Here is a 72,089-nt window from a genome sequence, read left to right as displayed (position 1 = left end):
TAGCTTATTTGCCCAGATTTGTTTCTTTTCTTGGGGAGAATTTATGATGCTTGAAAGGATCAATAGTTCTTGCAACAAAAATCCCATATTTATCCAGAGAACAGTAACAGAATGTCACAATAAATAAGTGCTACTATAAGGCTCGACCTCCTTCTGCTGCAGAGAGCTGCGGCCAGTGCTTGCCTATGGCAAGATTGAGGAGTAGCTGCATTCTGTGCCTGGTGTCCCTGCTTCTCCAGCTAAGGCTTTTGCTCTCCTAGCTTGCCTTCCTAGGGCACTGCCTGCCCTTACCCTACCGACACATAGAGACACATAGATCGGACTCCCAGAGAGGCTCTACAATGCAGTACGTGATACTCCAGATAGTCCTCCCTTTAGTCTACACTGTGAGCCATGCCCAGCTCCCTATATGACAATACCTTGGAAAACCTCTGACAAGGGCCTACTTACCTGCTCTTCTCAGGGGAGTTCGCATTTGGCAGAAAAATCCTCAAACTTTAAGTTTGTCAGTACTTTATAAAGTACTGAGAAATGGATATCAGTGGGTGATTTTCAGTGAACTGAATAAAGGAAGTACTCAAAAGAATTGCTGTGAGCCAAACTGGACCTCCCTCTGAACGGGTGGACACCTCCGTGCCTCCTTGCAGGAAAAAGCACATCCTTCTCTTTTTGTCCTCTGAGATATTCCTTTATTCAATGTGACATTTCTGGTGATATGCTATACTTCCTTTTATCTCATAACTCCATAGATATGCACAGAGATTTTAAAATTTGCTCCCTCATCAGTGCTCAAGTAAGTTTTGGAAACTAAATTAGATAAACTGGTTTCTTCACTGCAGGAATGTTCAGAAGACTCAAAAGAATAAAGCACTATGCAAAGGAATTATATTGCTCAAGCCTGTAATCCCAGCACTTTGGGAGGCCAAGGCAGGAGGACGACTTGAGGTCAGGAGTTTGAGACCAGCATGGCCAACATGGCAAAACCCTGTCTCCACTAAAAATACAAAAATTGGCCGGGCGTGGTGGCACGTGCCTGTAATCCCAGCTACTCAGGGGGGCTGAGGCAGGAGAATAGCTTGAACTTGAGAGGCGGAGGTTGCAGTGAGCAAATATCGTGTCACTGCACTCCAGTCTGGGCAGCAGAATGAGACTCCATCTCAAAATATATATATGTATATATATATTTTGTATATAATATTTTTTGTATTATACAAAATATAATATATTTTGTATATTTTGTATATATATAAATATAAATAAATATATATAAATATATATAAATATATATAAATATATATAAATATATAAATATATATAAATATATAACTATATAAATATATATAAATATATAACTATATAAATATATATAAATATATATAACTATATAAATATATATAAATATATATAACTATATATATAAATATATATAACTATATAAATATATATAACTATATAAATATATATAACTATATAAATATATATAACTATATAAATATATATAACTATATAAATATATATAAATATATAAATATATATAAATATATATAAATATATAAATATATATAAATATATATAAATATATAAATATATATAAATATATAAATATATATAAATATATATAAATATATATATATTTTTTCCATCTTCATATTTACTTTTTATGATCTGTGCTGTCTTTGTATTTGCTCACTCACTGATGATGAAAGTGGCAGAAAACACATGGCTCTAAGCAATATCTCTGCCAGCAGGACCTCAGGAGAGCCCTGATCCAAATGCAGATTTTCAAGGGAGGATTCCATGGAATTAAGAAGTGCAGAAAACTGAGAGCTTCCAAGAAAATCACATAGGAGTCCTGAGAACAAACCTCCCTGAATCATGGGTGACATTCATATTGTAGAGGTGTGTCTGCTGCCTTTCTTGATGATGTTGTCTCTGTTTATTGCAGACTATGGGTTGTTATGGTGATGTACTCTGGAGTAGGCCAGGGAGAATAGAGTAATATGGATAGGGATTTGGGGCTGTGAATACTCACATTTTTGGGTTGGGCTTACGGCAGCACAGTTCACAACCAATTCGCTGATGTGGGAACTATAAACAAAAGAACTTCCGGCGGGGCATGGTGGCTCATGCCTGTAATACCAGCACTTTGGGAGGCCAAGGCCGGCAGATCACCTGAGGTCAGGAGTTTGAGACCAGCCTGCCCAGCATGGTGAAACCCGGTCTCTACTAAAAATACAAAAAATTAGCCAGGCATGGTTGTGGGTGCCTGTAATCCCAGCTACTCAGGTGGCTGAGACAGGAGAATCACTTGAACCCGGGAGGCAGAGGTTGCAGTGAGCTGAGATGGCACCATTTCACTCTAGACTGGGTGACAAGAGTGAGACTCCCCGTCTCCAAAAAAAAAAAAAAAGAACTTCCTAGAATGATATACACTAGACCACTAGACTGGCTTCTGTCTTCAATTTATGACTTTGTATCCCCAGGGAGGTCCTGATTAGAAAGTCAAACATCCCTCTACTAAGAGTAGAACACTGAACTTCAGGAAATGCAAAACAGGGCCAGAGATTTGGTTTGGCAGATGGGACAGTTTTGCATTTTTCAAATCACAGCACATGAACAACATCACCAGCATAACTCTACTTCCATTCTTTTTTACCTTGACTTGTGTTATGCTGTGTGGTGATTATGTAAATTAAGGACAAGCTAAATTAACATTTGTTGGTGGGAAGGTATTCCACAGGAATAGGCTGAAAGGGCTAATGAATTTCTTGAAATGTTAGAGATGATGATATCTTTGAACTTCAAAAAATTCAATTAAGTTTGACTTTGTTATATTTGGCCATGGACACGAAAAACCTTTAGATACAGTAATCAGAAATAACATCTACTTAACATTTAAATATATACTAGTTTTGATTAGAGGCAATTGAATGTCCTCTAAAAAAAGACCATGAGTATTCATAGGTTCTATAGAGGTTAAACCCACCTAGATAAAGAACATGGCAAATGTAATGTGAATAATTTGTTGCCTGTCCATCAAGAAAAAATAAAATCAAAGCACGATATCACAATTTCATCATCTATATATGCAGAATAAGCACATCTAAATAGAAAGTATTGAAATTTGTTTCATTCTCGATACTAACAAAACTTTTACTAAGCGAAGAATATGAGCAAAATGTAAACTTAACCTATAACTTTGAAAACATCTGTCTAGCTGACTAGCAAGCATGAATTTTATATCATGCAACTGTTCCATGCATGTTAAATGGAAAATAATGTAAATTAACAAGATATGATTTCTTTTTACAAGAAATTCAGTCTGTGAAGTGAATAATACATATTCAATTAATTACAGTACTGGAAGACCTATATGTAGCACGCTTTGTTGGAAAAAAAGAAAATGGGCTCTACCACTTGCTAGTTGAATAGCCTCTCTTATGTTTCCTTTGTTCATCAGCACAATGAGAACATTTTATTTGTTTTAGTCTCAGTAGCTGGGACTAGAGGCACACGCCACCAAACACAGCTAATTTTTGTGTGTGTGTTTTTTTTTAAATATAGAGATGGAGTTTTGCTCTGTTGCCCAGGCTGATCTTAAACTCTTGAACTCAAGCGATCTACCAGCCTTGGCCTCCCAAAGTGTTGGGATTACGTGCATGAGCCACCATGCCTGGCCAAGAATATATTTTAAAGTGTTGATATATAAGTGTAGTTCCAAATACCGATTGCCACTACTTTTACTCGAATAAATGTCGATATGCAAGGATGCTATAGGAGTGCCAATAATAGAATTCCTTATTAGGCAAAGAATTTTGAGGAGCTATATCAAAGAAAGCTTCACAGAGGAGAGGATGTGTAAGCTAAATCAACAAAGATAAAATTAGAAGGAGTTTGCAACATAAGTAAGGATTTGGAGCAGAAAATCTCTTGTATACAAACGAACAATCACAATTCCTCGATATTTTCCTATTTTGCTAATTCAAGTTAGGTAAATACATGTGGAAAACCTTCACTAAGCTCTCTAAAGAGGAGTGTAGTGAAGAGATGCCTGACAGCAGTCCGCTTGGCCATGGCTACAGCTGAGCCTAGTAATACCCTGGGAAAAGGAGATGAGCAGGGAGCTGCTCCATATGACCCCTGAGATGCAGCCATGAGGCCCATCTCAGAAAAGAAGCAGGAGCCCAGCGGAGGGGTGACTGGAGTAAGGAAAGCCTGTGTGCTGAGCAAATCTTGACCCTAGCTCAGAACTCCAGTTGCCCTTGAACTATAAAGCTATATGGGGGACTCGCTCTCCAGTGGGGGACCACATGCTTATGATCGACTTAGTTGAATGTGATGTGTTATAAAGGCAAAAGATAGCTCTAGCTGTATGTCTGCCTGTACAAGAGCTGCTAGTCATGGGAAGGGGGTTGGGAGAACATGTGTAGATGTCACAAACTCCTTTACTGAATTCATTTACTTCTTAATTCTGTTTCTTGAAGATGTTTATTTTTTAAGATGTATCTTGGATCAAACAAATGTGACCAATGGCAGTGAAACTGCCTGGAAGATCTGTTACTGTGGCTTCCCCACCTTTTCTGGATAACCCTAGTGTGTATCACTATCTTTGAAAAAGTTAGATACAATGAAAATAGTTAATTTTTTTATTTTTTATTTTTTTAAGACTGAGTCTCACTCTGTCGCCCAGGCTGGAGTTCAATGGCACAATCTCGGCTCACTGCAACCTCCACCTCCTGGGTTGAACTAGTCCTCATGCCTCAGCCTCCCAAGTAGCTGGGACTACAGGCATGCACCACCACACCTGGCTAATTTTTGTATTTGTAGTAGAGATGGGGTTTCACCACATTGACCAAGCTGGTCTCCAATTTTTTTTTTTTTTTTTTTTTTTGAGACAGAATCTCACTCTGTCCCCAGGCTGGAGTGCAGTGGCACCATCTCGGCTCACTGCAAGCTCCACCTCCCGGGTTCACACCATTTTCCTGCCTCAGCCGCCTAAGTAGCTGGGACTACAGGTGCCCACCACCACACCTGGCTAATTTTTTGTATTTTTAGTAGAGATGGGGTTTCATCATGTTAGCCAGGATAGTCTCGATCTCCTGACTTCGTGATCCACCCGCCTCAGCCTCCCAAAGTGCTGGGATTACAGGCATGAGCCTCCGCGCCCAGCCACTGGTCTCGAACTCTTGACCTCAGGTGATCCACCACCATCAGCCTCCCAAAATGCTGGGATTACAGGCGTCAGCCACTGTGCCCTGCCTACTTGAATGTTTTGATCAACCAATTTTCCAACTTCAGCTTTAGAACAGTTTGCACTACTGGATGTTCACTTATTTATTCTGCAAGCTCTGCAAACCTCTCATCTCCAGGTTGTAAGTAAGTTACAATATTTAGCTAGTAAGAACCATGTCAAATAACTACTTTTTTCTGGAATGTTCCAAGTTATGAGCCTATTAATTTTTTAGGAATTACTTCCAACAAAGGGAAGGATCCTTCAATAGTAATTCCAGCCTCCATAGCTATTACCCTTGTGTTGCATTTTCTAATCAAGTTATATAAGACACCATCACACACTTCCTATAGAGAAATTGCTTGTAACAGTTCATTTACGTTTTTAAGAAATTCATTGTCTCCTAACCATCCTCCATTTACTACCTGGCCCCAACTACAATGCCACATGTTTTTTTAAAACTGCATGGTATCATCCAATTCTAGGGTCAGATTTCTGTTTCAGTTATCTATTGCCTAAAGAAAACCTCCAAAACTAGTGACTTAAAACAACAGTGACTTACAATTTCTCAGTTCGGTGGGTTGACTTGTGGTACCTCACCTGAGCTTGAAGATTCTAGATGGAGATGCTGACTCAGTTCTTCTTGGGCAGGCCTCTTATCCTAGAAATCCAGTAGCCTAGACCTGCCACCGTGCAGGACTCCAGGATTCCCTGGCTTGCAAATGGACCAAGGAGAAAATTCTATGGCAGCGGGTAACTGTGTAATGGGTCACAACAGGAAACCTATGGGACAGATTCTTAAAATGCTGTGGCAGAAAGTCACCTCACACAGAGCCTATACAGATACAAGAGTGATTTCCAGTAACTGAGGCAAGGCTAAGTACCTGAAACATAGCAGTCGGACCAGGAAGAGAGAAAAACAAACAAAACAAAAACAACCACTTCCCCAGCTTTTGTCTCTCTGTAGGTAGAGAAGCACTCTACAGTGATTAAAAGGCTGGAGAAATGCTCCATGAACCAAAGTTATTTAACCAAATAATTTTCCTCAACATTTATTCTAAGACCAAGTTTCACCACAGTGTGACAGTGCTGGGGAAGGAGGGGGACAATAATGGAATCTGCAGCAGAATGGGGCTGTGATCGAGAATGTGGCTGAGAACAGGAGCCCCAGGTGCTCACACCTCACATTTCTGGGCTTATGTTTCTCCTTCCTAGATAGAAGAGTGTGAGAAAGGAGTGATAGCTGAGGTCAGGAGTTTAAGGCCAACCTGACCAACATGGCAAAACCCCGTCTCTAGTAAAAATACAAAAATTAGCCGGGTATGGTGGCAGGAGCCTGTAATCCCAGCTACTTGGGAGGCTGAGACAGGAGAATCGCTTGAACCTGGAAGGCGGAGGTTGCAGTGAGCCGAGATTGTGCCATTGCACTCCAGCCTGGGGACAGAGTGAGACTCTGTCTCAAAAAAAAAAAAAAAGAAGAAAAAGAAAAGAAAGTAATGGTGGCAAACAAGTGCCAAAAGGAAGTCAGTGGAAAAACCACAATCTTGCAAATTACTTTATTTATTAATAATTAAATAAAATAATAATGAAGTAATTTTTCGTTTTGCTTTGTTTTGTTTTGAGATGGAGTCTCGCTCTGTTGCCCAGGCTGGAGTGTGGTGCAATGTCTGCTGACTGCAAGCTCCACCTCCAGGGTTCACACCATTCTCCTGCCTCAGCCTCCTGAGTAGCTGGGACTGCAGGTGCCCACCACCACGCCCGGCTAATTTTTTTGTACTTTTAGTAGAGATGGGGTTTCATCGTGTTAGCCAGGATGGTCTCCATCTCCTGACCTCATGATCCACCCGCCTCGGCCTCCCAAAGTGCTGGGATTACAAACGTGAGCCACCGTGCCCGGCCTGAAGTAAGTTTTTAAAGAAACAATTTAGAAAAACTCAAAAACAATAAAGGATACCTGGAGAAATAAAAGAAAAGAGAAAATTTTCTTTTAGAAAATAGTTAACATAAAACTTTAAATTTAACAGATGCTAATCTTTAAAAATAAGATAAAGTAGGTCAACCTCAACTAAATCTAATCAGAAATATGGAAAATATACTAAACATTGAATAAGAAAGAAAATCTAAGTAAATATAAAGAGGGCATTAAAATTTAAGAGATTGTTATGCAGAAGTATTTGCCAATAAATTTAAAAACGGACCATTTTCTGAGCAATTAATTTAGTTAAATTAGCAACAAAATGAATAAGCTTGATTAGACCAATAACCATGGAAATGCATAAGACATGTTAACAACTTAACTCTAAAAATGCTACATGTACATTCCATAGTTAATGTCCATCAAGCAGAGACATCAAGAATAAAAGTGCTGACCAATTCTTTCCATTAATATAGAAGTAAGAAGACTAAATACAATCCTGGCATGTGATTCCCAGTATACATTAGGGATTAATGCAGCAGAGCTGGCCGAGTGGGCAAAGCAGCTCCAGAGTGGACAGCTGCATGGTTCAAAGATGTCAGTCGAGAGGCCAGTAGTTGGCGTTTTCCCCTCTCCTGTGAAAATCAAACTTGGCGTAAGTCTGAGCCCTTTTGCTGATGGAAAGTGGATGCCAGGAGGAAGTGGGGGGATGCGTTTCCTTTTTGATGTCCAGAAAGAAGAGGAGGGCTGGCTCTATAACTGTCAACTGTGATTAAAGAATGTATTTAGTTTTCAGCAAACCTTTCCTCACTTCCGTTTGGCCAGAATTGGGTCACATGTCCACTTCTGACCTAAGAATTCATGGAATGTGTGGAACTCTCCTTAGCCCAGCTAGAGTCACACCTACATGAGATTATTGTGTTTGGGATGTGAATTAAATAATAAAATACAGTTTCCTTACAAAGAAAAGAAGCAAGTTTGATGCTCATTGGGCAAGTTACCAACATTGGGCTTGTTTATCTTTTTATTTTTTATTTTTTATTATTATCATTATTTTGAGACGGAGTCTCGCTTTGTCGCCCAGGCTGGAGTGCAGTGGCGCGATCTCGGCTCACTGCAAGCTCCGCCTCCCGGGTTCACGCCATTCTCCTGCCTCAGCCTCCCAAGTAGCTGGGACTACAGGCGCCCACCACCATACCCGGCTAATTTTTTTGTATTTTTAGTAGAGATGGGGTTTCACTGTGTTAGCCAGGATGGTCTCAATCTCCTGACCTCATGATCCGCCTACCTCGGCCACCCAAAGTGCTGGGATTACAAGCGTGAGCCACAGCGCCGGGCCTATTTTTATTTTTTTTAACCGCCTGCATCGTAGTCCCAGCTGTTCTCTCTCTGAGCTTTGATCAACCATTACCTGGAAAAGAGCTCTCAAAAGTACAACAGAAGTTATCAAACAAGGCCACTTTTATAGATTATTTTATGTAGTGGAGAGGAATTGGAGTGAAGCACAGTTCAAACCCAGTGGAACTGTATACTCGAGATGGACTTCCTGAAATGTCTTTGAAAAGTCCCTGACAATGGAGATTTCTCATCTAAGACATTTCATGGCACCACATTCCTCTGTTATTTTGATATCTCTCTTTTTTACTCTCAAATCTATTCTAGAAAATTCAGCTACCTCAAATCCCCTTTGTGACTCCCTCTTCTTTCAGGACATGCACTGGAGGCGTCTAAGGAAGTGTTGTTAAACATCTACCCGTGAAGGCAGATGGCGCTCTTCCCCTAAGAGGCTTAGCAGAGATGACTAAGAATTTGTGCTGCTGTTTTGTTTGTTAACACATAAATACCTCAGAAAAGAAAACTGCGAAGAAGGGCATGGACACTTCAGCAGTGGTTCATTTGTGGTGGTGGAACTGACAGTCATATTTATTTTCTTCTTTGAGTGCTTCCACACATAGTAGGTATGAAACTCTGTTGACAACTTGGATGTGGAAAACACGATTTTAATTTTCTAAGATTAAACTTAATTTACATTTTTCTGAGACACAGTCTCACTCTATCACCCAGTCTGGAGTGCAGTGGCACAATCTCTGCTCACGGCAACCTCTACCTCCTGAGTTCAAGTGATCCTCCTGCCTCAGCCTCCCAAGTGGCTGGCATTACAGGCACAGGCCACTAATCCCAGATAATTATTATATTTTTAGTAGAGATAGAGTTTCACCGTGTTTGGCCAAGCTGGTCTCAAACTCCTGACCTCAAGTGATCCATCCACCTCGGTCTCCCAAAGTGCTGGGATTACAGGCGTGAGCCACTGCACCCAGACTTAATTTACATTTTAAATTCCCACTTCTCCAGAGTAGTTACAAACCTGTTCTTTGGTAAAGAAAAGAGTCCCTCCAACCTCTCCCCATTATACAAGATTTTATCTGATTTCCAGAATATTATGGATGGAGGCCAAAGCTCTCTCTCAAATATATACGTCAACACAAGCATCTGACATTTGGTCACGTGCCCATGGTCCTGTCCGTTCTTTGACTCTTATTCTGGTCTGCCAGACCCTTCCAGGTGCAGCTTGCACTCACCTGCTCCTGTGCTTATCTGAAGAGCTAGAAAGAGAATTATGCTGAGAATTCTGGGAGATCTCTGCATAGACTCACTAAGCAGCACTTTTCCCATAACTGGGGTCTCTTACCCTGGATACAATTTTGCCTGAGGAACAAAGGATAGGCCCTTTAGCTGTGACACCCGACAGACCCATTCCATTTGCTTGGTTATCTCTTCTCCCTCTTCTGGGCCTGAAGTGTTCATTTATTAATTTTTTTTTCTCACTAGTAAGTGAAGCATATTCTCAAATACTCAGTTTGTGCTATTTAATCTGTAAGGATGTACACATTATGGAAAATAAAAGCTGGGCCGAGATCTCAAGATGATGTGCCTCCTACCTGCTGTATGTCACACCTCCCTTGACAAAGTGAGGAAATGGGAACTTGTCCCCAAGAAGCTACAAGTTATTTAGAGAAGTAGTTATATTTGTAATGCAGTTTTGGAGAAAGTTAGATGTAAATAGAGTGTGAAAAATGTGACCCAATGAGGAATTGTGGGAGTCTGTAAGGCATATCAGCTTTCCCTCAGAACTAAGCTTCCTGGGTCCTGGGATGGGGAGAAGATATATTTTGCACATATTTTTTTTAAATAAATAGGTTATGCAAATTATCTGCTTTTTCTGTCTGTATGCATTAGGTCAATTCCTATGGGCCAGTTACTGTCCCTTACTTTTCTAGTCATTAGTACTTCTTTGTTTTTAATTAATCGTATTCTCTTAAGAAATATACTGAGTCCCTTCACTATGCAACTTCAACTTAATTTAGTCTGTCCCTGAAATCCATTGTTCATTTTCTGCCAGATTAATGACCCTGAAACAGTTAACCATTTTTAATATCACTGACAGTTTCCATGACCCTAAGAAAGAGTTCTATTAAATAGATGATTAAACTTAAATATTATCACCCTGATTTTAATGCCTTCTACACAACCCTGTCTTATGTCAAAATACCTCTTGCTTCAAGGCACTCAAATTTGTTTGAGTGACGTTAGGAAGATTTGCTAGAAGGAAAAAAAAAAAAAGAAAGAAAGTGTTCACCCTTGGGTAGATTAGAAAAGGTGTTCACCCTTGGCTAGATTAGAAAAGATGCACAAAGAAGGAGAATGAATTTTAGTTACAACTTGAAAATGGGTCCATGACTTATCGAGGTGAAGGAGATCACAGGCTGTGAACTACCTTAGTAAAGGCATGGAGTGGGAAAGGAATCGGATAGGAGCGAGGATCTGCTTGGCATTGGCTGCTGGGAAGGCTCTAGCAGAGAAAGGTTTAGTGGACAGCTTCAATCCTGATTCTGGCAAGTGCCCAATCCTGGCACATTTTCTGAAATTCCATTCTCAAGAGCAGCAGGAACTCATAAAGCCCTAATTGACTTGCTTTTGGAGAGGCAGTTTACTATAGTGGCTAAGATCCAGGGTTCAGGAGTTAGAACTCTGAGGCACTTATCCCACTCTGTCAACTGCTAGCCATCACCTTGGATAAGGTTCCTAACAACTTACCTCGGCTTCCACATCTGGAGAAGAGGATACTAATAGTGCCTGCTTCCTAAGATTGTTATGATGAGTAAAGAAGTTCCTATACCAAAGCACTCAAAACAGTGCCTAGCCTGTTATTCAGTAAGTGTATTAGTATGTTCTTTCACTGCTTTAAAGAAATACCTGAGACTGGATAATTTATAAAGAAAAGAGGTTTAATAGGCTTGCAGTTCCACAGGCTGTACAGGAAGCATGGCTGGAGGCCTCAGGAAATTTACAATCATGGCAGAAGGCAAAGAAGAAGAAGGCATGTCTTCACATGGCCGGAGCAGGAGGAAGAGAGTGAAGGAGGAGGTGCCACACACTTTTAGACAACCAGATGTCATGAGAACTTACTACTCAGAGAACAGCCAGGGGGACGTCTGCCCCTGTGATTTTATCACCTACCACCATGCCCCTTCTCCAACACTGGGGATTATAATTTGACATGAGATTTGGGTAGGGACATAAACCCAAATCATATCAATAGGTGTTAGCTATGATGATGGAACTTTCATCTCCCCAACAGGCTATAATGACCCTCAGGATACAGCCTATGTGTATATGTTTTCTTCAACCTAATGCATTAAATAAGTGGGGCATAGAATACATGTACCAGAAATGCGTGCTTGTCTTATTTATAACATGGTGATGCAAGTCAAAGCAAAATGCATCATAGAGGAGAATATGGCATTTGTCCAAGTTGGCTCAGATTATTTTTTAATATCCAGATAAAAAACAGAATTAAGACTCATGAGAAAAGAAAAGAAAGAGTTGGGGAAAGAAATAGTGCCTAGATGATCTCACAACTCGATGAGATAGGCACTTCAATTGTATTTGGTTCCTGCTGAACTACTTTCCCTTAAGAAGATACTTAAGAAGCTAAATTTAAGCACAAGTTAAATCAGAAACTGGAGAGCCACCTACTGAAGTATTTTCATACCACTTGACTTCCCTAAAGATATTCAGAAATTTTTGGTTATGGATACCCAGACTGGGAATTCAAAGCTGAATTCTAACTTGAGGTCAATAAAGGTAAGGAGGTCATTCTCCCTGTTTAGGGAATGATGGGGATTCCAATCTGAGGGTCGATATTACTAACTTTGATTTTCTCCTGATGTAGATGCCTTAGAGATAGCTGTGATGTTAGGAGGTAAAATAAATGGCACATTCAAGAAAGAAATGTTATCTGTTAGTACTGTGAGGATAAGAAATATTTATGTTCTATAAATGGAATGAGCAAAGGCTACAATATGGTCTGTAAATCAAAATCAGCAAAGCAGTCTGAAGGGACCAGACAGGCTCTCACTCTCTTTGTCTCTATGTTCATGAGTGTGTGTGTGTGTGTGTGTGTGTGTGTGTGTGTGTGTGTAGACTCCATGGGCTTGGGCTGGGGGAATTGTATGCCTACCCTTCAGGGCAAGGGTGTGGGGAAGGCAGAGTTCTTAAGAATGCCCTAGGAGGGGTGAAGAACCTAGCTCACCTTTCTCACTAACTCCAGTGGGAAACAGACACATCAAAATCAAAAAAGATCATTTACAATTGGAGAAACCTTTGAATTTCAATGCTGCTATTAATTCCTTTCTGGTGTTTCAGGCAGCCTGCTGAGTAAGTGAGGTCCTTAGCAAAGCAGCAAGCTGGATTTTCTTCAGTCCAAAAAAGCCATTCACCTGCTGCAGAGAACCTAAAGTTCTTTTCCTTTCACTATACTGTAACTCAAAACTGAGTAAAATTCCTGACATGCTATAGGATTTCAGCCCATCAGCTTCAAAACAAACAATGCAACTTTAGCATAAAGCTCTGGACATTTTCTAGAAAGAATTGAATTTTTCACACTTAATCCTCAAACCCTATTGTTGCTTGTTCTGGTGACAATTTAAATCAGTTATTCCCACAGTTTTTTACAGGAAGAATGAAGGACCTTTCGAGGATAAAGAGTATTTACAGATTCAGTTAGTGGATATACTCATGAAAGCATTTCTGGTCATGACACTGCCAGAGAGTCCCATGGAGAGCCTCTGGGGGCAAAAGTATAAATATATTAGCTCTCTACCACTGTGTAACAAACTACCTGCAAAATACTCAATCAGTTTCTGTGGATCAGAAATTTGGGAGCAGATTGGCTGGGTGGCTCTGACTTAACTGTCTCTCATGCGGTTGCAATGAAGATATTCTCTGGAGCCAGCAGTCATTGAAGGTTAGACTGGGGCTGGAGGATCCACTCCTAAGGTAGTTTTTCATAGGCCTGGCAAGTTAATGTCAGTGCTTTGCAGGAAGCCTTAGTTCCTGCTAATGAGCATCTCCAAACAGCCACTTTGGGATTCCCAGAGGAAAAACTGGAAGCTGAGATATCTTTTATTATGTAACCCTGTATGGCTGTCAGCTTTTTGAATGGCTCCTAATCATCATCACCTGCTGGTATTTACCTCTGATGTGATCCCTTCTCGTTGTGTGTGGACTGGACCTTGTGACTTGCTTTAGTGGATAGACTAGAATGATGGGATGCCACTTCTTAGGTTAGATTACAAAATAGTCTTGTGTCCTGCTTACATATTACATACGTTCTCTCTCTCGCTCACTTCCTTCTCCTTTTTCTCCTCTTTCTCTTTTGCTCTGTTTCTCCCTCTTTCTTCTCCTTTTTCTTTCTATCCCTCCATCTCCTTCTCACTTGCTTGTTTTGATAGAACACACTGCCATGTTGTTAGCTGCCCTGTAGAGAGGACAACAGGACACAGAACTGCCAGACGCCTTAGACATTTGGCCCCAGCCAAACAGCTTGTGAGATAACGAATACTAACAGCAAAGCCTGGGTGAGCTTAGAAATGAACCCTCCCAGCTCAGTCAAGTCTTAACTCGACTTCAGCTTTTTGAGGGACTCAGCCATAAGAACCAGTTAAGACACTCTTGATCCCTGACCTACAAAAATAGGGAGATAATGTGTATTTGTTATGCAAAAATGGACAATAAAACTTGAACAGTCGTTTTTGCTATATTCTATAACTTACACAGCTCAGCTCTATTCACTGTGGGAGAGGAACACACAGGCCTAAATGACAGGCAGTGAGATTCTGGGAGCAGGGTAGGGCCTGCCTACCACAATACACATCATGTCTTTTCACTCATCCGCTCTGAGGGAAAACCATGAGAAGAAAAGGTGACTGTGGTTTACTTCTGTCCAAAGATGACATGGCAAGGCACTACAGGGCCTAGCTCCCTCTTCAATTAGCTAGAGAGAAAAACACACCATAATTCTAAGCTGGATTGTAACCCACTTGCATGGGAAGGAAGAAAGGAACAACTTCAGTGAGGCTCTGGGGCTCACTCTGTGGGGGTCAACAAACAGCAAGACTATGGCAGATGTTTCCAGAGCTCTCAGAGAACACATTTCCCATACTCCAGTGAAATGATGGTGGACAAACATTAGCAGTTTCTTGAGAGCTAAGTGCACCCCATGAGCTCCTGTCACTAAGTAACAGTCAGAACTGGCCTTTGGAGAGATTGTAAAGGCAAAGGACCGTGCATACTGATGCCAGGAGCAACTTGGAGTTATGCAGGCTTTCCTAAATAAGGTTCCTGTTAAGTAATTCCTTTGTCATGAAATATAAGGCTTTAATAATTGTTCACCTTTCGTATGAGCGTCACAATATTTATTATTTGTAGATTTGGGGTTTTGTTTTGCTGTGTTTTGTTTGGTTTGTTGGTGTTTAGTATTATCAATTAGATGTGTCAATGTTCTCCAAACCAAAAGTGCTCTTGGCAAGATCCCCAGTGGCCTTGACATGTGAACCTTGGTGGACAGAAACTGGTCCGCATCTCCCTTGATTGCCTGTCAGCACTGTTGCTCTTTACACCAACCTTCCAGAAACACCTTTGCTACCTTTCTTCCAAGACAACATACTCTGCTGGTTTTAATTTTAGCTTGCTGAATGTTCTTTTTCATTTTTTTCTTTTCTTTTCTTTTCTTTTTTTTTTTTTTTTTTTTTGAGACAGAATCTCGTTCTGTCACCAGGCGGGAGTGCAGTGGCGCGATCTCAGCTCACTGCAACCTCCGCCTCCTGGGTTCAAGCAATTCTCCTGCCTCAGCCTCCTGAGTAGCTGGGACTACAGGCACGCGCCACCATGCACAGCTAATTGTTTTGTGTGTTTTTAGTAGAAATGGGGTTTCACCATGTTCGCCAGGATGGTCTCGATCTCCTGACCTCGTGATCCGCCCACTCAGCCTCCCAAAGTGCTGGGATTACAGGTGTGAGCCACCGCGCCTGGCGTGAATGTTCCTTTTCAATTTTCTTCTCTGCATCTGCACATCTCCCAGCCTCTAAAACTTGGAATACCCAGCAGCTCAATCCTTGGACTACACTCTGGCTTCATATACATCCTCTGGTTTCATACTGATGAATCCATATGCATATCTAAAGCATAGACGTTACCCTAAACTCTGGTCTTGTTTACCCACCTGCTTCCTTAATATATTCATTTAGATAGTTACAAGTGTCATAAACTCCACAGTGCTAAATTCATTTCCTGATCTCCCTCTCCTAGCTTACCCCTGAATCCCTTTTCCTTCCATTGTACCTATCTCACTGCAATGCCATATCCCCATTGCTCAGTTTCTGCCCTTGGCAGTGATCTATAGTTCTCTGTCTGTCATCCATTCCATTAATAAAACACCTTCCATTTTACCTTCAGAGTAGATTCAGATGCTGACCAGGTATCACCACCTCTTCTCCCACTGCCCTGCCATAGCCACCCTCCGCATTCCCCTGGACTATTGTGATCAACCTCTGAACTGGTTCCTCTAAGTCTACCCCAATGACCCTACAGTGTATCCTCAAAAGTGCAGTGAGTAATCCTTGTAAAATATTCTGTGTCATATCAGTTTGCAGACCACACCTCCTCTATGGCTCCCATCATACTCAGGGTAATCCCGAAAGCCCTTCAATGACTGTAAGACCTCACAGTCCAGCCCTCCAACACTTCTCCAAGTTCAATCACTTAGATTTCCCTCCCTGCTTTTCCTCCAGAACACTAATTATGCTCTCATCTCAGGGCCTTGATCTCACACCTGTATCTCCTCTGGCAGACATACTTCCATCACCTTCTTCTGGCGATTACATAAATGTTTCTGTGAAATTTTACCTCCTGATCCCTCATTCTCTTTACCAGTTTTATCTATACCATGTAATTTACAATTTTTTTCTTATTTATTTGCTTCTTTTCCACTCACTACAATGTAAACTACATTAAAAACAGTTTTGTCTATTTTGCTTGATTGATGTTTACATTATTTGAATAGAATAGACTCGATTTCACGTATTGCATTCAGATGTTTGAATGTAAGCATCACCTTAGCAGTGTTGATGAGACAACCAATTTATACATACCTATATGTATATGTATACATTTATACATACATATTTTATATATATGTATAAAATTTATACACATGTAAAAATATATATGTATAAATGTATATATATGTATAAATTGGTTAAATCTCATCAACACTGATAAATATATGTGTATATGTGTGTCTATACATATATATATCCACAAAATATTTACAAGTGTCTACTGCTGATCACCAATATTTTGTTGGGCAAATAACCATGAGTCCCCTCACAGGCCAGCAGCAAAGACTCCAGCTAAGAATAGTTTATTCTTTTACGTCACTCTCTTTGGGCCAAGAGTTATCACACCTGTGGGGTCTGGTCCATAAAAAGTCACTCATCTGGAATTATAGGTGGCAGGAGAAAGGTAAAGGAGGCCTTTTTTTCTTCCACTTCTGCTAGTATTGCCAGTGCAAGCCTAGACATCAAGTTTGGTTAATTTAGGTGGCCTCTTGCAGTTTGGGAAATAGAAGAAATCTCAGTGTGCCAGGGGAGAATCAGAGGAGAAGCTTCCAGCATCAGGTGATCACCAAAGAACCCAGAACATTTGCCACTGAGATTCTACTACAAGAGACGGGCTGTTAGCCCATGCCCATGTTCAGGCTTCCTATGCCTTTCGGCACATGTGGGGACAGGGACAGCTAATGAAAATGGCATCAAGCCAGTTGGTCGGCCAGCAAGTTGGCTGGCAGGGTGGAGGCCATCCAAGCAGCTCCCAGCCACGCCCAGTTGGGGTTTACCAGAATTGAGTCAGCCAGGACAGCAGGGAGAACGAGGGCCTGGGCAGCACCTATTTAGTGATTGCAATAACCAGAGCTAGTATGGGTGTATTTCGACAGCTGGTTCAGATGATTATTAGCCCAGGTCATAGGGATCATAGTAGATAACAGTATGGACAGTATGCATCCTGAGCCTTCTCCCCTCCAACAGCCCACAAAGAGTGACAAGAGGACTGCATTGGTAGGCATGAGAGCTAGTGCACCTCCAGCCTGGCCTCCTGGATCTCAAGGCCCAAGACATGCTAGCGCTCATGAAAATCCATGTGGCTGAAAGGAATGAAACAGAGAATGAGTGAGATTTGTGTGGGGCTTGGACTTTCTTTCCGATGAGATTCCTGATATAAAAGTCTAACGAGCCACAGTCCTGCATTACTCTCTTCTATCTTCGTTGGTCCAAGCAGCACAGCCTGCATCAATATAAGTCCCCTGGAGGGCTCATGCTGGGTAGGAAACTGACTTTAGAGAAGAAACAGGTCCTGTGCAGACTGAATGAAGGGTGGACTCACACCATTTCCAGCTGGTTTAGGAATTAATGAGCTAAAATGGAGTTCTGAAGCCTCATCCTATATTTTTCTTCTGAATCACAGCATGCTCTCTTTGATGCTTATGAGAAATTCCCAGATAAGATATTTATGACGGGGTCTGAATATTGGCGATTTTTAAAAATCACTGAAGAATAGAAGATGGTAAAAAAAAAAAAAAAAAAATCACGGCTCGGATAGTTCTCCCTGTCTTTGACTCCGTTCAGGCACAAGCCATACCTTTACAGCTTTTTGGAAAATACGTGGTCTCAGAGGATTTTGCTCCATTTTCAAAGGAGGCTGCACTATCTTTCCTATCCTTAAAAAATAAATGAATACAAACAGCAGAGCTTGACTTTCCAAAGCACTACCTTAACTGATAAATGCCCAGTTTTCTAACAGTGTTGACTTTACCACTCACAAATCTAAACCTATCCCTATAGCTTACTATCTTTCGCCTACAATCTTAAAAATGGTAAAGTAAAATAAATTTTAAAAGTATTTATCATTTATCAGCTCTGTGTCTAGAGGAAAATAATATATGCATTTATCTTCCTGAACATGAGTTTTTCAGGTGGGAAAATAACTTACCTATTATCTTTCAAGGTCATTTTAAGAGTTAAATAAAATATTAAGTGTTAAATTACTTGTGACCCCCAAAATATTGAGCAAGAAAACATATTGGACTTTTATCCCCAAGGTAATAGGAAATGCACATAGTTACAAGTAAAGGAGGGAAAACTAGGAACTTCAGTATGGAGGTAAAGCTAATAGATAGGCAGCAATTGTAGGAGTCTGGGCAAGAAATGGTAAACTGTGAGCTGGGCACCAGCGATACGAATGCAATGTACGTGTCTGAGATGATAGCTGCCCTTGACTGTCAGCAAGTCTCAATTACCCAAATCCCCAGCCGTTCTCTTCAGGGTGATGTTTCTGTTTAGGGTGATGTTCTCTGGCATGCAAGGGGAGAGAGGCACAACAGTGTGACATGTGACATTTCACTCTCATCAGATGTTCCTCGTAAATGGATCACAACAGCTGCAATGCCCCGTAATGACATTAAAATGACTGCAAATCCTAAATTGTTTCCTTCCACATTTAGGAGTCTTCTCCTAGACATTTTCTGGCGATCCCACTGGGTTTTCTAATATTGCATTTGCTTCTCTCCACTGTCAGACACTGGTTGAGAAGAGCCAGAGGGCTTTTCACACTAAATATAGTCTTTTAAAAAATCCATGACACTTGACAAATTGGTTAAAATTAAAGTCCTTTCTATATTTTAGGGGAGAATATTTAGCCAATTATATACTGTAGCCTAAACAAATGCTTCAAGACCTTGAGTTGGGCGTATGGAAAGAAATCATTCTCGTCTCTTCTACATTTAATAACAGGATAGAGAGCTGGCAAGTAAATGATGGCAAATCTGAGAGAAACCACATAATGAGAGTGAACTAATCCATGGGACATAATGAATTGTGCAGAGCTTCCTCCAGGAAGGACACATGGCAAAGTAGTGGCATTCATTGCTATGAACAACTTGGCTTGTGACTTTGCTTCCCCAGACAAAAGGAGAGGCTGTTAGCAAGGCTGCTGCCGATGCCATTTACAATCTCAGTACTCAGGCCTGCTGCAATTTCCTCACTTTTCCCATAATCCCAGCATCTTCCATTTGTCATTCTTCACAATTATTATTTGATGTCATGAATTTTGGCACATTACAGAGAAACCCTCTCTTCCTGCTCTGCGTTGTCTTATGAGTGAAGGTTGCAGCTCTCTTACTTTTTGGTGTCAGATTAATTGATTAAACATAGCATTATTTTAACAACCTGTGACAGGTTACATGGAGAGGATTTATAGAATATATCCTGGGATTGCATCCTCCATCCTTAAAAATGGTGCCTGGTGTGAGGCTATTAGTCAACAACATGGTAGAAGTACTAGCAACAGCACTTAGAATGTAGTAAGTTAATTTATGATATTCTTAATGCAACAAAATTGTTTTAGAAGATAGATTACGTTATCATGTTATTTTTATCAATATTGCTAATGTTCTGACGTGTGTTGTTCATCTTTGGATGCCAGTATTCTAGAAAATAGCTGCAAGCAAGTGAGTCCAGAAAAAGAGATAACTATCTTGGGTTATAAAAATCTCAACTTCCCAATCCTAAGAGTAACCAGTGACATGTCCTATAGAAGATGGTACAAAGCTTTAAAGTGTGACCCCTGCTCTTTTGCAAATGTTCTAATTAAAATGAAGGGAGATTTATGACCTTAAGGTATTTAAAATGACTCAAGTGTCATTTTTCATAAGGTAAAGCAATAATGACAAGAAAATCAAACAATGGACATTGAAATACACAGTGAGCCCTGTGCTTGGAGGAAAGGCTGCGCCATGCCTGGTACATTCTTGCCAGTTACACGTCCACCTCTGCAGCCACATGCATAAACCCTGGGATTACCAAGATTAACCTTTCTCTCCTTCCGAGTTACCAGCAGTTAGGTTGACAAGAAAATTAAGAAACCCATCCTTTTGAAAGGCCTTTGCATTTTGCTTCTATTCTCTCCTCAAGTTTCTTCATTTATGAAGAAGGCAGTCATTCCTGTCAATCCTTAAAATTGGGGGTGGTGAACATAATGCATTAATCAAAATTGTTTCCATTGCAACTTTAAAGACTCCTTTTAAGGGAGTTTGCTTGATATGTTCAACAGCAGATTGATAATCAATTTTCGTCTCTTGCTATTCTGTGATTTATGATTTGTTTTTCTAATGCATTTTGAATTCTAGGTCTCATCAGCTAAATTATATTTTTGGATCCTAACAAAGCATTAAATTACATCTTAAGAATAAAACTGCTCTCTCCTTTAATCATATTATGACTCATGGTCACTTTTATTTTGTTTTGTTTTTGAGGGGTGGGTGGTGAAAACAAAATGAAAAGAGCCAAAATGTTCACCTTCCTGAGAATCCCTTATACTAGAGACACACTATTTTCTTTGTATCCGAAACAGAGCAGATATCAGGGCTCCATGTGCACACCAGGTGGAGAGGTTTGTAATCGACAGGAGAGGGGCTCAGACACTGTTCTCCTACCCTGTCACGGTCTCATAGCAAGCTCTCAGAGGAAGCCTATGTATTTGGCTGGCTCTGCCTTCTTACATGGAGTCTATGTGAGCAAATTTACAGGCAGAGGTATTCTCTTGCAAGCCTTCAACATCCACACAGATCTACTCTAAAGCAGCAGTCTGAATTAATTAAGAATAAAAGGCATCCGTGACTCTACAGAATGGAACTTGCCCTGTTTCTGACAGGTTCGTTCCAGTAGATTTGTTTGGTAATTTTGCCTTGCATGGCTCTGAGGGCTCATTGTGGCCCCTTTAGTGCATTTTTTCTTTTATTCACGTATGTTTTAAATCTGTTTGAAATTAATTTTCTAAAATTTGGAATAAATTTTCTGAGGAAAGGTAAAAACAGATCCTTACAATCAGCTCCTGGTTTGTTACTCAGATGCATCTGCCTGAGCAACATTAGGATGAGAGGCTGCAGTCCATGATCAGAGTTTTCCATTTTGCTTTTTCTCCATGTATTGCTCTCTGGTTTGTCCTCAGCAGTTAAATATCTCAGCCATTGGAACTGTCACCTCGACCTCCACCTGACCTGCTTTCCATGCCACCAGCGTGATAATTAAACTGCAGCCATCACATAGCATCATTTACCCATTTTCCATCCTCCCTCAAGATGATTCCCCATATAGGACCATATAATATGTTCTTTGATTATATGTGATTACATATGATCTCAGAATTTCATTTTGAGCATTCATGTTGTGGGATACTCTCTCATAGCAATTATTATATTAGTGAAAGGCTCAAGACAAAGCATACGGTACATGAAAAATATAATACTTTGAGGAGCGTTTGCATATGAAGAGACTCCCTACAAATCCTGGAGTACAGAGTACACAATGATAGTGCAACAACCTGGAACTCATAGTGGCCTAGCTGTAGTCACACCTGAGACCAGAGAGATGATGGAATGGAGCAGCTGCTGGAACCCAGCAGAGAGCCACTGCTATGATTAATTTTATGTGCCAACTGGGCTGGGCCATGGTACCCAGTTTTTTATCAGACACCAGTTCAAATGTCACTATGAAGGTGTTGTTCAGATGAAATTAACATTTAAAGCAGTAGCTTTGGGTAAAGCAGATGACCCTTCATAATGTGGGTGCTCCTCCAATCAGCTGAAGGCCTTAAAAGTAAAGACTGAGGCTCCCCGAGGCAGAAGAAATTCTGCCTCCACATAGCCTTCAGATGTGAGACTGCAAGATCAAGTCTCCCTAGGCCACCAGCCTGCCAGCCTGCCCTGCAGATTTCAGACCCGAACGCCCCCACATTCACATAAACCAATTCCTTACAATGAATTAGTCTCTCTCTTCCTCCTCTCTCTCTGTTTATATAATATATACTATATTATCTATATCATTATATAGTGTGTTATATATTAATATATTATATATAATAAGAAAACATAATATTATATTAATAAGATTAAATTATATATAAACACAATGATATATAAGATATTAATATATTATATATTATCAATTATATGATATATGCAATTTTATATAATATAGCACATACTTTTATATTTTATTACATTTTACATTTTATATATAACAACAATATATACATTGTACATACCATATTATATATGGTAAATATATATGTATATACTTGTGTGTATGTGTGTGTACCTATTTCTTCTGTCTTTCTGGAGACCCTGACTAATACAGTGCTGATAATGAATCTCTTCCTAAAGAAGAGCAGTGACTTTCTGTCTCAGATAGCCCAGGTGAAGGGACTCAGGTAACCTCCTCAGGAGGAAGCCAGGCTTATGAATACTCTGGCATCTCTCTACTCCCTCCTTAAATTCCTGGTAGAGCTTGCCATTGGCTAAACTCAATGAGGAAGAGAGACAGCCTTCAGTTCATTCACCTCAGCTTCCCAGGCTGACCAGGGGAGAAATGGGTAAATAGAATCTAGGGGGAAGTCTATGGTCGGGGAAACACTATCACTTGTTCTCTACACTTCACTTGTGCAACTCTGAAACTCACTGGTGGACTTTAGAAGAAAAACCTGGATACACTTGGTCTCCCTTTATTCCCTAGGGGAAAGCAGCATTTTTTTGGGAGCAAGTGCCCTCTGCTCCTCATGCCAGAATCTGCCATATGCACTGAATTGGCACATCCTTAATAATATTAACACAATCTTAACAATACCAGTGGGGGTATGTTCATTTCCCTTACCACTCACTTGGCTTATTTCTCTATTTATTTACAACTTGTATAGGAAAAAGGAGTCCTGTTAGTAATGATAATAATAATGGCAATAATGAGATATTGGTCATTTTGGTCTGCTAATTATTATTCAAATGTTGTTTATGTAATTATTCTACAGCTATATGTGGTCACTTTATTTCCATTTGACTAATGGCAACTTGAAACTTGCAGTGTGCTGGTGATTTCCCTTGAATATTAATTAGAACCCATCATTTTCTAATTCCAAAGTCAAGCTTTTCCCAATAATATAGCACTCCCTCAACTTATAACACAAAAGCAAAACCAAGGAAATAAAGTAAGTTATATTTAGAAATTGTAGCATTGACTGGGATTCCTAAATGGAATCAAGTACATTCTACTATTGATATAGTTTGGCTCTGTGTCCCCACCCAAATCTTATCTTATAGCTCCCATAATTCCCACATGTTGTTGGAGTGACCTGCTGGGAGATAATTGAATCATGGGGAAGGGTCTTTCCCATGCTATTCTCTTGGTAGTGAGTAAGTCTTATGAGATCTGATAGTTTTAAAACTGGGAGTTTCCCTGCATGCACTCTTTTCTCTTGTTTGCCCCCATTTGAGATGTGCCTTTCACCTTCCACCATGATTATGGGGCCTCCCCTGCCATGTGGAACTCTAAGTCCAATAAACCTATTTCTTTTGTAAATTTCCCATCTCAGGTATGATTTGTCAGCAGCGTGAAAACAAACTAATACAAATATGTTCCTTTACATACAAATTATACCAAAAAAATGTAACCTATATTTTCCATGGAGACTACAGTGAAGCATCTGATGAGCTGAATATTGAAGATAGTACTAGGTCTATACTGTCTTCACATTATATCTAAATTCCAGTGGAATAATCATGACTCGTTTATTATCTTCACATGCAGTTTTTCAGAAGGAAAATAGTGACATCTCAGAAACATGTGAAAACTGAGAGGACATGCTGAGCTCAGTGCAAACTGACCACACAAAACTGATTTTACCTGGGGCCTGTCTATACATTCCTCTCCAACTCCTACTTTCTTCACCTGGGGTAAAGCATGCTTCACAATCATGGCGGAAGGTGAAAGGCACATCTCACATGGTGGCAAACAAGAGAAGAGAGAGCTTGTGCAGGGAAACTCTTGTTTTGAAAACTATCAGATCTCGTGAGACTTATTCACTACCACGAGAACAGCAAGGGAAAGACCCACCCCTATGATTCAATTATCTCTGTGGTAAGGTAATAGTAGAGGACTGTGCCACACCGTGGATGAATTTCTGATGACGTCTTTAAACTTATTCCCATGAATGTTTTGACCAAATCCCCAAAAGGATGGGTGGCACTGTTCAAATGGAAATGCCATGAGATAAGGGACACAGGAAGGACATCTTTGGAAGAAGCCCAGCCCTCTGCAGAATTGCCAGATTTAGGAGGAATAGGCACAAGATGTCCAGAAAAATCTGAATTTTAGGTAAACAACAAATAGCATTTTGATATCAGTATGTTTAATGCAATATGTAACTGAAAAACATTTGTTATTCATCTAAAATCCAAATGTAACAAGCATCTTGTATTTTCTCTGGTATCTCCAGTTCTGCGGCAATGACAAAGTAATGATGATCTCTCTTTAAATGAAAATAATCATCAGCCTGTTAGAGGGCGGCTTCACATGAGCTTATGGCTTTCAGAGCTCTGCAATGCAAAAATGGCTCACTAGTCAGAATAAGGCCTTGGCCCCAATCTGTCTAACTATGTGTCTCAGTTGGAGCATGGGTTCATACTGTGGTTGTTTTCTCAGTCCCAGGTTGCAGAATTCCCATATCAGCTCTCTGGCCCTGGGGATGAAGGTTGTTGTGATAAGGAAAACTAAATGGAAGCCCTCTGCCACATCACAATAAGAAAGCAAAAGCAAAATTACATCCCTGGAGAATGTCCAGAAATTAGTGTTGCCTTAAAGACTCATTCCCGCCACATCCTCATTTACTGGATTAACCACTATAAACCCGAGGTGTGTGGTGAAGTATGGCTGTGGGTGGTCATAAACTGAACCAGGGACTGATGATCATGAAGGCGGTCTTATTGGATATGTTTACTGGAGAAACCAACAATCTGCCCCCATCATGCACACACACACTTGGCAGGGCTATTGGCCTAGAAAGTCTTGTCAGGAAGGCAATTCAAAAGCAAGTTTCAATTACATAGCAGGGACAAAAATGTAGCTTCATTTTTGACTGTGCCCACTATCCTGCTGGTTCCTAAAATATAGTTCAGAGGGACTTTGGTTAGCTTCACATCCCATACCATTTATTCCTGGCTTACTATATTGTAGACATTATTCTACCTTGATCCAGTGAATAGGAAGTAATAAGCACCAGATACTGTAATAAGCCTGCCAGAGGTGTGAGATTAACCCTACAAAATTTTAGGGTTTGTTATACCGTGACATTTCTAGAGGGATAGTGTATTAGGATATCTATTCTAACCAAATGGGAGGTGGGTGACTTTGCCTTGTATCCTCCACAAAATATAAAGATGCAGCAAACTTGGGGAGAGTTTGGGGTGTGTTTCTTCCACTCACTTGCCCTGGGAAGCAGTAGCCTGGTGGTTTTGAATGAGAAAAGGAACAGCACCAAAGAACTTCTAGGCAGCTGTGCAACGTGCCCTGGGACTTAGGCCTTGGGACCTGGCAGGACTGTTAGTCTTAGCGGTGTCTGGAGCAGACACAAAATGCTATTTGGTGTCTGAAAAATGGCAACAGGAGAAAGGGCAAAGCACAAGGATTATGGAGTCAGGCTCTGGCATTCTATGTTGCCAGCAGTTCTCTAATTGAAAACCAGCTCCTTACTTGTAACTGGGCCTTGGTAGAGACTGACCGTGGACCCCAAAACACTGCAGGACCCCAACTGTCTGCCATACAATGGGTGTGGCTGAAGTGACAAACTGCACAAGTGGATGTTCAGAGCAGCACGCCCTATGACATCATATTTAAAAGGCATGTATCTGAGAGCAGTCCCAGGCAGGCCCTGAAGAAGGAATAATCTGCATGAGGAGGCAGGAGGCAACCCAGTGTCCTGCTTCTCTGCTTTGCTACCCCATGGAGCACCCACTCTGTGTCCTCAAAGGTGTTCCCTACAGCAGGCATTAGGGGGGGGAAAGGCATGGAGCTGTTTCCCCATGCTGGAAGGCAGCCAGGCCAGCAGCCATGCTTTCAACCCCACCCCAAGGTAGAAAGAAGTCTGCTCAGTGGGCAGGATTTGGGACTGCAAATTCAGTGGTTCACTTTTTGTGGAAGGATACGTTAATCGATATTAATTACCAGAGGAAGATTGAATTGCTGTTAAGCTAAGTTTTAAATCTAGTGGAACACCTTCTAGTACTTCCTTACCTGATCATAATTTTGATAGAAAACTACAGCCATCTAAGAATTAATGCAGCAGGGACTCAGGAAGTGGTTGACTTTGGACCCAGAACTTACCTTTGTCTGAGAGGAAATTTCCACTACATGCTATCTCCTTTCTACAGGAAAAGCACTAGACTCTTTGCCGCTTTCTTTTAACATTGATAAGTATGCAAAGTGGCAGCAGATTTTGTTGGAATGGCCTCTTTCCCTGACATATTCAAGACCAGTTAGTTTCTGTCTCTTCAAGGCATGTATTTCTGGCAACCAAGTTCTCAGCTATTAACAAAGCATGATGACTTCCTTTGGGGACAGAGTGCTATGTCACAGGACTCTTGCTATAGATCTGTCTAGGGAATCTAGGGAATTGCCATGGAACAGTCTAGGGCAAAGATATCTACATACTAAGGAATGCTTCTCAAAACTATATGATTAAGCAACTCAGAAATAAGTAGAAACCCTCCCCTGTCATGTGGACAGGCCATGGGAATCCCGAGTTAGTATTTCCTTCCTTGCTGTAACCACATAATGGAGTTTGAGTTGACTGTACAGTCAACACCAGCTTATTTAGCCTGGGCAGAAGAGAACTTTAGTTGGTGCTCTGAAGTTTAAAAAGAGTAAATATTCTCTTCTGGATATATATCCAAAGGAAATGACATCAGTTTGTGGAAGTGATATTTGCACCTCCATGTTTCTTGTGGCATTATTCGCAAAAGCTAAGACATGGAATCAACCTAAGTGTCCATCAATGGACCAAAAACATCTGTTCCAATGGAATATGATTCCACCTTATAAAAGAAGGAAATCCTGTCATTTGAAACAACATGGATGGACATGGAGGACATTAGGTTAAGTGAAATAAACCAGGAATAGAAAGACACATCCTGCATGATCTCACTAATATGTGGAATCTAAACAGTTGAACTCATAGGATCAGAAAATAGAATGGTGGTTGTGAGGAACAGGGGTAGGGGTTAGGGAAATGTTAGCCAAGATACAGAGTTTCAGCTAGATAGGAAGAAGAAGCTCTGGAGATCTATTGTACAGCATGGTAACTACAGTTAACAATAGTGTACCCTTTACTGGAAAATTGCTAAGAGAGTAGGTCGTAAATGTTTGCACCACACCAAAATGATAAGTATGTGAGGTGATGTATATGTTTATTAGTTAGATTTAGTCATTTCCCATGTACCTATACGAAGATATCATGTTGTATAGCATAAATATATACAATTTTAATTTGTGAATTAGACCTTAATAAAGCTGAGGAAAAACAGTAAACATTCTGTTCCTTGATATGTATGAGGCTAGTATAAGACAGTATCTTCAGTCTATAAACTGAGACATCACTTCTGATGTTCCTACTTAGGTAAGCCTCCATCTGCACAGGAAGTCTTAGTTCTGAGGCTGCCTGCATCTGCAGAACCCAACTCAGAAGCCACAGCACAAAGAGGTCCAAGAGCTTGCAGGGCCAGGATGGCTACAAAGCCAGAATGTTGGAGGCACTCACACAGCCTGCATTAAATACGAAAAACTCTCCTGATCTGTACCTTTGCAGAAGCCCCTAAAACTAGGCTTGTTTGCTGAGGTCTGAAGCTTATCTCTTATACACATTTGATTCAACAGGATTTGCAACCACATCACTAAAGAACTTGTCTTTGGGCAAAGGTGTAGTCTGGTATCAAGGTCATTTGACTATGTCTTTGGGCTTGAGATCTTGTACCAAAGCTAAAATAGAGACACTCAGTCCAATATTAGCCTCCCTAATCCCCCAGTGTGAAAATATCCTGCCCATACACTAAGTCAAATACACAATCACCTGAGATCAGCAGAAATCTCAGTAATTCCATGTATTATTTTGACTCCTCTACACTCTATTGTATTCCTTGATTCTCCTGGTGCATATACCAGGTATGCACCAAGGGTCTTTGAGGGGCTAAATAAGTAACACATCTCATTTGCATCTGCATTATGAAAAAATTCAGTAATAAAACCATTGACTGCCAGATGGACAAAATAAAACTGTACTTGTATTCTTTGCCTCTTTTTCCTTTCCCTAGTTATTTTCTGAAATTATATACTCCACCAGTGAAACGGATCTCAATTCCTCTTGATATTTGATGATCCAAAACTTGCATCCTCTGTCTTCTGCACTTATCCATTGTCTTAGTGTGCTTTGTGTTGCTGTAACAGAATACCTGAGACTGGGTAATTTATAAAGAAAAAGGTGGCCGGGTGCAGTGGTTCATGCCTGTAATCCCAGCACTTTGGGAGGCCGAGGCAGGCAGATCACTTGAGGTCAGGAGTTCCAGACCAGCCTGGCCAACATGGTGAAAACCCCATCTATACTAAAAATACAAAAATTAGCCAAGCATTGTGGCGGGCACCCATAATCCCAGCTACTCTAGAGCCTGAGGCAGGAGAATTGCTTGAACCTGGGAGGCAGAGGTTGCAGTGAGTGGAGATTGTGCCAGTGCACTTCAGCCTGGGCAACAGAGCAAGACTCTGTCAAAAAAAAAAAAAAAAAGAAAAGGGTATTTAGCTAGGGATTTTGCAGGTTGGCCATCAGCATCGGCTCAGCCTCTTGTGAGGACCTCAGACTCCTTTCACTCACTGTCAAAAGCGGAAAAAGAGCAGACACCTGAAAAACAAAGATATCACATGGCAAGAGGGAAAGCGAGAGAGAAAAACTGAGGAAGCCAGATTCTTTTTTTAACAGCCCACTCTTGCTGGAATTAATCCATTCCAGCAAGAGTGTGAACTCATGCACCCCCAAGGGAAGGCAATCTATTCATGAAGAATCCATCCCCATGAACCAAACATCTCCCACTGGGCCACACCTCTCAACACTGCCACACTGGGGATCCAATTTCAACATGAGTTTTCATGGGGTCAAACCAGGTATAAACCATAGCATTCATTCATTGAAAATATTTATGACGGACCTATATACACTAAGAGCTAAGTGTTAGGAATACAGAGTAAGCACTTTTAGGAGAAAGCCCTGCCCTCGTGGGATTTGCATTTTAGTGGGGAAGATACAGATAAAAAGGAAATAGGTAATTGCATTAAATATTAACAAGACATTTTGTCTGGAGAAGTATACAGTAGAGATGTGGACTGATGAATGCCAAGGAATATTTAACTATAAATAGAATGTCAGTGTAGCCCCACTCAGAGTGTGACATTTCATCAGAAAGGTGTTGAACCATGTGTGGCTATTGGGGTTTTTCAATCCCAATATATTGGCTATGAGAATGCTCCAGGGAGAGTGACAGTCCTACCTGGTGTGCTTGAGGCAGGGCGAGAACCCAGGTGTGCCTGGGGAAGGGTGGGGAGGACAGAGGGCAGACAAGACAGGGATAACAAGGGCAGGTCGCATCAGGCCTCCTTGGCTTTTACTCTGAGTGACATATGTAGCTATTGGATCCTGCTGCAGAGAAGATCGACAAGCTGACACATTTTCAAAAGAAGATTCTGGCTCCTAGGTGAAGAAGAGACTGCACAGTCAGGTTGGAAGCCAGGGTCCAATTAAGTGGCTCTTGCAATAATCGAGAAAAGAAATGATCATGTCTAGTGGCAGTAGAAATGATGAGATATCATTGGATGGAATTTGTACTCAGAAGCGTAGAGAATATTCTAGTGTTTCCTATGCTCACCTGCAGTCATTGACACATAGACATTGGTGTGTGCAGCTATGGCATGCTCTTGTTCAGGCTCTCAGTTGCATAATGCTGGGCCATGATACTACATACACATGCTCCACCAGAGAACCACAGCCCAGCACAGTCTCCAGCTCCCTCTATGCTCTATATAATTTATGGACACTAAATAACAGTCAGCACTTTGCTAGTCCAAAATTCTTCCAGATTTAAATAACAAATTTATATGTAAATATAGATAAAAACATTAACTTACATATCTATTATGGTAGGACCCTCCATATAGTGTGAGTTAGTTCAGTTTTGTCATTTGATAAATTTAATTGCATGCATTTTCCTTTTAGTTTGATATGTAAACATATTTTGCAAATAATTGCATCAATTTTTCAAATCCCAATATATTGGATTAGATTCTTTTCCTAATTTTGCCTATCATAAAAGCAACTATTTATTTATATAATCTGCCTAGTTAAATTCCCCATTCCAAGAAGTCAGTTTGTATTTTTCATCTTTCCTAATGTCATCATCCCTCATTACCTATCAACAGAAAGCTGCATTTACTTGAAGCTTATCCCTCCATCATATAATTAATTAAGAAGTTAATTAATAGCAGTCATATTGTTGGCCTTTGTGACACTTCATTAAATGCTTCCTTCCTAAAGACACTGTCACTTATTTCAGTTTTATTAATGGTCTTCCAACTTCAGTTCTTTTTAATGTCAAAACTCATATTTAACCCATATTGAATTAATTTTGCAGGTGAAACTTCATTGAATGGTTATCCTATTAATTCTTGACCTAAAGCACTGTATTACCTTCTAATATGTGGGCTGAGTTTGTTTTTTACTACCTTCAAATTCCAGACACGTGAATGACAGTTCAAAATTTGCCAGGCACTTTCTTTCTCAGCTATTATTATATATTTTATAATTTTTTATTTAATGCAATGAGCACAGCAAACTCCCCTTCAGTTATGACAGGTTTAGCAGAAATTCCCACTACCTCCTTGACTTTACAGAAACTTGATTTCTAGGTATACCACTTCTATATACTTCTCTTTATACTTTATACATATATAATATTTGATATACATTTAAATATTGTTTATCTTTCATTGGCTTCCTATCTCTTGAAATTTGGGGCAAAATTTTCCTTGTTCACTATTGCTTCTTCTAGCAAATACATGTTTCTCCTTCATCTCTAATTCATTACCACACTAAGACTTACACTTGCCTACCATTCCAATTCCCCTGCAGTAGATCAACGGCCCTAAATGAATCACCTCCTGTATTAGTCTGTTCACACACTGCTATAAAGAACTCCTTGTGACTAGATAATTTATAAATAAAAGAGGTTTAATTGGCTCATGGTTCCATAGGCTGTACAGGAAGCATAGCTGGGGAGGCCTCAGGAAACATTCAATCATGGTGGAAAGCAAAAAGAGGCAGACACATTTTCATGTGGTTGATGAGGAGAGAGAGAGAGAAGGGGAAAGTGCTGCACACTTTTAAAAAACAAGATCTCATAAGAACTCACTCACTATCATGAGAACAGCAAAGAGGAAATGTGCTCCCATGATCCAATCACTTCCCACCAAGCCCCACCTTTAATACTGGGCACTATAATTCAACATGAGATTTGAGTGGGAACACAAATCCAAACCATATTATTCTGCCTCTGGCCCTTCCCAAATCTCATGTTCTTCTTATATTGCAAAATATAATCCTCCCTTTTCAACAGTCCCCCAAGTCTTATTTCAACATTAACTCAAATGTCCAGAGTCCAAACTCTCATCTGATACAAGACAAGTCACTTCTGCCTATGAGCCTGTAAAATCAAAAGCAAGTTAGTTACTTCCTAGATACAATGGGAGTACAGGTACTGAATCAACACATCCATTCCAAGAGGGAGAAATCAGTCAAAACAAAGGGGCTACAGACTCCATGCAAGTCCAAAATCCATCAGGGCAGTCAATAAATTTTAAAGCTCCAAAAGAATCTTTTTTGACTTCATGTCTCAGATCCAGGTCACACTGAGGCAAGAAGTGGGCTCCAAAGGCTTGGCCATTTCCACCCCTGTGGCTTGGCAGAATACAGCTCCCTCAGCTGCTTTCATGTGCTGATGTTGAGTGCTTGTGGCTTTTCCAGGTACTTGTGACTTTTAAGCTGTTGATGATCGACCATTCTGGGGTCTGGAGGGCAGTGGCCCTCTTTGCACTTTTCTCAGAACTCCACGAGGTAGTGCCCCAGTGCAGACACTGTGTTGGGGCTCTGACCCCACATTTCCCTTTTGCACTACCCTAGCAGAGGTTCTCCATGAAAGCTCCAGTCCTGCAGCAAACTTCTGCCTGGACATCTAGGTGTTTCCATACATCCTCTGAAATGTAGGCAGATCTATCATTCTGGGGTCTGAAGGATAGCAGCCCTTTTCACAGCTCCACTTGGCAGTGCCCCAGTGGGGACTCTGTGTGGGAGCTCCAACCCCACATTTTCCTTCTGCACTCCCCTAGTAGAGGTTGTCCATGAGGGCTCTGCCCCTGCAGCAGATTTCTGCCTGGATATCCATGTATTTCCATACAACCTCCAAAATATAGGTGGAGGCCCATAAGCCTCAACTCTTGCCCGCTGCACACATGGAGGCTAACACCACATGGAAGCCACCAATGCTTACATCTTGCATCCTGTGGAGCAGCAGTCTGAGATGTATCTGGAGCCCTTTTAGTCATGGCTGGAGCTGGAGCAGCTGGGACACAGGGAACAGTGTCCGGAGGTTGTGCAGGGCAGCAGGGTCCTTGGTCCAGCCCACAAAACCATTCTTGCCTCCTCTGCCTCTGGGACTGTGATGGGAAGGGCTGCCATGAAGGTCTCTGAAACTCCTTTTGTTGTGGCTGTTAACATTTGGCTCCATTCTCACACTCCTATAAAGAACTGCCCAAGACTGGGTAATTTATAGAGGAAAGAGGTTTAATTGATTCACAGCTCTACATGGCTGGGGAGGCCTCAGGAAATGTACAATAATGGCAGAAGATGAAGCAAACATGTCCTTCTTCATATGGTGACTGGAGACAGAAGTGCAGGGCAAAAGGGTGAAAAGCCCCTCATAAAACCATCAGATCTCATGAGAACTCACTCACTATCATGAGAACAGTATAGCGGGAGCACGCCCATGATGTAATTACCTCCCACGAGGTTCCTCCACCAACACAAGGAGATATTTGGATTGCAATTCAAGACAAGATTTGGGTGGTGACACAGAGCCAGACCATATCAGGCTCCTCTTTACTTATGCGAATTTCTTCAGCCAGCTCAAATTCCTTATAAGAAAATGAGTTTTTCTTTTCTACCACACAGTAAGGCTGCAAAGTTTCTAAACTTTTATGTTCTGCTTTCCTTTTAAATATAAGTCCCAGTTTCAGATCATCTCTTTGCTTACACATATGATCATATGCTGTTAGAAGCAGTCAGGCCATATCTTGAATGTTGTGCTGCCCTAGGAATTTCTTCTGCAAGATACCCTAAATCATCATTCTCAAGTTCAAAGATCCACAGATCTCTAGGGCAGAAGGACGATGCCTCCAGCCTCTTTGTTAACAAATAACAAAAGTGACCTTTGCTGCAGTTCCCAATAGGTTCCTCATCTCCATCTGAGACCACTTCAGCCTGGACCTCATTGTCGATATCACTATGACCATTTGGTCACAACAATTTAACAAGTTGCTGTGAAGTTCCAAACTTCCCTCATTTTCCTGTCTTCTTCTGAGCCCTCCAAACGGGTCCAACCTCTGCCTGTTACACAGTTCCAAAGCTCCAAAGCTGCTTCCACATTTTCAGGTATCTTTACAGGAGTGCCCCACTCCCAATACCAATTTTCTGTTCTCACATTGCTATAAAGAACTACCTGAGACTGGGTAATTTATAAAGGAAAGAGGTTTAATTGACTTATGGTTCTCTAGGCTGTACAGGAAGCACTGCTAGAGTGGCTTCTGAAAACTTCCATTCTTGGTGGAAGGTGAAGGGGAAACAAGTACATCTTCACATGGCAGAGCAGGAAAGAGAGAGAGAAGCGGGAGGTGCTGCACACTTTAAACTGGATCTCATGAGAACTCACTATCAGTAGAACAGCAAGGGGGATATCCAACCCCATAAGCACCTGCTCATAGGGGCTTGTTCTGTCTCCTGCTGCTCTTAGAATCAGGTTGCCATATGAAAAAGCCAGCACTAGCCTGCTGGAGGTATGTGGCCCCCAGCACAGCTGTAACAGCTCATTACATAGTCAATCATGTAAGTAAGGCTACTACCACATTCACTCCAATTAATTGACCTTCCAGACAGTTGTATCTGCACGTTGACTCCAGATAAGACTAACAGAAGAACAGCCTAGAGGAGCCCAGCCCTATTTGCTTACTCACAGAAATATGAACTAATAAAATAGTTGTTCTGAGACACCAAGTTTTCCCACTTATCTGCTAATGGCCAGGTTTCATGTTTTAATGGAAAACAGAGGCAACAAATAAAAACTACCTTTTTTTCCCTCCATCAAAATGAGTGAGGTCCCTGGTGTCTGTAGCACCCTTTTCTGTGTGTCAAAATGGAGATAAGCCTAATTGCTTATCTAAAAATTTGCTTCTCTGTGAATTCTATGCATCTCTTCCTCTATTGCCTTCTCTCAATCTTCACATTTTTAGTGAAACTAAACCTTTCTTCTATATCACCATGGTCTCTTATTCTACTTAATACATTCTGGAATCTTATACATGCATAGTTAGTACCCACTTCCTTAAATAACATTCCTGCCTTTACCCTTCTTGCCCTTGTACCTACTACCCATTTTATGTTAATCTTTAGAGTGACCTCCTTTAAAGAGCTGCCCCAAATAATCTTGGAACTTTCTGATTCATTGATTTCTTAAAGCACCACAACTGGCTTCTTTTCCACCACATAACCGAAACTGCTTCTTTTTATATCACCAACAACTGTGCTGGCAGGTCTACAGCACAGTCCATTGTGTTCATCTACCAAAACTGCAGCTTCAGCGTAGTGGACACGTGCTCTTCTCCACAACAGCAACTCTATTGGTTTCTCCTGGATTCCTTCCAAGCTCCCTGGATCTTGATCAATCTCTTCTTCTGGCTACTGGGTCCCACTGCTAAATGCTGCACATTCCAAAGCCTAACCCAGTGCCTCCATCCTCTTTCTCTTTTTATTCTCTCCATAGGTTTTCTTGGCCATTTTCTTGGCTTAATTAGCAGCTTGTTTTGGTGTCCTGATTTCTCTCTCTTATGTATGTTCAACTTCTACTTAACACATCCTCTTGGATGTCCATGGGCATATAAAAATAGCATATCAAGAAGATAATTCCTCCATCCTACCCTCGATCCTAACCCATTCTCATCCCTGCCTTCTCTAATTCAGTTCTCAGGAAATCAAAGTCTGATCTGCTAAGCTAGTTAAGCACAAAACAGAGACATAATCCTTCATGTCTTTTTTCTCTTACTTCACAGTCAATTCTTCAAGTCCAGTCATTTCATAAGATTATCTCATTTTGTAAGTTATGTAAATCCATCTACTATCAAATTTTCCAAATACACCACCATCTCTCAGTGAATTGCCACAATAACCTTACTGGACTCAGTTTCCTCTGTGTTTTTCTCAAATCTACTCTCCACATAGACAACACAGCAAGTGCAATTGTTTTAATTAATAAATTGAACAGTGATGTTTCTACTTAAGTTCTTCAAGGGATATCATTATATTAATAAAACCCAAAGTGATTATTGAGACTTACAGATATTTCTTTGTTATCTGACTCTTGATGAAACCCACAACTTCATTTCATATCACTTCTCATCTGGTGGTCTTCTCCTATGTGGCCTGGTTTCAGATGCATCTCCCCTCTCTGTTCTTCATCCATTTCTTTATCTTTGTCTGGAAGATCCCTTCTTATCCTTTAGACTTCAGCTTGCAGGCCATGTTATCAGAGAGCTCTTTAGCCACTTCAGACCCTTTCATTATCCCTTATAGACACTCTTTTTGGAGGGAATATATACTCCAAAGGTTGTCATGAAAATATCTGTGCTTTTTTTGGTACACTTTTTATTGTGTATCACTCTCACAGAGTGCAAACTTCATAAGAACACTGGCTGTGTTTCTACAATCTACCACTGCATTTTCAGTGCAGAGTGCAGTGCCTGGCACATCACAAGTAGTCATAAAACAACTGTTCAATGAGTGAAGAAAACTATTGTAATTATAACTTTAGAGATGTGACGGTTAAAATTTACAAAACATAAGAAATGCCATGTTCTAGCAACATTCTTTGCATTTATCTCATTTAATTTTCATAATAATTTTGGGGAGTTGTGTGGTTAATCCCTTCTGAAGATGTAGGCCTATTATTCAATGCTTACCTTGGGAAGAGCAGGCACAGTCCCCACCATTTTACGTATGTTCACTCAGTTTTTTTATGACCTGGGCTTGGCTATTCCCATTTTACAGAAATAGCCTTGAGGAGGTCATGTTAATTATTAAAGTATATCCTCAGTGACAAAATGGCACAGTCAAACTTGAAATATACTCAAGCTTTTATCTATGACCTACACAGCCTCCCATTCATAGAAAACTTCTGGGACCCTACCTCTGTTTCCTAGAATTGTTGTAACAAATTACCATAAACTGAGTGGCTTAAAACAACAGAAATATATTCTTTTACAGTTCTGGAGGCTAGAGGTCCAAAATAAAGGTGCTGGCAGAGTCATCCTCTCTCTGCAGGCTTCTCGGAAGAATCCTTCCTTGCTTCTTCCAGCTTCTGGTGGCTCCATGAGTTCCCTGGTTTGTGGCAGTGTCACTTCGTTCTCTGCCTCCATCCTCCCATGGCTGTCTTCTGCCTGTGTTCTCCAAACATCTCTCTCTTTACAAGGACACCAGTCATTGGATTTAAAGTCTAATCTAAAATGACCTCATATTAACTTGATTGCATCTGCAAATAACCTATTTCTAAATGAAGTCATAATCACAGATGCCAGACGTTAGGAATTCAACCTATCTTTGTAGAGGGACACAATTAAACTTAGAACAAAACCCTCAAAAACAGAAAGGATCCAGAAATGCAGACAGTGCTCTAACATGAAAACTTCTTTCAGCAGGAGTTTCCTTGACCTGTGTAGATCCCTGTCAGAACAGGCAGGACTCAGGATTCACAGGCAAGTCCCAAATGCCATTAATTCCTAACATTCTCAACCTCCAGACCAAAGGCAGCCCTGGTACAAATGTGGAACATTTTTAGTTAAAGACAGAAACACAAGATTCAAGCAGGATCATCCCCACTTCTCCAGTTGCTATTCTTGGGATAGTACTTGAGATGTCAATACTTACGAATTCTCATTGATACACCCTAATACAGGAGTCCCCAACCCTGGGGCCACACAGCAGGAGGTGAGGAACCAGGAAGTGAGATATACTGCTTGAGCTCCGCCTCCTGTCAGATCAACAGAGGCATTAGTTGCTCATAGGAGTGTGAACTGTATTGTAAACTGAGCATGCAAGGGATCTAGGTTGCACGCTCCTTATGAGAATCTAATGCCTGATGATCTGAGGTGGAACAGTTTCATCTGGAAACCATCTTTCCATCCCCACCAGTCTGTGGAAAAATTGGCTTCCCTGAAACTGGTCTCTGGTGCCAAAATTGTTGGGGACCATTGCTCTAATAGGAAGGTAAGCAGATTGAGATAAAGGCATGTAGATCAGGAAAAATTTAACATATAATTTTTCAAAATAAGAGCACAGAAAAACTCTGGAAACACTCAGGGTCTCAGAAGGGGAAAAATGGCCAAGCTCCACTCCTATTATGTGAGTGAAAGGATCAAAAGCCCATGTCACCCTTTCACAGGAAAAGGATACCCCACAAGGAGATGGAGTCACCTGAGGCAAGACACTTCTCTAAATTGCCAAAAGGTGGTTCAAACACGATTTTTCTTTTCTTTTCTTTTTGGAGACAGAGTCCCGCTCTTGTCGCCCAGGCTGGAGTGCAGTGGCCTTATCTCGGCTCACTGCAACCTCTGCCTCCCGGGTTCAAGTGATTCTCCTGCCTCAGCTTCCTGAGTAGCTGGGACTATAGGCACCCGCCACCATACCTGGCTAATTTTTGTACTTTTTAGCAGAGGCGGGGTTTCACCATGTTGGCCAGGTTGGTCTCAAACTCCTGACCTCAGGTGATGAGCCCACCTCGGCCTCCCAAAGTGCTGCGATTACAGGCATAAGCCACTGTGCCGGGCCTCAAACACAATTTTTCTAACAAATGATGAAGGCAGGGGAGCGCTCACCCATCTGCCCATTTGTGACAAATATTAGGACATGAAGATGGTGCCTAGCTGTCATACTGCAGTTGGGAGAAGAACAGGCCTCAGCAAAATGAGAAGAGAGCAAATTAAAGTATGTAAAATGTCTAAAAGGAGCTGCCAACATGAAGCATGAACAAGATGTAAAGAAACAGCTTTGTAATTATGCACATATATTACAACCAAAAGGAAAGCAGCTTAGCAGGCACACAATTAAACAATCCATTCTGTACTCCCTCTATATATACTCTGAGTGAAAGAAAAAGATGCCTAATAAGTCCTTTTTAATTTAGGAGTCCTGAAGAAGACATGACTTCAATAAGAATAAGATAAAAAGGTGAAATAGTTTAAGAAAATTAAAAGGGAGACCAAAAGGGATTTCATAAGAAAATAATTTGAGGACCAAGGCAAATCATGAGTTAGAAAAAACTCAGAAACATTAAAAAACAGACTAGACAAAGCTTAAAATTGAAACGCTCTTGTAGCTTGAATTAATTCCATTAAATAAAATACATGAAGCAAAAAAGAAAATATAGGGAGAGGGTATTTTAAGTGGAGGGATAGTCAACATAAGTTTAATGATGTTATATGGATTCAATTCAATATAAGTTTAAGCCCTGAAGCGAAGAAACCAATGAATGAAAGGTAAAATATTTTTAAAAGTATAAAAAGATATTTTTTTCCTAAAACAAAGAAATAATGAAATCTAAAAATCAAACCAGTCTCATCTATTCCCAGAACGAAAACAATTCAATATTCAATATTATGAATTGGTGACCAAACTTCAAGAATAAGCATAGAGTTCTTCGGGTTTACAGAAATAACTTCCACAGGAAGAACATACTCAGACCGAGCTGAGACTTTTCAAGGCAGTTTTGGATCCATCAAAAATATACCTCCCTTCCTAAAGCTTGGTGTGTGAGTGCTAGCAGAGGAGATCACAGTGTGGACTGTTGCCATTATCAATCTTTCATCGGCAACCTCAGCTGAGCCTGGCTCTTCTTTCTTTATCTCTTTCTCTGCTCTCATCTATTCCCTCCCCTTTCCAACACTCCCCTTCCCTTGTCTCCTCTTTCCTTCTCTCTCTCTGTCTTTTTCTGAAGATGTATGATCATGTCACCTCCTTCACAGAGAAAAACTAGGGCCAGTAGGATTTAAGAGATCTCAACTTCCTATCCTTAAACATGCAGATGTTCCAATAGCTGCATTTATCCTTAAGATATCCACTTCCCTGTTCAAGGCTACTGAGCCTTCATGTATCCCTGAACCCATAATTTCTTTGGTTCCTAAATGCTATAGAGCAATGCTTTCCCCATGCTCTTTAGTCTGGAATGAAAACTCCTCCATCATCTCATTCCCACCTTTCTCTCCCTGCCCTTCACCAAGTTCACCCTCTCCCCTTCCCACACCCACAGAATCCCATCCTCCAGCAAATCAATCCACCTAAAGACGCCTTAACAAGCAATTTCTTTGCTAACCCTGCTTTCTCTCCTTGGAAGGCCACCTCATATTTATTTTCATAATTTAATTCGAGGGTCATAACTCTATGAAAACTCTTTTCATCCTTTTGGTTGGTATCACTTTTATTCATTGTATCCTACTGAACTGATACATAAGTGTATCATACAGCACTAGTTTTTACTACGAACAGCACATTTTTGTCTGGAAATCTAACCTGTCCTACTGACATCTGCAGCCATAAGGGAAGGGGCTATTTGGTGTTCTTTGATTCCCCGAGGTCTGTCATTATGGAGGCAACCTGCAGGAAGTCATTAGGTGTTCATTGAATTGAGTGAATTGACTGAGATAAAGGTAAGCTAAGTAGCAGGATCACAAATCTAATGTGTGAAAATTCCCACGTTCCAAGTTAGGCTTCTCAGACTGTAAAGTAAGGGTTCCTTACACTGTGCTGTGATCTCATGGAAAGAAATGTATTTCTTAATATTTGTGGTTTCTTGTCTAAGTACAATTCAAATACAAGTGTTAGGGAAAAACTGAAACCAAAAGGCATGAGGAGGCGTGAATCTTACTCAGTGCAGAGTGGTTCAAGACCTTCCCTGGGCATCAGCGTCTGTGCCAGGCACAATCCACTCTCCAAACAAAGGTGATTTTTGTTTTCCTTTCTGAAGGTGATAGATTCAGGGGGGCAGAAAGGTATATGTTCACTCACTTTCCAATGTCTTTTTGTTTAGGGAGTTCACAGATGTTTTATTGCTCATAACTGGCAAAAAAACAAAAAAAAAATTTCAAGGAAAGCTTATATCAATATCCACTGAGTTATAAGCCATGAGATTTAAATCTCTGTTTGATGAAAACAAAAATAAGCTCTGAGTGATAGATACCAGAATATTCAGAATATTTGTTCAACAAAGATTTACTGGTTGAGGAGGTAAAATATGAACCCAAAATAAAAAGATAATTGTTTCTGATTTATCAAAATTAGTTGATAATTTATCTTTGCTTTTTCTAGTGTTTGATTTAAAAAATATTTGGTGAATATCTTACATATTTCATTTCCTTATTTTTTTCTCCTCCCACAAAATCTTTCTATTATCAAATATTCTGGTTAGCTACACAATAAGCAAATGGATCTTTGCTCTGTTGCATAGAGTAGAAAAGCCTGATGCTACTATTGAAACAATTGTTTTTAAACAATTCTTGTTTATTATCCAATTTACCCTGATACTGGATGCAAAATGGGATTGTGAGGCATAGAGATTTATCCAAAAATGTATTTTTTCACTCCAGACATTGATATTCTCATGCCTCAGGCAGTGGTTTAAAGAGGGTTTCAGCAAACCTAGGTTCAAAGCTTGATTTCACCAGATGCTTTTTCTGTGATATCACAAGTGTTTCTAAACACTTGAGCTCTGATTTCTACAGAGTTTTTAAAGCGTTATCTCCCACACAGTGTTGTCATGCAGATTAAGTGAGATGCAGACAGGTGGATGAATAGCAAAAACAAGACACACACTGGACTTCTAGGGTAAGTTTGAGTGCAAGTGTATAAGGTAAACGTGTGGGTAATTAGAGGCAGCAAGCTGTTAACTTGTTTTTCACCCAGCCCCTTACAGACTGTGTCTCAATAAATTTATATATCTATTCAATATGTTACAGATTCATTCATCTTTAAAACACAGCTATCATTAGTACTCTCATAGGATCAAATCGGAAGCACACAAGTTTGAATACAATAGATGTTCCCCAATCACTGGTTGTATCTCTATTCATTCAAAATCTTTAATTCCCTTACAGTTAATACGTGAGCAATGCATTATTTAGGCCTTTCAGAAAAATTTAATTTTTATTGTATCTGATTAATGATATATACTGTTCATAAAAGCCTTGTGCATATTTATAAAATAAAGACTTCTTTATATCAAAATTCAAGATAGGAATTTTTTGAAGACAAAAATAATGACTTTGAAGAAACAAATGAGATTTTTGAGGCTGAATTTACTAATAATGGTGGAATATCTCTCACAAAATAGGTGCTCCATAAATAGTTGCTGAATAAATGAATACTAAATTAATATATGCATTCAAATTTTACATTTAAATTTTTGAGGGGAAAAGGTCAGAAAAGTGGTGAATAATCATTTTATTCCTGAATTATTAGTAAGTCATCTAAGCTGAACCTAAGCTTCCAGCTGCCAATATCAGAAGGTAGATTCACATAAAGAGAAGGCGAACAAGGTCATTCTGATGAGACAAATTTCTATGCTCACCGTTAACCGAGCTAACAGAATATGGTCTTACAAGTGCTTGACCATCAGCCCCATTGCTTGTTTCTGAATTCCTCAAGAACAGGAAATATGATGATGTCCATGACCTGTGAGATGTCCAGAACATACTCAAGAGATGCTGTTGTAGAAATTGCTGAAATAATGTGACATAAGGAAATGCATGAACTGTTAATTAAATACTTAATATGATCTTGTGCGTGTTGGTCTTAGCTGCTCAAGCAAGGGCAAGAAGTGTTTCCGTATGCCTTGAATACACTCTTGTGCCTAGAGTGGCTTTTTTATGACCACTCTAGTTGTAAAGACATGTATAACTTATATTCTACATTTACTTTTAAATAAAAAGAAGGTAACATTTTATGCTTGACCATTCAGAAGAGGTAAAGGAACAAATCATTGTGATTGTATCATTGTTTTCCTAGAGGATAGATATTTTACTTAATTCCAGGTAGTAATATTTCAGTTAATTACAAACTTCTGAAGTTTATTGAAGTGAGATCTTTACAAAGTAGATTTTAAGCATTCAACTTAAATTTTAAAAATTGTCTTTTAAATTCCACCATAGATGGCCCTTTCTCCATATTTTCATTTCGCTGATTGAAATTTAAAGTCTAGATATTTTATACATGCTGATTACGAATATATCAAAGAACTTGAGGACCATGTTTTTATATGAGCAAAATCCGGGCTTGATTGGTATCACACAATCATTAAAAATTAAATTTAGTTAGAGTGCTACTGCTTTCTTTAATGAGCTCTATTTTTTTAATTAATTTTGCTTTGATATACTTTATTCATGAAATAACCTACAGGGTTGATTGACCAAATTAAGTGTTTCTAAGGAGAACTGTATTATAAATTTCTACCTTATTCCTTTAAAAAAATTTTTTTGGAGGCCAGTAATATGCCCAGATAAAAATATCCTCTTATCAACCTTCTGTAGTAGTTAAGGACAGCTCTGGATACTGTTGCTGACTAATAAGGTAAAATAGAAGCCTAGGGCATGCCACAACTTAAGTTTTGGTCTTGAAATGGCTTTACTGATTTAGAGGATTTTATAGTGGATATCAGTGAAACCCTCAAATTAATTCCTAATGCAAATTTTAAAGAGTTTTTGTGATGATTGTAGAGTCAAATGCAGTGGTGAGAAGTAATAAACAGAGACTGTGTATACTCTGAGACAGCTTATCCCAGTAGTAACATCTTGCATCCCTATAGTAAAATATTACAGTCAGGAAATTAACAGTGATACATTCCATCTACCTTCTTCTGGTTTCACCAGTTTTACATGTATTTATTTGTATATCTTTGTGTGTATGTGTGTGTATTTCATTCTATGCAAATTTATCACGTGTGTAGTTGTGTGACCAACCAACACAGTCAAGATACAGAATAATTACATTTCGGATGTTTCTCATGCTGTGCTTGTATAGTCTCAACCACTTCCCTCCCTTTCCACCTGCCTAGCCACTGGCCATCATTAAACTGTCTTCCAACTCTATAATTTTGTCACTTTAAGAATGCAATGTAAATGGAATGATATAGTGTATAAACTTCTGATTTCTGATATTGTCTTTTTTTTTTTTTTTTTTTTTTTTTTTTTTTTTAGATGTAGTCTCGCTCTGTTGCCAGGCTGGAGTATAGTGGTGCAATCTCTGCTCACTGCAACCTCCGCCTCCCCCAGGTTCAAGTGATTCTCCTGCCTTAGCCCCCTGAGAAGCTGGGACTAAAGGCATGCGCCACCACGCCCAGCTAACTTTTGTGTTTTTAGTAAAGACGGGGTTTCACCATGTTGGCCAGGATGGTCTTGATCTCTTGACCTCAAGATCGGCCTGCCTTGGCCTCACAAAGTGTGGGATTACAGGCGTGAGTGATCGCACCCAGCAGATATTGTCTCTTTTTGTTCAGAGTAATGCCTTTGAGTTGTTGTGTATATCAATAGTCCATCCGTATCATTGCTGAGCAGCATTCCACGGTATAGGTGTACCACAGTTTAAGTGTTCACTACTTGAAGAGGATTTTGTTTGTTTCCAGTATGGCTATTAAAAATAAATCTGCCATAAGCATTTGCATATTTGTTTCCTGTGGGAAGATAAGTTTTCATTTCTCTGGTATAAATGTTGAACTGTGCAAACACTAGGTCAGAGGTAAGTGCATGTTTAGGTTTGTAAAAAAAAAAACAAACAAAAAACAAAAAACAAAAGGCAAAATTTTTTCCAGAGGAGCTGTACTATGTTATATCCCAACAAGCAATGTATGAGTGACCCAGTCTCTCCACATCCTGAACAGCATGTGGTGTTAGACTGTTAGCTATTCTGATAGGTGTATAATCGTATCTCAATGTGGTTTGAATTTGCATTTCTCTAATAGCTATTGATAACAAACATATTTTCCTGAGCTTATTTGCCATCTGCATATCCTTTTGGTGAAATGTTACCATGCTCCTTGCCCATTTCCTAACTGAATTGTTTTTGATGTTGAATGATGAGTGTTCTTAATGTATTCTAGATACTATTTCTTTGTTATTTATGTGGTTTTCAAATACTTTCTCCCAATCTGTATTGTGTCTTTTTATCCTTATATGCTTTCTCAGAACAAGCATTTTTTAATGAAGCCAAATTGACCATTTTTTCCACTTATGGATAATGCTTTGTTGTCAAGTCTAAAAACTTTCTCTATTATCTTCTAAAAGTTTTATAGTTTTATTTTTTTCATTGAAGTCCATAATCTATTTTGGGTTAAGTTTTTTTTTTATGTTGTTGGGTTTCAGTCATGGTTTATTGTTTTGTCTGTGGATATCCAAACACTCCAGCATCATTTCTAGAAAGGGCAATCCTGCATTTTTGTCAAAAATCAATTTGACACATTAATGGGAGCCTATCTGAGTTCACTGCTTTGTTCCATTGATTTATATGCTTTTTTCTACACAAATAACACATTTTCTTGATTACTGTAATGTAACTTTATGTTAACCCTTAACATACAGTAGAATGATTTGTCCTATTGTCCCATTTAATCCTTTTTTCTTTCTTTCTTTCTTTTTTTTGTAAGACAAGGTCTCACTCTTATCAGTCAGGCTGGAGTGCAATGGCACAGTCTCAGCTCACTGCAACCTCCACCTCCTGGGCTCAAGCAATACTCCCACATCAGCCACCCAAGTAACTGGGACTACCAGCATGCTCCACCATGCCCAGCTAATTTTTGTATTTTTTGTAGAGATGGGGTTTTATCATGTTGCCTAGGCTGGTCTTGAACCTGTAGGCTCAAGTAATCCACCCACTTCAGCCTCCCAAAGTGTTGGGACTACAGGTGTAAGCTACCATCCCTGGCCTCACTTCATTCTTCTTTGTCAACATTTTTTATAGCTATATAGAACATGTGTATCTCCAAGTAAATTTTAGAATAAGTGTATCTATAAAATTCTTACTAGGATTTTGATAGTAATTGTATTATACTTAAAGAGCAATTTGGAGAGAATTGGCACTTTTACTATGCTGAGTTATCCACTCCATGAAAATGATATCCCTCATCATTTATTTATGTTTTCTCTAATTTGTGTCATTGGTGTTTTATAATTTGTAGTATATAGATAGTGCAAATGGCATCATAGATTTAAACCTATTCATTTTGTTTTCTTAGAAGCTATTGTAAAATGGTATTGTCTTCTGATTTCAGTCACTACATGTTTGCTATTTATATATAATATTGTGATTACTTTGCATGTGTTGAGTTTGTAGCCAGTAATGACCAGTTCTTTTATTAGTTCTAGAAATTTTTGGCTAGAGCTTTTGAAGTTTTTTATGTAGCAATCATGTTATCTAAAAATGACAACAATTTTATTTCTTCCTTTCCAATCTACATGACTTTTATTTAATTTTTTTCTTGCTTTAACATGCTGGCAAGAATTTCAGTACTATGTTGAAAGATTGATAAGAGCATATATCCTTTTCTTATTCCTAATCTTAGGGGAAAACATTCAGTCTTTCATTATTAAATCATATTGTTATAGTTTTTTTAGATGTTCTTTATTATGTTAATGAAATATATTTTTTCTAGTGTATTTAAAGTTTTTATTTTATTTTATTTCATTATAGTTGGGTTTGGATTTTGCAAAAACTTTTGACATTAATAGATTTGTTTATGTAATCTTTCTTTTTTAGCCTATTGACAAAAATATTCAGATTGTCATTTTTATCTTGGGCAATTTTCGATAGTTTGCAGTTTTAAGGAATTGGTCTATTTTTAATAAGCTGATGAATTTATGATAATAAGGTATTTATAGTAACCTCATTTTTTATGAAAGCAGGATCTGTAGTGATGTCTCATATTCCTGATAATGGTGCTTTGTGTGTTTACCTTTATATTTGCTAGGCTTGCTAGAGTTGTATCAATTTTTTTGCAAAAATAGTTTTTATAGTACTTTCTCAATTGTTTTCCTGTATTTTAAAGAATTTTGTTGATTCTCTAACCTTTAGGGTTTTTTTCCTTTGTGCTTTACAATGGTTTATTTTGCTTTTCTTTTTCTATTTCCTCACCATAAAAACTTAGATGATTGCTTTGAGACCTTTCCTTTTTTTGAATATAAGGCCTTAGAGCTATAAAAAAAATCCCTCTCAGCACTGCTTTGGCTGCTTCTCTTATATTTGATATAATTTACTTTCATTTTCATTAAGTCCTATATTGCCTTAAAATCCCTTTTTTTTTTTTAACCCATGGATTATTTGGATGTGTGTCAGTTAATTCCAAGTGTTTGGGTTTTATTGTTTATTTTCTTCTATTATTGATTCCTACATTGTTGATTCCATTTTGGTCAGATAGTATATTCTGTGTGATTTGTAATCTTTTGAATTTTGTTTTGTGGAGAAAGGTATGGTCTTTCTTGGTAAATGTTGCATGGGCTTTTGAAAAAAACATGTGTACCTGCTGTGATGGTCTGTTCTATATGTGGGCTAATATCGTGTTGGCTGACTGTATTGCTCAAGGGTTCTATATCCTTGCTGATTTTCTGTTCATTAGTTCCTCTAAATGCTGTGAAGCCCCTAACTCTTACTGTAGATGTGTTTACTTCTCCTTTTATCTTTTAGTTTATGTCCATCTTTCTATTGGGCACTCCAGATACTACTATGTGAGAGCGTTGTGTGCCCACTATTCTATGGGACCAGGGCCTGGGGTGAAAAATCCGCTTTCCATATGGTCACAAAAAACTTTGACAGAGGCAGCTTTTATTCCATTGGTACTTGTTTTGTGTTAATCAGATGTTGCAAAAAAAAAAAAATCTGTATTTTTGTCTACTATTCCAGTCCTTTTGCTAGAGGGACAGGCTTTTGTGGAACAATCTTTGTATATGCCTTCTGGCTGTTCGAGTTTGGAGGCTTTTGTTGTACCTGCCTGGATATAGGAGAAGCAATGAGGAAACCCAGGAACTCAAAGCGAGGACATTTCTCAAGTCCCAAGACCTTCAGGTGGCTTACTTTCTTCTTCCTGCTTTTCTGTCTTCCTATGGCGGCTTACTGCATTGTGCTCAGGGCTTTTTATTTGTAAGAGGGAAGACTGGGGAGGAATAGAGCTACTCCATCTTGGCCTGAAAAACTATGTTTTTAATCTACCTTGCTTAATTTTGTTTTTTATAGGTTAGGGGTTACAATGTAACTAGCATATGAAGCTCTGTAATTCTGCACCTGTTTGACTTGCTCTATCCCAAGCTTGTCCAACCCATGCCTGCAGGTCGCATGCAGCCCAAGATGGCTTTGAATGCAGCCCAACACAAATTTGTCAACTTTCTTAAAACATGAGATTTTTCTGTGATTTATTATTATTATTATTATTTTACCTCATCAGCTATTGTTAGTGTTAGCGTATTTTATGTGTGGCCCAAAACAATTCTTCTTCTAATGTGACGCAGGGAAGCCAAAAGATTGATCTACCCCTGCTCTATCCCTTCTCAGTCCTTCCTATAAACCAGCCACCCCTTCTTTGAGCTTGTATATTACAGTTTCTTTTCAATTGCAATTTGTTGTAATCAACTCTTACCACGTATGTTCTATGTGTTCAACCTCTTACTTAAAATTACAGATTAATTGAATACATTATCAGCCTTCCAAGATATCCCAGGCAAGAGTTTTAGCAAATGTTTCCCACTGCAGAAAAGGGTCACCATCAGGCCAGCCTCCAATATACCTTTCTTTATTATCTGCCACTGAGCATGAAGCCAGTGTCTCACATTTTAGGCCTCTATTACAGGCACACAAGTCATCCAAAGCCAACTTCTAAATTAATCAGGTAACAATTCCCAAAAGTCTGTGTCTGAGAACAACACAAACTATATCTTTTTGTTTTCATATAGCCAGCACCACCATCAGGGAACTCTGCTTCATGCCGCCTTCCTTTTAGACCCAGGCTGATGCACTAACCACCCTCTTGAAAGTCCCCTTTCTTATAAATGAAAACAGGCAGAGTTTGGTTTTCTGTTCCTGATTCAGTTTGCTGAGAATGTTGGCTTCCAGCTTCATCCATGTACCTGCAAAGGACATGAACTCATTCTTTTTTATGGCTGCATAGTATTCCATGGAGTATATGTGCCACATTGAACAATGAGAACACATGGACACAGGGAGGGGAACATCACAAACCAGTGCCTGTCGAGGGGTGGGAGGCAAGGGGAGGGAGAGCATTAGGACAAATACCTAATGCATGTGGGGCTTAAAACCTAGGCAACAGGCTGATGGGTGCAGCAAACCACCATGGCACGTGTATACCTGTGTAACAAACCAGCATGTTCTGCACATGTATCCCAGAACTTAAAGTTAAAAAAAAAGTCCCCTTCCTTGCTGTGACAGAGGGAAAAGGAGTACATGGTGAAACATGTACTGGCTTTTAAGGCTTTAATCCAGAAGTAACACGTTACATGTCCTCACATGTCCTTGGTCACACAAAGCTTGGGTGGAGAAGTTCAATCCTACCACATGTTTGTCAGAGGAAAAAAAAATTGCTATGAAAAGGCTTAGTGATTTGACTTCCACAGTAATGTTTCAGAAAAGGCTTCCATGATCCAGACATGTATTTTAAGCTATATGCAGTATGCAAATGAGATTGGAGGGCGTTATCTTTGGGGCCAGAATGACTTTGTACTGTGTATGGGAAGAACGGTGGTGGTGGGCATTGGCTGATCCAAGGGTTGAGGTAGGCTAAACACTGTTACTTGTTTGAAAATAAGTATTCCCGTTTCTTATTACACAAAATTTCAATTTGGGTTAGAGAACTAATGTTCTAGTTAATAAGAATGGGGAGATTATGTGTGCTGGTATTAGATGGTGCTGCTTTCAGAATCACCGTTGCTATCTTGATGAAAAGGGTCTAATAAGCCTATCAAGCAACCATTGATTTTCCCATATGCTTCTTTTGCCTGACAATGGAACAATCATATGTGATCATGAATATAAAATTGATAATCTGCAACATATAGTAGATCAGAAACATAGAAGAGCCTAGGTACATAATAGTATTGCAGAGGCATACATTTAATCCTGGACTGCCAAAATTGAGACTTTTATTGACATATGAAAAAAATAAAAATCTAAATGATTAAGACATCTTCTCTCAATTTCAGTAACATGCACCTAATATAATGTAAGTTTAACTGATATAACAATTCAGAGGCATCTCTATCTAATATTTAGTCAATCCAACAATATACATAAATAGAATCTTATCTATCATCTATCTATCTATCTATCTGTCTATCTATCTATCTATCTACCTATCTACCTATCTATTGAAAGACACAAAGAGACAGAGACAGAGATTATGCAATTTGTCAAAAATCAACATCTAGGAAATGGCAGATCTGAGAAACATATTTCAGTTCAAGTCTATAAAGCTATAAGTTATGTTCTTTCTGTTAACAATTAATTGCTTTCTGTGATTTTATTTTCAAATATCTGCTTTCTATTTTCCTATGAAAAATTTTCCTAAAGTATTTGAAATGTTATAGAAATACATAAAGTACAGACAAGCTCTTTGTTATGTATAACCCCTCAATGTTCCCTTTTAGTTTAAAACAGCTAAATATTAAATTGTAAAGAGTATGTGAATGCAACATCTAAAATGGGAACTATTCCCCAAATAAATGCCATTAAACATTAGAATCAATGAGAATGTTTAAGCCTCTCATCTATGCCTACTACTGTGCTACATGGAGGATAAATTGTCATGAAATAATACAGGCTTAATAACTCATTTTAAACAGCAACAATTTAATCATAAATTTTCTACATAAACAGTCATATCATTGGCAAATAATGGCAGTTTTTTAAAATCATTTTTATCTCTCATTTCTTTTCTTTGCCTCACTGAATAAAAGAGATGGGAAAGACAGGTTTTTTATATGGTTGACCATTTAAAAGAGCATTTTAAATGTTTTCCCATTAAATATTGTGATTATTACAGGTATTTTATGAATACTGTTTGTTCACTAAAGAAGTGTCTAGCTATTTCTATGTTGCTAAATATATGTGCTTTTTTCTTTATCAAATTTATTTTATAGTAGTTTTAGGTTCACAGCAAAATTGAATGAAAAGTACATGTTCAGATATATGTTCATAGCTTCCTTTATTATTATTTTAATTATTTCTTCTGCCTACTTTGGATTTAACTTACTCTTCTTTTACTAGTTTTAGATCTTTCTTCTTTATGCATGCATTTGATGTTATAAAATTTCCTCTAAGCACTGCTTTTGCTACATTCTACAAAGTTTGTCAAGTTCTATTTTCATTTTTATTTATTTCAAAATATTTCTTCTTTAACCCATGTGTTACTTAGATGTGTATTGTTTAATAATCAAGTATTTGGGGATTTTCCCACTATCTTTCTGTTAGAACTTCCAGCTTAATTTCACTGTGGTCTGAGAGCAGACACTTTATGTTGAGCCATCTTCTGTGGCCAGGAACATGGCAGTCTATGTTAGTGAGTGTTCTGTGTGAGCTTAAAGAAGAGATGTGTAATCTACTGTTGTTGAATGAAATCATTTATAGATGTCAATCATAACCAGTTGATTGACGGCGATGTTGAATTTAAATATTTCTTTATTGATTTTCTGCCTTTGGATCTGTCCATTTCTGAGAGAGGGATGTTGAAGTCTCCAGCTATGACAGTTGATTCATCCATTTCTCTTTGCAGTTCTATCACCCTTTGTCTCTTGTATTTGGACGCTGTTGTTAGGCATATACACATTAAAAATTGTATGTCTTCTTGGAGTATTTACTCCTTTAGTATATTATAATGTCCCTGCTTATACCTAATAGATAATATTCCTTCCTGTGAAATCTTCTCTGTTAGAAATTAATATAGCTACTTTCACTTTCTTTTGATAAGTATAAGCGTGGTATATTTTTTCTTCATTCACTTTTGATCCATATGTTTCTTTATATTTAAAGTAGGTTCCCTGTAGACAACATATAATTGAATCTTGTTTTTCAATCTACTCTGACAATCTGTCTTATAATTAGCATATTTGGACTACTGGTGTTTGAAATGATTATTGATATAGTTAGAATTTTATTTACCATAATTGCTAGTGTTTTTATTTGTTGCCCTTTTTGGTGGTTGCCCTAGTGTGTGCAAGATACTTTTACAACTGATCCAAGTCCACTTTCAAATAATACTAGACCACATCACATGGAGTGCAAGTACCTTATTATAAAACAAAATATTCCTAATTTCTCCCTCTGGCCCCTTGTGTCATTGTTGTCATTCATTTTATTTATATATAAAATATGTATGTTCATTTTATTTTATTATATAAATATATATAATGTTTATGCATGCAATCAAATAAATTGTGGTTATTACTATTTTGAATGCACAGTTATCTGTTAGATAAATTACAAATAAGAGGAATAAAAGTTATTTTGCATTCTTTTGTTCATTTCCTGATGCTCTTCCTTTCCTTATGTAGATCTGTTTCTGACCTGTATCATTTTCCTCTAGTCTGAAGGACTTTTTAAATATTTCTTGCAAGACAGGTCTGATGTCCACAAATTTCCTCAATTTTTGATTATCTTAGAAAGTATTTCTCCTTCACTATTGAAGAAAAATTTTGCAAGGCAAAGAATTCTAGGTTAGTGGAATTTTTTTACTTTCAATGATTAAAATATTTCACTCCACTCTCTTCTTGCTTACATTATTCCTAGGGAGAAGTCAGATTGCTCCTCAAGATAAAGTGTTCATTTTCCTCTGGTTTCTTTCTAGATTTTTTTCTTTATCTTTGTTTTCTGAAATTTGGATATAATACTTGTATGTGTAGATTTTTTTGACATTTATTCTGCTTGGTGTTCTCTGAGCTCCCTGGATCTGCAGTCTGGTGTCAGAAATTAAATTGGGGAAGTTAGTAGTCACTGTTTCTTCTACTGTTACTTCTATTTTTTTCTCTCTTTTTCTGATATTCCAATTGTGTGTATGTTACACGTTTGGTAGTTGTCTCACAGCTTTTGGATATTTTGTTGTGTTTTATTTCACTTTTTTTCTCTTTGCTTTTTAGTTTTAAAATATCCTTAAGATTATTGGGATAACCTCAAGCTCAAGGATTCATGCTTCAGTGGTGTCCAGTCTACTAGCACACCTACTACAGGCAGTCTTCATTTCTGTACAGTGATTTGATCTCAAGCAGTTTTCAAATTCCTTTAAAGAATTTTCACCTCTCTGCTTCCATTGTCCATCTGTTTTTACATGGTGTCTAATTTTTGCCTTAAAGCCCTTAGCATATTGATGACAGTCTTTAAAAATCTGTGGTCTCATAAAGCCAACGTTCTTGCCGTATTTGACTTTGGTTCTGATGCTTGATCAGTCTGTTAAACTGGCTAGTTTGTCCAGTTGGTTGGTTATTTTTACCTTGTGGTTTACCTTATGCCTTATGGTTTTTCCTTGATAGCAAGGCATGATGAAATGGGTGAAAGAGACTGTATAAATAGGGCTCTAGTGCTGTGGTAATGAGGTATGGAGCAGGAGAAGCATTCTACAGTCCTACGAGCAGGTCTCATCCTGTGGCGAGCCTGTGCCCCTGTGTTGTAAACTTCAAGCATGTGTCTAATGTTTGCTTCCCATTAAGGTGGGACAGAAGGGCTAGAGGAGGCTGGTTTGGGAGGTGTTTTCCTTCCCCCAGCAGGTTATGCTCTGAGTTTCACCTGAGGTAGGCCTTGTTAAGAACAGAATGTTCTGGGGGATTTAAAAATTATTGACTGGGTGTGGTGGTTCACACATGTAATCCCAGCACTTTGGAAGGCCAAGGCAGTTGGATCATTTGAGATCAGAAATTTGAGACCAGCCTGGCCAACATGATGAAACCCTGTCTCTACTAAAAATACAAAAATTAGCCAGATCTGGTGGCAGGACCCTGTAATCCCAGCTACTCGGGAGGCTGAGGCAGTAGAATTGCTTGAGCCTGGGAGGTGGAGGTTGCAGTGAGCTGAGATTGTGCCACTGCACTCCAGCCTGGGCGACAGAATAAGACCATGTCTCAAAAAAGAAAAAAAAAAAAGTTATTTTTTTTTCTCTTTATCAGAAGCAAAGAAAGAATTTTTCTTAGGTATTTACTATGTGGTCCTGGTAGGCCTCCTATGGGTAAAATTCACAAAAGCAGGGATACTCTTATGACTGGGCCCCTTAGAATTTTAAATCTGAGACTTGCCCAACCTATGTCTGCAGCAATTCATCAAATGCAAGTCAGGATTTTCTGCCCCAGCACTGATCCCCATGGAGGTTTGTGCTCAGGGGTTCCTGCTCCAATAAGCTAATTCCCTGTATCTGCCTGCATCTCCAGTCTTTGGGACAGGGTTTTATGTTGTGTTCTTACTTATTTGATGGCTCAGGAGTTGTTGATTTTTTTTGACTTGTTCAATCTGTGTCCTTCAATGTTAAATGCATCTTTTTTTTATCATTTTGTTGATACTTTATTGATAATATGTACATATTAATATATTTTATAATATACTCTCTTGACCTTACATTAGAAAAGATTCAATATTAAGTATCATAATCTTTCTGTTAAGCACAATGCTTAGATACTTGAACTTGAAAAGCCACTTATCTATTGTCTTTTATTGTTCTCCATTCTTTTCTGGACATCTGTATTAGTCACAGCTCTCCAGAACCAGTAAGGGATGGCATGGATAGATAGATAGATGATAGATAGATAGATAGATAGATAGATAGATAGATGATAGATAGATAGATAGATAAGAAATTGGCTATGTCATTTTAGAAGCTGAGAAGTACCAAGATCTGCAGTCAGCTAGTGGAGACCCAGGAGAGCAGATGATATAGTTCTAGTCCAAAAGCCTGCAGGCTTGAGGCCTAAGAAAGGTCAGTGTTTCTGTTGGAATTCACAACCAAATAGAGACTTATATCCCAGCTCAAGATCATCAGACAGGGGGAGTTTCCTTTTACTTGTGGAAGTGTCAGTCTTTTTGTTCTATTCAGGCCTTCAACTGATTAGATAAGGGCCACTTGCATTAGGGAAGGCAATCTTCTTTACTCAGTCCACCAATTCAAATGTTTATCTCATCTATGAAAAGCCTCGCAGACACACAATAATGTTTGACCAAATAGCTGGGCAGTCCATGGCTCAGTCAAGGACATAAAATTAACCATCACAATATCCATGATTCTCTCTGAGATATTTCTTGCTTCAAAATTACCTTTTAGTCGTTCTTGTAGTGTAAGTTTTGCAAGTCATAAATTTTTTTAAGCACTTGAAAATATCATTTTATTGCCTTCTTGCTTTCATTCTTTATATTAAGTAGTCAGTTCCCAGCGTAATTTGGAAAAATTCTGTGATTTTCTTCAAAATTTACTTCTTCCTCTATTTAGAGGCTACTCAATCTTATAATTACTACCTCTGCATTATATAGTGTTTCCATCTCTACATTTTAAAGTAATTTTTAAATTATTGTATTTTTATTTGCTTTAAAAGAATTCATAATTGTTTGTTAAAGCATTTTAATCATGGCTGTTTTAAAATCTTTGAATATTCTAACATCTGATTCATCTCAGTGTTGATGTCTTATTTTTAATAATTGCAACTTTTATTTTAGATTCAGGGAGTACATGTGCAGGTTTGTTACGTGGGTATGTCATGTGATGCTGAGGTGTGGGGTACAATTGAACCTGTCACCCGGGTAATGAGCATGGTATGCAATAGGTAGTTTTTCAACCATTGCTCCCTTCCTCCCTTTTCTCTCTAGACGTGCCCAGTGTCTGTTGTTGCCATCTTTATGCCCATGAGTACCCAAAGCTTACGCCCATGAGTACCAAAGCTTAGCTCCCACTTATAAGTGAGAACATACAATATTGGTTTTCTCTTCCTGTGTTAATTCACTTTGGATAATGGCCTCCAGCTGCATTAATGGCTGCACAGGACATGATTTTACTCTTTTTTATGGCCGCATAATATTCCATGGTGTATAGGTACCACATTTGTTTCATCCATTCCACCACTGATGGGAACCTAGGTTCACTCCACGTCTTTGCTATTGTGAATAGTGCTGCGATAAACATGTGAGTGCATGTGTCTTTTTGGTAGAATGATTTATTTCCTTGTGGATATATAGCCAGTAATGGGATTGCTGGGTCAAATAGTTCCATTTTTAGTTCTTTGAGAAATCTCAAAATTGTTTTCCACAGTGGCCAAACTAATTTACATTCTCACCAGCAGTGTATAAACAGTCTCTTTTCTTCACAGCCTCACCAGTATCTGTTGTTTTTAGACTTTTTAGTAATAGCCATTCTGACTACTGTGAAATGGTATCTCATTGTGGTCTTGGTTTGCATTTCTCCAATGATTAGTGATGTTAAGCATTTTTTTCAGATATCTGTTGCCCACTTGTATGTTTTCTTTTGAGAAGTATCAGTTCATATGTTGGCATCTTTTGATTATTATTTTTTCTGTTTAGAATTTTGATTCATCTTTTTAGTATAGCAAGAAAACTCTTTTAGTACAACAAGAGGTGTGTTTTTTTTTAAAATTTTATCCCAGATATTTTGGATATTATAAAAAACCCTGATATTATTTAATCTTTATTCTTGGCAGACAGTCTCCCTGTTAAGTTCTAGTAAGAAAGTCAGGTGGTTGTATGTGTGTAGCTTTCTGCTGGCCCTGCCAAAACTACGTAAACAAAAGTGTGGCACTGAGTCCCACTGCCTCATTGCTGATGAGAACGGTGGACCTTGATCTTCCTCCTGTGCCCCATTAGTGCCAAGGAGCGGGGACGCTGAGGGCTGACTCACACTTTCTTGTTGCTACAGGGTGAGGAGATAAGCCCAGCTCCCCACTGATTCTATAAAAAAGGAGAGGTGGAAGTGGTTCACATACCAGCCCCAAATCCCATGACCTTTGTTGTTTTTTTTAACTCATTGATTGCTGAGTGAGGCTGGAGGCTCAGCTTCTCAGTGAGCCCTGCTGACATCAGGTAGTTGAGGGGAAATAGTCTTGCTGAACCCAGCCGCCCACTGCCCCATTCAGTCTTATTGCTGCCTACGAGTGTGGAAGCTCAGCTCCCACTGGCCCCATAGCACTGGGGAGTTGGTGTGCTCTGAGTGGCGACTGTCGTTCCTTGCACTGCTTTGTTACTGTTGTTGCCATCAGGTGGGTGTAGAAGCTGAGATTCTAACAAGATTCTGTTGACCCTAACCTGGTAGGAGAATCAGAGAACCACGTGCCTCTGCCAAGCACGGGTGGAACATTACCTTCCTACTTGGCCCCACCGACACTACTTCAGCAGCTGAATTAAACCGTTGTCTGCTTCCACTGGGCAGAGGAGGAAGATCAGTTCTCTGGTCTGCCCTTCTGATATTACTCTTTCAAGAAAGGTTGGAGGACTGCTCATGTCCGCTGAGTGAGGATGAAAGAATACGACGTGCTGATTCCTGGTGAGGGCACTGGAAGGAGAACTCTGAGGGCTGCTTCCCACTCCCATGGCGCAAGGATTGGATTAAAAAAAAAATTGCTTCTCCTCTCAGGCCTGTTGGAACCACAGTGGTGGTAGAGGGCAGTTTTCCATTAGTGCTTGTATACAATGGAGTGGATACTAACAAAAAGCCTTTGCGTTCTGTGATAGACACTACCCTTTTCCGAGTTCTTTGGCTCGAAAAGGGAGACTTTTCTTGGACCTTTTTTGTCCGTGCTTGTTTGTGGTTTCAATTTGAAGGCTTCTGGTGTATTCGAGAGGCACAAAGAAAGCCAAGTGAACATGCTTTCATGTTGTTCCTCAAGTCCTGAGCCCCCTAAACAGCTATCTTCTCCTTGTCACCTTTCAGAGTCTTTCTATGTTTGTTGTTATGTCCAGGGACTTTTACTTGTAAGAGCGAGACCTGGGAGAAATAAGACAATTTCACATTGGCTGGAACCAGAAGTCCTCATTTTTTCTTAAAAGAGAGAGAAAGAGAGACAGAGAGAGAGAGAGAGAGAGAGAGATCTGTCTCCTCTGTAATTGTAGTTTTTATTGCATCCATCTTTGGCATGGAGACATTTTGGGTTTTGGAACCTCTGCAACATTCACTTTTGCATGTTCTATATGGCTTCCACATTGTGAAAATTTAGCAAATAAGTTTTGAATGAATTTACAATGTCATCCTAATGCTATCTGAATTTGATGAAATTTACAAAGCTTCTTTTAAATGGTAACTTTACTATATTTTTAACGTGCACACACACACATTTGGGTAACAAGCATAAAGCTATAGATGCTTATTGATAATTAGATTCTCATACAGAATCAAACAAATAATTCACTTGTAAGATGAAGATTTGCAGTTAGTAACATTCATAACTCAAAATTAAACTGGAAATATTAAAAATATTCCCCACTCTTGGAAGGAGGACAGCAGGGAGCCAGGGGCAGGGTGTGCAGAGAGGTGGAGATACCTGTGGAACTAGAAAGCAAGGTGCACATGGGCCAATGCCGGAAATATGGACTTCAGAATCAGGAGGGTCTGGGTTTGAATCCATCTTTACTGCACTTAGTCAAGTGCAGTAAAGGCATTTAGGCACTGCGTATAGGCATTTTATTAGACCCTTCACTTCGTTTTCTTCATTTGTAGAATGAGAATAATAATTTGAAACACTTTGCATATAGCAATGTTTTCTTTCCCAAATCCATACTCTCCTCATGAATTCACTGTTGCATTATGGAGAAAGATGGGTTACCTCTGATTTAAGGTCCTGCTCTCATTCCATCTACTTTTCCACCTCCACTCAATCCTACTATTGGACAAAAGATACTGGCAGCAGCATTACTTGGAAATCAGCACTCGCAAAGAAGGGAGAACATAAATATGTAAAGCATCTTCCTGCAATATGCGAATTGCACCTAACATAAATTCCTCCCTTTCCAAGATTCTCCCTTCAACCAGTTTGGGAATGAAAAACATCTTGTGTTTTATAACTACATTTGTTATTACAAAAACATGCGACTCTATAAAAAATGAGTGCCACACAACCCTTTCTTTAACAGTTCTTTCCTGCAGTCCGGGAGGCTTTATCACAGCACTGATAATAAAGGCAGAGCTAGGCTCATTTCCAGTAACTTAATGAGTTTTCCCAGCTGCTATGACTAGCAAAATACCCTTAAATAGGAAGATAGAGTTACTTTGAAAGCCTATGCTGATTTTTATCTTCTGACTACTCTTCTGTAGTGCACACTAACACATTTTCTCAGATGGCTCCTTTACAGCATGTAAATTATGACCATTGAAAATAAATGCTCACTTATAGTGCTATTGGCTTTCCTATGTTTAAACAAGCCCTCTTGCATCTAATACTGTGATGGTTTTGAATAACCACCTACACGTCATCTTACAAAGTTACACGTGCTACATTATTACCAGTTGCAGGGGTCATTTTTCAAATGCTTTTCTGGTTTAACATTCTTTCCTCTTCCCTTAAAAATGCCCAAACATAAAAAGGAACAATAAGTACTCCAGGCTATAATAAAAACTTAATTTGCTCATTCTAAATGTAAATGTACATAGAGTACTGAGATAAAATTGACATTTTAATTATAGATTGCAAAGGAAAAAGGCCATATTTCATTGAATATTTTCAAGTTATTGCATTTAAATGGCATTGCACATAGGGTAGCCCAATCAGTCATTGCTGGAGGCTTGATGATCTTGGATAAATGTGGAAATTTGCACTTCTAAATAATTAGTTTAAGTATCATTAAGCCTTTTAAAACTCATTTCTGCTTATTATAGTTTACATATTTAAATGTATTTACTGAGGTTTTGGATTATCTCACGTGTGAGAGGCGATAGACTAAAATATATTAAACTACCATTCTCTCAACTGATGCAAGCTTCCAACTGTCCGCCTGTGTGATTGTGCTGCCTTTCCTCTGGCCCCTGTGGCCACTCTTCCATTATACTACGGTATAAAGATAGCAGTTAGCATATATTATATATAATACCGAGTCTATATAATTTCTGGGCATCTGGTCATGTTCCTGTTCAACACTTGAGACATGAAGAAACAAACTCTGTGAAGAGATTCCGTAGGTCAGTAGGTGTTCAAGAGTGCTGACTGTAGGCCGGGCGCAGTCACTCACACCTGTAATCCCAGCACTTTGGGCAGCCGAGGTGGGAGGATCACAAGATCAGGAGTTCAAGACCAGCCTGGCCAATATGGTGAAACCCCGTCTCTGCTAAAAATACAAAAAAAAATTAGCCAGGCGTGGTAGTGCACGCCTGTAATCCCAGCTACTCAGGAGGCTGAGGCAGGAGAATGGCTTGAACCTGGGAGGTGGAGGTTGCAGTGAGCCAAGATTGAGGCCATTGCACACCAACCTGGGTGACAGAGCAAGACTCTAATTCAAAAAAAAAAAAAAAAAAAAAAGAATGCTGTAGTTGAGACTCCTCCACTGGCCGAGGTTTATTTGCATATCATCATGTATGTTCCCATTTGCTGAGTACTGAACCAATACTGTTCCCCAAAATTTAATCACTTCTAACTCAAAATAGTATCTGGTTAAAAATGTCAATTCCAGTTCTCTACATTTTCACTAAAATAGCCAGGAAAATAATCAAAAATGTAAAAATTCACTTGAAAATATGGACTGGCGCTATCTGGCGTGAATAAACATTCATAAGACAGATGAAAATAATATAATAAAACTTCAGATTTTAAATCATAAAAATTATACTTCTATGATACTATGAAATACTATAGATTTGTATATTTCTATCATCAATGCTGTAATTATGAAATTTGAAACCAGTATCAGCAGTACTCAACATATTACTCTCAGGTACTTTAGGGACCCAAGACCGTCTCAAGCGAGTTCACAGGTCAAAATTATTCCTTTTTTTAAATTATTTTATTTTATTTTATTTCTTTTGAGACGGAGTAACGCTCTGTCGCCCAAGCTGGAGTGCAGTGGCGTGATCTAGGCTCACTGCAAGCTCCGCCTCCCGGGTTCACGCCATTCTCCTGCCTGAGCCTCCCCAGCAGCTGGAACTACAGGCACCCGCCACCACGCCCGGCTAATTTTTTTGTATTTTCAGTAGAGACGGGTTTCACCGTGTTAGCCAGGGTGGTCTCCATCTCCTGATCTCGTGATCCGCCCACCTCGGCCTCCCAAAGTGCTGGGATTACAGGCTGAGCCACTGCGCCCGGCCGGTCAAAATTATTTCTAAATCAATACTAAGTGTTTGCCATTTTCCTGTGCTGACATTTTCTCTGATGTTACCAAAGCAATAGTGCGTGGCAGTAGCAACAAGCTCTACAAATAGTCACTATTTTCTTAACTGCTATCTACTTGGAATTTAAAAAATAAAAAAAAAGATGCCAATTTCATTTAGGAATATTTTCAATCTTGATGAAGCAGTGAAAGTTATTATTTTTAAGAAACATCCCCGAGTATATGTCTTTTTATATATTTGGTTTGACAAAATGGGACTACAGATAAAACACTTCTGCTGCTCAATGTTTATCTCCATGAAAACACATGTAGAATGAGTTGTAAACTAGACTGGTTGCTTTTCTCATGGAATACTATTTTTAATTGAAAGAAAAAAATGGCAGACAAAATAAGGCCATTCAGACTTGGATATTTAGAAAGATTTTTTTTTTTGAGAATGAAAAAAGAGGTTGTCACTTCCAGGAAAACAACTGACAGTATTTTATTATTATTATTCTTTGCAAATGATAAAATTATAACTATCAAGGTAAAATTGTAGAAGTTTTCAAAATTTGAATTGGCCACCTTGAAGTAGGCAGCTTTCTAAAACTTACACCTTTCTGATGATATTGGTAATGATATTAATAACCATAATACTTTATACACATATTTTTATATGTGTCAAGATTTCAGAGATGAATAAATCAGTAAATCCATATTTTCCAAATCACTAATGAATGAAATTACCTAGTTGTACATGAGTAAAATAATCCATTCAAAATGCAAAATATACACTGAATTTCAATGTAACAGAGTGTGAAAAAGTTATTAATACGGATTTAGATTCTACAATACACCTTTTAAAAAACTACCACCTGCTGTGTTTTAGTATAATCTCAAAGAAGAGCTGAAATATTAGAGAAAGCCAATAAAATATTCTTCCCCCTTTCAACTACACATCTGTGTGAAGCCAGTATTTCTTCCTATACATCAGTGAAAACAATACATAGTAACAATCTGAATGCAGGAACAGTTATCGGAATCCAGCTCTACTATTTAGCCAGACATTAAAGAGACTTGCAAAAATGTAAAAAAAAAAAAAAAAAAAAGACAGTAAAAATTATATTACTTTTCTTCAGGATAATATTGAAAATATGGACTGGAGCTATCTGGCATGAATAAACCTCCATAAGACACTTATGATAAGACAGATGAAAATAATATAATTAAACTCAAGATTTTAAATAAAAACCATTACACTTCTATGATACTATAAAATGGTACTATAAAATGATTTGTATATCATCAGTTTATTATTTATTTTCATTTAAAACATGCTAACATTAACATATAATCAGTTTCTTATAATTTTTAGTGAATACATATTTTAAAATTTCTATCATAATTTTATATAAAGTCAATATCAGCACTATAATTCATGTAAACAAAATCTCTATAGGTCCTTAATAATTTTAGGAATGTAAAGTTTGAGGACTACTAGCTTATAACAGGGCTGGCCATAAAAACGAGTAAGAGAATTTACTTAACATTCAGTTGAGATGAGAAGAATTATGTTTGCCATATTAGTGTACATGCTACCATTTGGTCATATTCTTACATATTGGTAGAGACTCTGCACAATGAAACTGTCACAAAATGATTAAATCAGAATAAAGTTATTTTTAGAAATAGGCTTCAAACTTTTGTTTGTATTTCACAAGGCTAGCAGAAATGATGTTCAGCCAAAATAAGACAGTGTGCAAGTCTGAAGAAAATCTTGTCCTGTTGGGAGGAGTTCTAGAAAGCACCAGAAGAAATTTTATCAAGTGGAGGGAAATGACAGAATGTCTGATATATTTGAATACATCTGTAGAGAACACTAGTAATTGGGAGGGGATTCGATAATTAACTCATAAGTTATTTAAAAAGTGAAACAAATTCTCAAAAATGATTACTAACACTAGAGAAAATTAAAAGAGCAGGAATGAAAATCGTTAAACCCTAAAATATGCCTCTTTTACTATTAGTATTTCATAGTCCTGATGAAATAGAGAGAACATGAAATTCCTCTTGGTTTCTCTGTCTCTCTCTTTTTCTCTCTCTCTCTCTCCTCCCACCATCTCTTTCTCTCTCCCTCTCTCTCTCTGTCACTCTTCTATATGGGTGGTCAATGGAAAACACCAAAAACAAAAACAAAAAAATTAAAATTTGCACCAGTTTCAGCATGTCATTTAGAAATGTAGTAATAAATGTATATTTTTAAATTTACAGCATCTAAAAGAATTGAGCAGATTTGCTCTGTGGAATGTAGAATACAGGATGGTATTGAGAGATTTCTGTTTTTTATTGTTTTTTTTTTATTCTTGTGAAAACTCTTTAATTCTAAATTGTAGGTAGGTATGGCTTAAATTAAAAATTTTAATTAAAGTTGAGTAAATGAAGATAAAACGGAAACTCCTTTATTTCATGGAAATAACTCACTCGATCATATAACGAGAGAAAGAAAATAGCTGTCAAAAAATGATTTTGGAAAAAAATACATTTAGCCATCAGTATCTGTAAAAAATACTCTATACCTTCTCCAACTCTGGGGAAAAAAATGAAGGCAAATAAAACAATCAGCAATGCCTTAAAAATGGGAAATTTAAAAATGCTGATTATTGAATTGTCTGTTGCAAAAATAAATTTTAAGTAAATTATATTAAGAAACTAAAGAATCTTTTGATTTTTTAAAAGATAACAAAATTCAAGCACATGATATTTGTAAGACTTTCTTCTAAAGTTATATAAAATATTTTCTTAAATATGCAAAATTAAAACTCTATCTTAGGCTTACACCTCTAATTCCAGCACTTTGGGAGGCCGAGGCGAGTGGACAGCTTGAGCTCAGGAGATAGAGACCAGCCTGGCAAACATGGTGAAATCCAGTCTCTACTAAAAATGCAAAATCAGCCAGGCGTTGGGGCGGGTGCCTGTAATCCCAGCTACTCAAGGGAAGATGGCTAGAGCCCAGGAAGCAGAGGTTGCAGTGAGCAAAGATTGCACACTGCACTTCGGCCTGGGCAACAGAGCCAGACTCTGCCTTAAACAAAAAAGAAAACAAACCAACCAACAAACAACAAAAAACCAACTCTATCTTCCATATTGTAAGAAAAATAAGGTATTATGATTATAATACCCTTCAAACAAAATAAAACTTTAGAAATAACCAAAAATTGTTGTTTTATGTTGGTGGAGAAGTCTTGAAGTGAAATCAAAGGAACTAATAGAAAGTATCATGGCATTGCATGTATATTTCAAAATTGTTAAAAGAGGAAGATGGGGGCGCGGTGGGCTCATGCCTATAATCTCAGTAATTCGGGAGGCCAAGACAGCCAGATCGCCTAAGGTCAGGAGTTCAAGACCAGCCTGGCCAACATGGTGAAACCCCATCTCTACTAAAAATACAAAAATTGGCCCAATGTGATGGCGGGCACCTGTAATCCCAGCTACTAGGGAGGCTGAGGAGGGAGAATTGTCTGAGTCCCGGAGGTTGCAGTGAGCAGAGATCGTGCCACTGCACTCCAGCCTGGGTGACAAAGTGAGACTCTGTCTCAAAAAAAAAAAAAAAAAAGAGGAAGATGTAATGCAAGACTGTAATATATATCACTTAAGCATTAAACTGGTAGATAGAAGATCTGAGTAATGTAGAAAATAATTATGTAAATCTACTACATTTATATGTTTTATTATGCATAATATAAGCAAATAATACATTTCTTTTACAAAACCCACAGCACATTTACAAACTGATAATATGTTGGCTTCATAGTTGCACAAAGTAGACAACCATTACTTATCTTAAGAATATTTGGCATTTGATATAACTAAATAAATGTTATACGTTGGAATTGGCCACAGGATCTGGTCAGAGAAATATCTTTATTTCTAATGTCAAAGTCTACGTAAGGAAGGTAAAATGGTCAAGATAAAAATGACTAACTACCCACTTTTCTTCCAGAACCTTAGAAAGAAAAGGGCTAAAGAAACATGTTTCATTTTCGAACAGATGAGTTTGAGGGCTATGAACCAGTCAGCTACGGAGCTGTTTCTAGTAGACAGTGGCATGCATGTGTGTCAGGGGCAGGTGCCTGATGGTGGAAGACAAGAGAACACTGTCAAGAAGTGGGTCTGTAGTAATCACACTTTTTGGTTTCCACAACAATATAGATTATTTCCCCATTCTAAAAGAATCTAGGAACCAAGAGTGCAGAGGCCAGCATGGTCAGGTGGTACTAGAGACATCACCCACACTATGTCCACATGGAAACAAAATGCTCAGATCAGTGCAAGGCCTCTAATGTGAAACGAGTTTGCAAGGAAGAAAAGCAGATGAACAACTGTTACAATTTCTCCTTTCTTTTCCTTTATTTTTCTCCTACAAAATAAAGATAACTATCTTTATTTTTCTATTTCTGTTTTGCCTGTAAAAGTTGATGCCTTGTATTAGCGTGGTACATTTATAGCAATTGATGAGACAATTGAATACATTATTATTAATTGAAATCCATAATTTACATAAATGTTCACTCTTGGTGTACAATCTGTGAGATATGACAAATGTATAATGACTTGTATCCAACATTACAGTGTTGGGCAGAAATAGTTCCATTGCCTTAAAAATGCCCTATTTACCTCTTCCTTCAACTCCTGGAACTCCTGGAAAGTACTGATGATTTTATTGTCTCCATAGATTTTTTTCTCTTCCACGGAGTCAAATAGTTGAAATCATACAGTATGTAGTATTTTTTCAAACTGAGGATTTCACTAAGCCATATGCATTTAAAATTCCTGCATGGTTTTTTGTGCCCCTTTATTTTTTAATCACCAAATAGTATTATATATTATGAATATACTAGTTATTTTATCCATTCACCTGTTGAGGAACATCTTTGTTGCTTTAAAGTTTTGGCAATTATGAATAAAACTGCTATAAATGTCCATGTTCAGCTTTTTGTGAGGACACAACTTTTCAACTCATCTGGGTAAATACAGAGTATGCAGAGTATGACTACTGCATCACATGGTAAGAGTATGTTAGTTATGAAAGAAACTGCAAACTATGTCACAAAGCAGCTGTGCCATTTTGCATTCACATCAGAAGTAAATGGAAAGTTCCTGGTGAACTGTATCCTCACCAGCCTTTCACAGTGTTCGTGTTTTGTTTTAAGCCATGCTAAGAGGTATGTAGTGGGATATCTCTATCATAATTTGCAATTCCTAAATTGTATTTGATGTTGAACACTTTTTCATATGCTTATTTGCCATCTGTATATCTTCTTTGGTGCAGTGTATATTCAAATCTTTTGCCCATTTTTAAAGTTGGATTTTTGTTTGCTTATTGTTTAATTTTAAAGGCTTCTGTATATTTTTGATAGTCTTTTGTCAGATATGTTTTTTGCAACAATCTTTTTTTCTCTTAAGGAATGCTTTTGCAAAGCAGAAGTTTTTAATTTTAATAAAGTTCAACTTATGTATTTTTCCTTTCATGAACTGTGTTTTTGATATTGTATCCAAAATGTCATCACCAAAACCAAGTCCACTTAGATTTCCTTCTGTTATCATCTAGTAGGCTTTATGGTTTTGCATTTCACTTTTAGGCTGACAATCCATTTCGAGTTAGTTTTTGTGAAAGGTATAAGGTCTGTATCTAGATTTTTTTTCAGTTTTGGCATGTGTATGCCCAGTTTATTCAGAAACATCACCATTTATTAAAAGTATTGGCTGAATGCAGTGGCTCACACCACACTTTGGTAGGCCAAGGTGGGAGGATCACTTGAGCCAGGCAGTTTGAGACTAGCCTGGGCAACATAAGTCTATCACATTCTCTACAAAAAATAAAAAATTTAAAGATTAGCTGGTCTTGGTGGTGAATGCTGGTAGTCTCAGATACTCAAGTTGGCTGAGGTGGGTGGATTGGGCGAGCCTGGGAGATCAAGGCTGCAGTGAGTTGTGATCACGCCACAGCACTCCAACCTCGGCAACAGAGCAAGAAACTGTCTCAAAAAAAAAAAAAAAATACCCATCTTTATTGAATTCTCATTGCCCCTTTGTCAAGGATTGACTGAGAGTAATTGCATAGGTCAACTTCTGGGTTCTCTATTCTGTTCCATTGATCTATTTGTCTTTTTAAAAAACTAATACTGGCCGGGCACGTTGGCTCACGTATGTAATTCCAGCACTTTGGGAGGCTGAGGCAGGCGGATCACGAGGTCAGGAGATCAAGACCATCCTGGCTAACACAGTGAAACCTCGTCTGTACTGAAAAATACGAAAAATTAGCCGGGCGTGGTGGCGGGAGTCGGTAGTCCCAGCTACTGGGGATGCTGAGGTAGGAGAATGGTGTGAACCCGGGAGGTGGAGCTTGCAGTGAGCCGAGATCACTGCCACTGCACTCCCGCCCCGGGGACAGAGCGAGACTCCGTCTCAAACAAACAAACAAACATACAAAAACTAATACTATACTGTCTTGATGTCAGATAGTGTCAGCCTACTGACTTTGTTTTTCCTCCTTCAATGTTGTTGACTATTCTTTTACCTTTTACTTAAATAAACTTCAGAATAAATTCACCAATATCCATAAAATAACTTGCTGGAACTTTTATTGGGATTGCATTGACTTTATAGATGAATTTGGAAAAAAATAGATTACTGGCAATATAAAGTCTTCCTTTGCATGTACATGGAATGTTTTTCCATTTATTAAATCTTTTAAATTCATTTCATTAGATTCTTGTAGCTTTTTTCATATAAATGTTGTGCACATTTTCTTAGGTTGCCAATATATTTTTATGTAAGAATGAAAAGATAAAGCCCATTTAAACTGCAGTAGTTATAACTGCTAACTGCTAATATGAAGACAGTACAATGCTATGTGCCAGCAAGCCTAGATACATATTTAAATTACTTATGAGAATTTACAATAAATTGATAAGTTTAAATATATAAAGAAAAGTTGCTTTTATTAAATACGATTTTTTTAGTTTGTTTTTTGACTTTTCATTTTTTTTTTTCTTGCCAACTTTCATTTTAGGTCCAGGTGGTTCACGTGCAAGTTTGTTACATGGGGAAATTGTCCTGGAGTTTTGTGTACAGATTATTTTGTCTCCTAGGTAATAAGCATAGTATGGATAGTTTTCTTTTTTCTTTTTTCTTTTTTTTTTTGGAGACAGTCTCACTCTGCAGCCCAGGCTGGAGTTCAATGGCGCGATCTTGGCTCACTGCAAGCTCCGCCTCCCGGGTTCACGCCATTCTCCTGTCTCAGCCTCCCGTAGTATGGATAGTTTCTAAATCCTCACCCTACCCCTACCCTCCACCCTCAAGTAGGCCCCGGTGTCTATTGCTCCCTTCTCTGTGTCCATTTGTACTGAATGTTTAGCTCCCACTTACAAGTGAGAACATGCAGGAAAAAAATGGTATTGTTAAAGGTGGAAAATTGTGTAGAAAGATTTTATCCCAAACTCTGTAACACAAAATATGTGAATTAAATTTTTTTAATTAAATGTTTTAAATAAAAACAAGATATGGACAACAACAAAATACAGTCTTCCCAAATGCACTTGAAATATTCTCCAGGATAGACAATATATAATGACAAATAAAATCTCAATCAATTTTTAAAAGATATATATGATTAAATTATCTTCTCCAACCACAATAAGATAAAGTTATAAATTAATAACAGAAAGAAAACTGGAAAATTCAAAAAATTTTGAAAATTAAACAACAGACGCTTTTTTTTTTTTGAGACAGAGTCTTGCTCTGTCGCCCAGACTAGAGTGCAGTGGTGTGATCTCAGCTTACTGCAACCTCCGCCTCCCAGGTTTAAGCAATTCTCCAGCCTCAGCCTCCTGAGCAGCTGGGATTACAGACACGCACCATCACTCCTGGCTAATTTTTGGATTTTTTAGTAGAGACAGTGTTTCACCATGTTGGCCAGGCTGGTCTCGAACTCCTGACCTTGTGGTCTGCCTGCCACCAAACCCGGCCAACAACAGACACTTAAGCAATCAATGCATCAAAGGGGAAATCACAACAAAAAATAGAAAATACTTAGAGATGAATGAAAATGAAAGCACAACATATTAAAACTTATGGCACACGGTAAAAGCAGTGCTAAATAGTAATTTATAATAGTACATGCTTAAACTAAAAACAAAAGAAGAAAGATCTCAAATCAACAACATACTTATGTTTACAACTAAAGAAAAAAGAAAAAAAAAAAAAACGAAACCCAAATCTAGCAGAAGGAAATAGCAAAGGTAAGAGCAGCAGTAAATAAAAGAGATGATAGACAAATAATAAAAAAATTTATTAAAACCAAAGTTTGTTCTTTGAAAGATCAAAAAAATTGACGAACATTTAGTTATATTGACTACAACAAAATAAACAATAAAGACTTATTTTTGATTACTAAATCCAAAATGAAACTGAGGATTATCACTGAGTCTATAGATATTTAAAAAAAGATTCTGAGACAGTGCTAAGAAGAATTATACACCAAGAAAAAAAAAACCTAGATAAAATGGACAAATCCCTAGAAATGCAAAACCTAATAAGACTGAATAATAAGTAGATACAAATTCTTAATAGGCCTATAACTAGTTAGGAGACTAAATCAGTTATCAACATTATCCTGACAATAAAAGGCCCTGGACCTGATAGCTGCACTGCTGAATGCTATCAAACATTTAAAGAACTAACACCATTCTTCTCAAATTTTTTTTTTAATTGAAGGGAAGGGAATACTTCCTAACTCAATCTATGGAGCCAGCATTACGCTAATACCAATGCCAAACAAGGACATTGTAAGAATAGAAAACTACAGACCAATTTTCATTATGAACATCAATGTAAAAGTCTTCAGCAAAATATTAGTAAACAGAATTCAATGGCATCTTAAAATGATCCTACAGCATGGCCAATTGAGATTTATTCCTGAAATGCAAGCATGATGCAACATATGGAAATTGATTGGTATAATACATCACATTTAACCGAATGAAAGGAAAAAAACCCACAATCATCTCAATTAATACAGAAAGAGCATTTGATAATATTGAACAAGCTTTTGTGACAAAAACACTCAACAAGTTGAGAGTAGAAGGAAGTTGCCTCAACATAATAAAAGCCATTTATGAAAAACCCACCATGAACATCATACTCAATGGTAAAAGACATGAAACATTTCCTCTCAGATCAGGAACAGGGTAAAGATGCTTATTTTCACCACTTCTATTCAACACAGTGCTGGAATTCCTAGCTGGAACAATTAAGCATGAAAAAGAAATAAAAAGCATATAGATGGAAAAGGAATAATTAAAATCACCTACGTTCACAGATGACATAATCTTATATGTAGAAAACTCTAAAGATCACACACACACACACAAAGGGGGGTGAAGAGAAACTGTTAGAACTGATGACTGAATTTAGCAAAGTAGCAGGAAACAAAGTCACATGCAAGAATCAGATGCATTTCTACACACTAGCAATGAACAATCTAAAAAAGAAATAAAGAAAACAACTCCATTTTCATAACATCAAAAAGAATAAAATCCCGTGAAAGTAACCTTGGAAATAAAAGTGTTGTACAATGAAAACTAAATATTGCCAACAGAAATTAAAGAAGAGATAAATAAATGGAAACACATCTTATTTTCATGGTTGGGAAGACTTAATATTGTTAAAATGCCAATATTGCCCAAAGAATTATACAGATTCAATGTAATCCCTATCAAAATCCCAATGATGATTGTCAAAGGTTTAGAAAAATCTATCATAATATTTGTACCGAGTATCAAGGGACCCTGAATAGCCAAACAAATATTGAAGAAGTAAGGAAAACTTGAACTTGGAAGACTTACATTTCCTGATTCCAAAACTTGTTACAAATCTCGAGTAATGTAAACAGTGTAGCACAAGTACAAAGACAGACACATAGACTAACAGAGCAGAACAGAGAGCCAAGAAATATGTTATTAAATAATTTTCAACAAGAATGCCAAGACCATTCAGCAAAGAAAGGTCAGTATTTTCCACAAACTGTGCAGGAAAACTGGATATGCACTTACTAGAAAATGAAGTTGAACATTTACCTAACAAACCACACACAAAAATTAAGTCAAAATGAATCAAAGACCTAAACATATGAGCTAAACTATGAAAGCCTTAGAACAGGGGTGTCCAATCTTTTGGCTTCCCTGGGCCACATTGGAAGAAAAAGTATTGTCTTGGGCCACGAATAAAATACACTAACACTAACAATAGCTGATGAGAAAAAAAAAAAAAACTGCAAAAAAAATTTCATAATGTTTTAAGAAAGTTTACAAATTTGCTTTGGGTCACATTCAAAGCCATCCTGGGCTGCATGTGGCCACAGGATGGAGAATCTTGTCTTGGAAGAAAACATAGGGAGAAAGCTTCACTACTTTGGATTTGGCAATGATTTGTTAGATATGGCACTAAAGGCACAAGCAGCAAAAGAAAAAATATTTGATTTCATGAAAATAAAAAACCCTTGTGCATTATAGGACATTATCAGCAGAATAAAAATGCAACCTTTGAAACAGCAAAATGTATTTTCAAATCGTATATCTGACGAGGGATTAATGTTTAGGATATAGGAAGGACTCCTAAAATTCAACAGCAGCAACAACCACAAAAATCCTGATTCAAAAACTGGCAAATTACTGAATAGACATTTCTTCAAAAAAGGTATATAAGTAGCCAATAAGCACATGAAAAGATGTTCAACATCACTAATCATTAGGAAAATGCAAATCAAAACCACAATGAGATATCTATCATTCCATACCTATTAGTATGACTACTATCAAAAAAAACAGAAAATGACAAATATTGGTGAAGATGTGAAGAAAATGGAAACCCAGTGCACCGTCGATGAGAATGTAAATTGTTATAGCCGCTGTGGAAAACAGTATGGCCATTTCTAAAAAAACTGAAAATTTAATTGCTATA

The sequence above is a fragment of the Pan paniscus genome, chromosome 6 (genome assembly GCF_029289425.2).
Source record: "Pan paniscus chromosome 6, NHGRI_mPanPan1-v2.0_pri, whole genome shotgun sequence".
Classification (NCBI taxonomy): domain Eukaryota; kingdom Metazoa; phylum Chordata; class Mammalia; order Primates; family Hominidae; genus Pan; species Pan paniscus.
Note: the sequence above shows the minus strand (reverse complement) of the source record.